At 43.9% G+C, this 67,032-nt stretch overlaps 1 long non-coding RNA gene across 1 annotated transcript; it reads right to left on the bottom strand.

Annotated features, from left to right (window-relative positions):
* LOC110257023 lies at positions 35,634-38,841 on the bottom strand. Its single transcript, XR_002339176.1, has 2 exons — positions 36,994-38,841; positions 35,634-36,891 (listed from the first exon to the last, which is right to left on the bottom strand). It is a non-coding gene; the product is annotated as an uncharacterized LOC110257023 (long non-coding RNA).

Genomic DNA, 67,032 nt, shown 5'->3' on the forward strand with positions numbered 1-67,032 from the left:
ATGAATCCCTCCCCTCCCCAACCGAAACATGGGAAGCATGTTCTTAAAACCCTAGACATTTGGGGGATGGGGGAATCAATCTCTCCTGGAAAAGTTTATGTTAACTTTCTGTTACAACAGACAAGAAAAATCCTCAGAAATATTGTTTTGACTAAGCTAAGGCAGACAAACATCAGAATGGGTTGGGGAGTGTTACAGGAAAAGGGGCAGGAGGTAATATTCTGGGGTATTAGTAATTTTTTATATCTTATTGGGGGGGTTGAGTTACATGTGACAAAATGCAGCAAATGTGTATTTCAGATTTGTATATTTCTTTGATGTAAATGTTATATCCAATGGGTGAAAAAAAAACTATAAACAAACATTGAATTTGAATGACATGCGCGTTGAAGTCTTTAAGAGGAAGTGTACAGATGTCTGCAAATGACTTTCAAATGCATCAAAAACAAAACAAGATGGTTTGATGGATGGCTAGAGGGATAGAGAGATGGACAGGTATGTGACAAAGCAAGGATGGTAAATGTGAAAGCAGAGCCTCGGTGGCTGAGCATCCAGGTTGCAATTGCGCTGTATGCTTGAAATGTTTCCTAACAAAATGTTGGCGATCAAAAGCCCTTATCTTTAGAGATGTATATTGAAATACTTATGAATACAATTACACAGCATCTGATTTGCTTCAAAATAATGTGGAGGAACAAGTGTGAGGGAGCATAGAGGAGATAAGATTGGCCAAGAGATCCTAACTGTTCAAAGTGGTAGTTCAAGCTGCTGTAACAAAACATCACAGGAGTTCCCATCGTGGCTCAATGGAAATGAATCTGACTAGCACCTATGAGGACGCAGGTTCGATCCCTGGCCTTGCTCACTGGGTTAAGGATCCGGCACTGCTGTGAGCTGAGGTGTAGGTCATGGCTACAGCTCCAATTGGACCCCTAGCCTGGGAACCTCCATATGCTGTGGGTGTGGCCCCAAAAAGCAAAAAAAAAAAAAAAAAAAAACCACAAAACCCAAAAAACATCACAGGTGGGGTGGCTTAAACAAGAAACCTTTATTTCCCACAGTTCTGGAGGCTGGGAAATCCAAGATCAAGGGGCTGTCAGGTTCAGTGTCTGGGGAGAGCCCTCCCTCTCCCTGCTTTGTGTCTTCTCACTGTGTCCTCACGTGGTAGAGAGAGGACACAAGCTCTCTCCTGTCTCTTCCTCTAAAGGCACCAACCCCATCGCAAGGCTCTACCCTCGGGACCAAATCCCCTTCCAAAGGCCCCACCTCCGAATACCACCACTGGAGATTAGAAGGGGACACAAGCATTCAAGTCCACAGTAGGAGTTCATTTCACTATTCTGTTTTGGGGTACATGCATGCAATTTCCACAATAGAAACTTTTTTAGAAATGAAGAAAACAATACTGTGCTACAAATTCTTTTAAAAAGTTTTCTCCTAATTTCTATTTTGGAAATATGATAAAATACTGTCTTTAAAAAAAGCAACAACAACAACAAAAATAAATAAAAATAAAAAAATTTAAAAAGGCAACAGAAATTCCCAACATGGCTTAGTGGTTAACAAACCCAACTAGTGTCCATGAGGACATGGGTTCAATCCCTGGCCTCACTCAGTAGGTTAAGGATCTGGCATTGTCTTTAGCTGTGGTGTAGGTTGCAGAGGCAGCTCGAATCCCATGTTGTTGTGGCTGTGGTTGTGGCAGAGGCTGGCAGCTACAGCTCTGATTCAGCCCCTAGCCTGGGAACCTCTATATGCCACAGGTGCAGCCCTAAAAAGACAAAAAAATAAAAAATAATAAATAAATAAATAAAGCAAGAAACGTTTTACCCCTTATGTCCACTATAATAAGGGGTCCCCTCTCCCCCTCCTTTTTTTTAAGGCCACTGATACAGCACATGGAAGTTCCCAGGCTAGGGGCTGAGTTGAAGCTGCAGCTGCTGGCCACAGCCACAGCCAGGCCAGATCCCAGCTGTGTCTGTGACCTACACCACAGCTCACAGCAATGTTGGATTCTTAACACACCGAGCAACACCGGGATCGAACCTGCATCCTCATCATGGATACTAGTCCAGGTTTGTTTCTGCTGAACCACAATGGGAACTCTGTGAGGGGTGTCATTTAAAAGATCAAGGTAGCGATTGTGCTGTCTCATCAAATTCATGTAACTAAAATTGTGCCTAAAGTGGAGAACAGCCAGTTCCCATTCTGAAAGGATGTCTCATTATGAAGCATCAATAAAGAATTCCAAGTTATGAAATTGTACCTGACTCTGGTTCCTGACACAGGTGTCCCTGAAACAAAATAATAAGAAGCTGTTCCTTTGGGTGTGGCTTCTGTGCCAGTTTACGGGGCACATGTCTGGCCACTCCAGCCAGGGGAGAACCCCAGTCTGCGGGGGTTCGGGGACTTGCCCACACAGAAACCCAGGTCTCCTGCTTCCCAAGTCACTGTTCCAACTTGTTTCCACACTGCCTTTCTAGAAAAATGCTAGAACACCCAAACCAAAAGGAAAAAACAAAACAAAACAAAACAAAAAACACACAACAACCCACACTTTTGACATTTATCAAAATGCAATGTCTCCTGTATGTTCCCTACACAACAAAGCTGGATGCAAAGCAACACCCCCACATTCTGAGGTTTAGCCAAACCACCTCAGGATTTACAAGGGGGCCAGAAATATGACAAGGCCTGGCCAGGTTCCAAGGTCTTCCATCTCCCTGCTCGTCTGCAAGCTCCCTCTTCCCCACGCCTTCCTCTCAGCACACTCCCCACCTTGGACCTTCTTGTGGTATTTCAAAACACTTCCTCATGAACCTGGATAAAACCCGGATAGTCAAGGACTTGGAAGGCTAGAATGTTGTTTCCTGAACATTTCAAACCTAAAAATAAATGAATGCCTTGTGTTCTGTTAGAGTTCTGGATGAAAGCCCAAATTGACATTCCTTTGCATCTGAGCTGGTTTGCCCAGACCTGAGCAAGGGAGCCCACCCTGTGCAAGGGTGCCAGTTATTGTGCTGTGTGTTTTCGGATTTGGGGTATTATTAAAGAGCACTCCCCTGAGGGCAAGAGATGTACCTGGGTGATGGAGCACTAGGGAATAAGGCGAGTGTGGAGGGAGAGATAGGCTAGCAAGGACTGGTGGGTTCAGTGGGCACCGGCTGGCCAGCAAGCTCTGCCATTCGGTCTCCCTGAAGCCCAGTCAGCATGCCAGTAATAGAGCTGGAAGGCCAGGCAGGAGCTGTCACAGGGGGCTGGTGCATGTCACGTCTCAGAGGTAAGAAGTCACCATCAGCTTGTACCACACAGTGGGTAAGAGAGAGAGCTCCAGAGCCAGCCCCCCCTTGACCTCAGCTCCTCCACTTCCAGCTGGGTGACCCTGAGGAAGTCACCCGGCTTCCCCAGTTCTGCTTTCCCACCTCTAAAAGAGGGATCATCGCAGACACACTGATCAAGCACGTACCACAAGCCAGGTCCTACTCTGAGAGCTCAATATGTACCCTTCCTGACAACCAGTGATGCCGATACATTCACTGTCTATGTTGATGATGCATACGGTGATATACTCTCCCCACTTTAAGTTGCTAAGTCACTGTCTAAAGGTCATACGGCTGCTCCATGGTAGAGCCTGGCCATACGCCAGGCCACTGGAACTCCAGAGCCTGCTTGTTGTGTTGCAGGACTTACATCCAGGGAGACAGGACACCGAGGCCTTTTTGGCCAAGAAGCAGCATTTATTCGTGCTGGCACTGGCTTAGCGGATTCACATGCAAAGGCTGAGCCCCGAACATGGCAGGGCATCACCTTACATACCCTCTGTTATTTTTTCTTTTACACTTTGGTCCCTTTGTTCCCCTTATAAAGTAACATACATTCTGTAATTTCTGAGCGGACAGTTATAGATATGCTTGCTGCCCATGGATTCAGGTTATGTTCCACTGTTGCAGAACTGCACATGTGCACACAGGTGCTGATGTTGCGTGTTGCCTTCCCTTTGTTCTGGGAGGGCCCTTTCCCCTCCCTACTATGGTTTAACCATTAGGCTCTCTTACTTCCGTTTTGGGGTCATTTTGCAAAAATGATTATTCATAAGATCTCCTCCCCACAAACATTATAAAGTAATAGCTCAAGGAGCAGAAAAAACAACAAAAAAGAACAAGCAGGCTCTGTTAACAGAAAGCCTCCATGAGACGCGAAGCTTGAACCCATGTACTAACCTTATCTCACTTCTGAAAGAAATGAAATAAACTCATGAGGACAAGGACTACGAGCAAGGAGGCAATAATAGACCAGAGATGTCAACAGAATTTAGGGAGAAAGAAAGAGGATGGAGGAATGGTACCTGACTCAGTGGAGTCCCTTCACAGAGGGATGACAGGGAGGAGAAAACTGAGTTGCTCCCACAAAGCCCCAGGAAGATATAGAGACTGAGGTCCCAGGGACCTAGGACGGTGTGGCTGAGGCATGACCAGGACACAGAACTGACTGGAGGGCTGAGACACAATGGGTAGATCTCCAGATTCCCTTCTGACGCCAAGTAGCCATCACCTACCATTCTCCAGATCGAAGCTATACTTCTGGAGAGATTAAGGCAGAGAGGCATGAAGGATGGTGGGAGCAAACGATGGGACCAAGAACGGGGGCTCCATGAATGTCTGCTGCTGGAGAGACCCCTGGTTCATTCCCCTGTCCTGCTCCCCCGATGCTGACAGCCAGGCACATACTCCCTTCACCCTCCCTCCCAACCCAATCCCACCCCAACAAAAGACTGAAGGACTGCTTTCTAGAGAAACTGAACAGATTTGAAGAATAATCCTGCATTTGGGGCCCCCCAACAAAAAGCTGGCTAGCCACTCAATCACTCTGCAGTGACGGGAAAATAAAAACCAAAAAAACCAGTTGCAAAAACTGTGTGTTCACTCAGAGGTTCCTCTCAGGTTGTTAGTGCCTCGCCTTTAACTATATATAAACGGAGAGCAGGGATCACCAGAAACTCTCAGGGATATGCTGTTTCCAGCAGGAACAACAGAGAACAAATAAATGGGGGAAAAGACACTAGAAGGAGAAATAAACCAGAAACCAAAAAAGGTGCTTTTTTTTTCAATCCTCAGAAAGACAGAAGATATCGTAGCCATGAAACATGAACAGGATGCATTTTTTTTTTTTAAGAAAGAAACTGCTATAAGAGATGTTTTAGAGTTAATAGTAATTGTTACTATCTTTTCTTTTTTCTTTTTATGGCCGCACCTGTGGCATATGGAAGTTGCAGGGTCAGGGGTCGACTCAGAGCTGCAGCTGCTGCCCTATGCCACAGCCACAGCAACTCAGGATCTGATCTGCTTCTGCAACCTACACCGTGGTTCATGGCACCACTGGCTCCTTAACCCACTGAGCAAGGCCAGGGATCTAACCACATCCTCATAGAGACAAAGTTGGGTCCTTAACCTGCTGAGCCACAGCAGGAACTCCTGTTACCATTATTTTTGTTACCACGTGCCCCCTGGCTTGGCAGCCCCACACAAAGACGCTTTTTCCTAAATCCACTGCCCAAAGACTCCTTCACTCCTCACACTTCGGTGTGTCTGGCCTCCTTACAGTGTCTTAACTTCCAGACCTTCCTGATGGCTGTCCCTCTGCCTGGACTTCCTCTTCTCCATAGCACTTAACCCTGTAAATTAGGAATTATGTGACTTAATTTTTAAAATTTGTATACACTTTTAAAATTTACTTTCCACTTACAGTTATTACAAAATATTGGCTATATTCCTTGCCCTGTACTAGGAGCCTATCTTACTTCCAATAGTTTGTACCTCTCCCTCCCCAACCCCACGCTGCCCCTCCCCCTTTCCCCACTAGTAACCACAGTTTGTTCTCTATATCTGTGAGCCTGTTTCTTTTCTCTTATACTCAATTATATGACGTCTTGGAGTTTCCATCATGGCTCAGGGGTTCATGAACCTGACTAGCATTCATGAGGACGTGGGTTCAATCCCTGGCCTCGCTCAGTGGGTGAAAGATCCGCCATTGCTGCAAGCTGTGGTGTAGGTCGCAGATGTGGCTCGGATCTCATGTTGCTGTGGCTCTGGCGTAGGCTGGCGGCTACAGTCCTGGGAATCTCCACATACCACAGATGTGACCCTAAAAAGACAAAAAAATAATCAATTAATTAATTTTTAAATAATTAATTTAAAAATTAATTTTAAAAATTAATTAATTTTAAAATTTAATTCTTTTTAAAATTAATTTAAAAAATTAATTCTTTTTAAAAATTAATTAATTTTAAAAAAATTATATGACTTCTTGACAGGTTGCTGTGTCTCCTCCAGATCCAAGAAGAACAGGCCCCAGCACTGAAGACCATGGCTCTTACCCAGCAGGTTCTCCAAATATTTGCTGAATGGGGAAATCAATGCATCTTAAGTGTATTTGGGGAAAAGGTATGACTGCAAATATTCAACAGAACATGTAAACCATCCTTTTCTCTCCTGGAGGGGTCAAGGAGCCAAAGACAGTAAGGCTTTTTGTTGTTGTTGTTGTTGTTGTTGTTGTTGTTGTTGTTGTTGTTGCTATTTCTTGGGCCGCTCCCACGGCATATGGAGGTTCTCAGGCTAGGGGTTGAATCGGAGCTGTAGCCACCGGCCTACGCCAGAGCCACAGCAACGCGGGATCCGAGCCGCGTCTGCAACCTACACCACAGCTCACGGCAATGCCGGATCGTTAACCCACTGAGCAAGGGCAGGGACCGAACCCGCAACCTCATGGTTCCTAGTCGGATTCGTTAACCACTGCGCCATGACGGGAACTCCCAAGACAGTAAGGTTTTGACTTGAGTTCTGCTGAAAATATAAACGATAGTTTACATTTGAGTTCTGGTAGAAAAAAACATAAGCATCAACATTATTTACCCTTAAGACAACTGGAAAGGCTAGAGGCAAATATACTTATAAAACATGAAAATGGTTTTCTAAATTTAAAAAACTCTGACTTTAGATGTCTATATTAGATTTTATATAATCTATAGGCAGGTCCTTAACTGGGCAAGAACTCAACTCAGAGTCTTCCAATTTTAGAGTTTTCCTGAGGGATGGGCTCACTGGGAAAGCCTTTATTTAGCCTAGAGGAGGGAACACTCTTCTGTGCCTTTTCTTTTACACCAGCCGCAGGCATAAACAAAAAAAAAGCAACTCAGTTCAGGTGGTTTGTTTGTTTGTTTGTTTGTTTGTTTGTTTAGTAGCTTAAAAAATTCTCCTGCCAAATCTTTTATTTGAGCTAATGTTCACAAGCTATAATCAATCGTAGAATCTTTGCACTTGGAAGTCATCGAGTTCAAAAATTCATCATTTCACAGAGGAGAAAACAGAGGAGTAAGTTGTCCAAGTTTACAGAGACTGTCACAGCCCTCAGGGTCTTCGGCCTCAGGTCCATCACCTATTGGTAGGATGTGGCTGTCCTGGGAGTCCCAGCCCATCTGGGCTGGGTGTTTACTGAGACCCAAGAGAGAGGTGACAGCACCCCTGGTGCCAAGCCAGACAGTGTCTGCCTTCAAGTAACTAACATTCTCATGTGAAAACAGGCAATACTGGTAAAGAAGTCACATAGTGTCCATTTCTGACAAGCACCATAAGGGATAAAAGAGGCTAGTATAGCAGAGAATGACTGGCTGGAGACGTGAGGGAGAAGGCCTCTCAGAGGAGGTGAGAACTGAACTAAGCCTGAATGAGGAGGCAGAGGTAGCTGTGGAACAATCGGGAGAACAACTGCAAAGTCCTAATGTGAAAACCAGCTCAATGCATTCAAGGGACAGCAAAAAGCCAGAGTCTAATGGGGAAGGGTAGGAGAGAAGGTCTGAGATAAGACGGTGGCTTGGATTTGCAGCAACAATGATGGACCATGAATGGATATTCAGAGATTATCATACTAAGTGAAGTTAGACGGTGAAAGACAAACATGATATCACGTATATGTAGAATCTTAAAAAAAAAAGATACAAATGAACTAATCTGCCCAACAGAAACAGACTCACAAACTGAAAACTTATGGTTACCAAAGGGACAGGCTGAGGGAGGGATGGACTGGGGGTTTGGGATTGCATATGCACACTGTGGTATATGGAGGGATTGACCAAAAGGGACCTGATGTTCCGCACAGAGAACTCTACCTGGCATTCTCTGATAATCTATGTGAGAAAAGAATCTGAAAGAGAATGGATGTGTGTACATGTATAAATGCGTCTCTGCATTGCACAGCAGAAATTATCATGGCAATGTAAACCAATTATACTTATATAAAACTTAAAAAAAAAAAAAGGTGGCTTGGGCCATGGATGGCTGTGGCTGGAGAGGAGGTGAGAAGGATGTATTCTGGAGAGGGGCCAACCAGAATGACCAAAGGAATAGATACGGAGGCAAGAGAAAGAGAAGAAGCAAAGACAAGCCCTAGATTTGTGAATGGTGATGCCATGTCCCAAGATGGGCCATGCCTGGGGAAAGAACTAACAAGTCTGCGTAGGTGGGTTAAGTGTGAGGTGTTTGCTAGCTATCGGGTAATGGCTGAATTTATTGCCACAGTCTCATCCTGTGCCCATCTCCCTCCCTCACCATATTCAGACGCTGTGGAAAGCTTTCAGTTCCTCAAACATGCAAAACTCTTTCTTGCCCCTGGGCCCTCACACATGCTGTTCCCTCTACAAGAACTATGCATCATCTCTCTTCTTCATCCTCAGGCATCCCCGAAATGTCCTCCCTTCAGTAAGGCCTCTGCTGGCTCTCCCAGCTAAGTTAGGCCCCTCCCCCAATTGTCTATTTTAGCCCTCTGTTTCCTTCAAGAGGCTTATCATTTCCAGTCTTTCCTTAATCAACTGTCTTTCCTACTGGAACATAAGTGTTACAGACCCAGCACCTAGTACAACGCAAGGCACATAATTAGTGCTCAGTGAAGTTGTGTTTAGATGAATGGAAGGAAGAACAAAAGATAGAGGACTGGGGTTAAAAAAATGTACAAGGGGAGTTCCCATTGTGGCTCAGCAAGTTAAGAATCCAACCAACTAGTATCCATAATGATGCGGGTTCCATCCCTGGTCTCGCTCAGTGGGTTTAAGGATTCAGCATTGCTACAAGCTGTGGCATAGGTCACAGGTGGCTCTGGCATTGCTGTGGCTGCGGCATGGGCCAGTAGCTGCAGCTCCGATTCCACCCCTAGCCTGGGAATTTCTGTATGTCCTGGGTGTGGCCCCAAAAAGAAAGAAAAAAATGTACAAGGGCATGCTGAGAAGGGCCATGCAGGCACAAAAGCGAGCCTATGAGTGTGGTGGGTAGAATGGCAGGAAACTTCTGAAGCTGCTCTCAATGTCCCCTCCCAGTCCAGCCCTGTTCCAGCCAACCCAGTTTCAAGGCCCTAAACTGTTCTCCTCTACATGTAGCACATGCCACTCAGCTGCAAGAGTCTCAAGGATAAAGAAGATACAAGACTTAGTTTCCTTGACCACTGGCTTTCTAGGGCACAGCCCCCTTCATAAACCTTTCCAAAGGCCAGAGAGGCAGTCCAGACAGCCCTTGATATGAGCTCAAGTTTAAGAACAGGACTGCAGGACTGGAGGAGTTCTCTTGTCGTGCAGTGGGTGAAGTATCTGGTGTTGTCACTGCAGCAGCTCAGGTTGCTGCTATGGTACAGATCTAATCCCTGGCCCAGGAACTTCCACGTGCTGCTGGCAATGGCCAAAAAAAAAAAAAAAAAAAAAGAACAGAACCAGAGTTGCAACAAACAACATCGCAAAGGCAATGTTCCCCGTCCACATTAAGCACAATAAATCCATGCTCAAAATATCTTAATAGAATTTAACCTGTTTTTAAAATAGGCTTTACTTTTTAGAACAGTTTCAGATTTACAAAAGAATGCTGAGAGTTACAGAGAGTTCCCACATATCTCATACCAACCCCTATTATTAACATCTTACATTTTAATGGTACATTTCTTACAATTAATAAACCAGTGTTGGAGTTCCTGTCGTGGCTCAGCGGAAATGAATCTGACTGGCATCCAGGTTTGATCCCTAGCCTCTCTCAGTGGGTTAAGGATCCGGCATTGCAGTGAGTTGTGGTGTGGGCCGCAGATGTGGCTCGGATCTGGCATTACTATGGCTTTGGTTCCAATTCGACCCCTAGCCTGGGAACCTCCATATCCTGTGGGTGCCACCCCAAAAAGACAAAAAAAAAGGTGTTGATATGTTATTTTAAATTAAAGTCCATATTTTATTCAGATTTTCTTAGTCTTAACCTAATATTCTTTTTCTGTCCCAGGATCCCACCCAGGACACCACATTACATTTGGTCATTGGGTCTCCTTAGGCTCCTCTCTTGGCTTCAACAGTTTTTCAGACTTTGTTTTTGATGACTTTCACAGTTTTGAGGGGTTCTAGACAGTTATTTTGTAGAATGCCCATCTATGGGGGTAATGAGGGTTTGAGGGAAAGACCAGAGACGTGTCATTTTCATTGCATGACATCAAGAGTGAGTACTAGCAGAGTTGCCACTGTGGCTCAGTGGGCTAAGAACCCAACTAGTATCCAAGAGGATGTGGATTCAGTCCCTGGCCTCACTCAGTGGATTAAGGTTCTGGCGTTGCCGTGAGCTGTGGTGTAGGTCGCAGACATGGCTCAGATCCTTTGTTGCTGTGGCTGTGGCGTAGGCTGGCAGCTATAGCTCTGATTCAAGCACCAGCCTGGGAACTTCCATATGCCATGGGTGCAGCCCCAAAAATTAAAAAAAAAAAAAAAGAGTGCATATTATCAACATACTTATCACTGTTAATGTTGACCTTGATTATCTGGCTGGGGTGGTATCTCAGATCTCTCCACTATAAAGTTAATCTTTCTGTCACCCTCCCCAAATTGTACTCTTTGGAAAACAGTCACTATGTCTTTTTCTTTTTTTTAGGGCTGAATCTGAGCAGCATCTGTGACCTACGCCGTAGCTCAGGGAAATGCTGGATCCTTAACCCATGGAGCAAGGCCAAGGATCAAACCTGCAACCTCATGGTTCCTAGTCAGATTCGTTTCTGCTGTGCCACGATGGGAACTCCAAGGTTTTTTTTGTCTTTTTTTTTTTCAGGGTCTTTATTTTTGTCTTTTCTAGGGCTGTACCCACAGCATATGGAGGTTCCCAGGCTAGGCATTGAATGGGAGCTGCAGCTGCCGGCCTACACCACAGCCATAGCAACACGGGATCCGAGTTGCGTCTGTGACCTACACCACAGCTCACAACAATGTTGGATCCTTAACCCACTGAGTGAGGCCAGGAATCAAATCCACAACCTCATGGTTCCTAGTGAGATTCATTAACTACTGTGCCACGATGGGAACTCCTGGAAAGCCATCACTATGAACAGCCCACAGTTAAGGACAGGGGAGTTAAACTAGCCTCCTTGAGGGTGAAGAATATACATAAATTATCTGGACTTCTGCGCAGAACATTTGTGTCTTCTCCATTTATTTATCCACTCAATCCTTTATTTTTATCAGTAGGGACTCTTGGCTATTATTATATACTTTGGGTTATAATCCAACACTCAAATTCTTTTGTCACTCAAACTCTTCCAGCTTTGGCCACTCAAGCTCTTTCCGCTGGTTCTTGTCTGTCTTTGGAATGCCCCCCCCGCCCCCCCCCCGGTCAATGTGGGGATTGGTTTCGTTGGTTCTAAGTACTCTCCTACTTTCTGGCATGAAAAGAAGCAACCTGTTTCTTAAATCATGCCTTCAGCAGACCCGGATTTAAGGCAACCCCAGAAGTAGATAATTAAAAAGATGTCCCTACCTTTTATCCTCAGAAAGGAATAGTTCTAGACTGTACAGTTCCTAGGAGCTCATTTTAACCAGGCATTTGCTTTGCATCCCAACCAGAGGTCACCTGTCAAGTGCCAAAAGGCACAGGAAGCCACAGGACGTGAGAGATGCTGATCATAGAGTCGGCAAGACCGGGATTAGCTGTGGCCTCCATGCTAGTTGAGTTATCTTAGGGATGCCTCTGAGCCCTGGAGTCCTCACCAATTCCTTGCAGGACTTTGTGAAGAGGAGTGGTAATAAGCATGAACACCCAGCACAGTGCTGGCCCAAAATGTAGCTTTAAAAAAAAAATGGTTAGCCCTGTGGGAGAAAGTATGTGAGAGCGGGTCCACTCTGCGAGGATCCCAGGGGTTGGGAGGAAGAACAACTGCATTGCTCCAGCCTCTCCAACCAGCCAGGGCACTGTCAGTTCAAAACCAAACAAATGACTCATGAATTCTAATCCATTCTTCTACTCTCAGCTTCCCTCCTTCATGCTGGGAGGCTAAATTACAGTATTTTATTATTTTGTTCTCTTTACTGTGTATTTTATTTATCTCTTGTTGTGCTGCCTAGTTTTTGGCATTTTTTTCAAAAGGCCTACTTGTCCCTACCTGCTATTGTATTCTTGGTAAAATCACCAATCGCTATAATGTACCTCTCCCCACCCTCAGGAAGATTTCCATGTTGGATTCTGGCCACACTGTTAGTTCATTAATCTGGAACTGCATGCTGAAATTCCACTTAGTGTTTGGATTTATATGTTCTCCTCGGTAAGTTTGTCATTTTCCAGGACCAGAGCTTCTGTGCCTGGATAAGTGGTTGCTCCTGGTGGCCCCCACCAACCAACCGCCAGCTTGAATAACAGAACAGGTCTTGATAGAATAAAGGTGGGTTGGAGTTCCCATTGTGGCTCAGTGGAAATGAATCGGACTAGGATCCATGGGGATGTGGGTTCCATCCCTGCTTCACTCAGTGGGTTAAGAATCCAGTGTTGCCATAAACTGTGGTATAGGTTGCAGATGCAGCTCCAATCCAGCGTTGCTGTGGCTGTGGTGTAGGCTGGCAGCTACAGCTCCAATTCCACCCCTAGCCTGGGAACCTTCATGTGCCACAAGTGCAGACCTTAAAAAAAAAAAAAAAAAGGAATAAAGGTGGGTTGTATCAGACTTCTAATCCACCTGAAATCTGGAAGAGCAACAGTGCTGCCGTCAGCCGTCCTGTGACCCTCGTATCAGCATCAGCTGGTGTCTGACTTTCCCTCACTAAGCTCCAAAAGGTCAAACCACCTGTGTCTTGTTCACTCCTGTATCCCCACTGGGTGGCACAGTGCCTGACAGGTTGTAGGTGCTCAATGAATGAATGAATGAATGGGATTTTTCAAAAAGTAGGCACTCCAGCTTTTCTTTCGTTTCTCAGATAGATGCAGAAGACGTGCCCTTTTCCTTAGTCCAAAGATTGGCTCCACTTTATGTGGCCCACCAGGATGATTATCTTCTAAACTGTAACTTGAGTTAGAGATTACAGATTGGAAGGTGGTGCTTCCACCCAGGGCTCTAGAAAGGGGAGAACCACGATGAACTTGAATAAGCACACCGCTCTAGTCTAAATGTGTCCCTTTAAAGTTCATGTGTTGAAACCTAATCTCCACTGTGGTGATATTTGGAGGCAGAGACTTTGGGGGGTGATTAGGGCAGAAAGGTGGGGTTCTCATGAAAGGGGATACAGAGGGCAGACTGTATATGCTATTCTTATGTAAGGGACTTGGACATCTACAGATTTTCATATCCAAGGGGTTCCTGGAACCAATACCCCATGAATACTGAGGGATGCCTGCAGTGGCCTTGTAAAAAAGACCCCAGATCGCTTCCTCATCACTCTATGATCCAGACACGGAATCTGCCAGCATCTTTACCTTGGGCAACCCAGCCTCCAGAAACATGAGAACCAAATTTCTGCCATTTATAAACCATGTCATCTGTGATATTTTGTTACAGCAGCCCAAACAGACCAAGACAAATGTCCTCTCACTTCCTTCTCCATTGACCCTTCCCAACGATTTGTCCCAGACATAACCTCCAGGTCTGGCCCCTACCAGACACCAAGATGTGTGTCCCCCACTCTTCCACAAGACCTTCCGGCCCTACCCTCATCTTCCTTCAAACCTATAGCATGAATGACCCATAAGGTTCATCCACATGCCAGGCATACTTTGAAGACTCTCCTCATACTGTTGTTTTCTCTCTTATAATCTCATATTTTAGGACTGTTCATTTTTCATGTGTTCTTATCTTGTCTTTTAAACCACATTAAAAACTCCTTGAGAGCAGAAGGTGTGTCTCATTCCTTTATCATTCTCTCTGTCCCAGCATCAATCATCACCTCTGGCAAATGGAAAGTTCTTTCTGAAGTCTACCTTCAAGGTGCTAGCTTTAATCTTCATCAAAAAGTCAGAGAAAGGAGGATGAGGAAAGACAGTCTAAGAAAGGAAAGCAAGAGGATGGGGCAAGGCAAAGAATAGGAGATAATCAAGACGGAGCCAGGACTAGCCCTGACCGTAGGTGAATTTCACTGTAATAGTAAGTGGATGAAAAAACCCAGTGCGGAGTTCCTGTTGTGGCTCAGTGGGTTACAAACCCAACAAGTATCCATGAGGATGCGGGGTTGATCCCGGGCCTCGCTCCATGAGTTAAGGATCTGGCGTTGCTGTGCGCTGTGGTTAGGTCACAGATGCAGCTCGGATCTCATGTTGCTGTGGCTGTGGTGTAGGTCGGCAGCTGCAGCTCTGATTTGACCCGTAGCCTGGGAACTTCCATATGCCAGAGGTACAGCCCTAAAATGCAAAAACAAACAAAAAACCCAGTGCCGCTAAGGGAGAAAGGGTTAAGCTTTGTAAACCAACTTACTAATCCCCTCACTGCCTTCCTCATGTGCATGCCCCTGCTGAAGAGGAGCTCTCTTTACCCAAGCTCAACAACCTGCTTTGAATTGGAGTTGTGCTGAATTAAACATCATTTCAAGTAATAGACACTTAGCCACTTGGAAATCATAGAACCATGGGTTTCCAAGCTGGAAGTGCTGTAAAAGACCAGTCAAGGTTACCATATTAAACTCCAGCGTTTCCTTTCAAAATACATGCGACCCTCTGGAAAATGGTATGAAATATCTAGAATAAGCCCAGGTAAACTTTTCTTAGATTTATAAATTGCATCAGATTTTTAAAGAGGTCACATGGCTAAAAGGTTATAGATCACTCCTCGGGGCTAAGTCCTCAATGTTACAAACCAGAAAGGGTATGTGAGTAGACCCACAGAAATGGGGCCAGAGGCGAAAGCACCAAAATCCTAACCCGATCCTCCTGACGTCTAGCGGCCACTTTCCCTCCTGTGCTCACCCTCCTCCCTCTTTTGTTATAAAGAGATTTTCTTTGTGACACTATTTGCTCTAACAGGATTTGACCTGTGGTGTTCTGGATGCTTTGCTCGGTTTCATTTTAAGCGTCTTCCATTTGCCTGCTTTCCTTCACCCTAATGATGCCCACAGAGATGTAATTTTCTCACTTCTCTTTTTCTATTATCACCTTATCTGGCCTCTGCCCACTCTCTTTTCTGCTACACATGGCATGTCTCTGGGTGCCCTTTTGTCCTCCCATCCTGATTTTATGAGAAGTATTTATTTCCATGTTTTCTGTATTTGCCTGGATGTATTCTCACCGAGCTGATGGTAAAACTCTTCTGTCTCAGCAGGAAACGATTGCTCACAGCAATTACGCCCGCTGTCTTCCTTTTCATTTTCCTTCAGCTCTTGATGAAATTGTGTTTCCAGAAACCCTATGAATTCTTTCTCCGACTCTTACATAACTCAATGCATTCAGCCATTTCTTTTCCATATTTTTTTGTTTGCCTGTTTGGTTGGCTGTTTGGCTCATTTACTCTTCTAATAATTTGGTGGCTATTTTATCTTCAGTTTCTCTCACACTGTAGAGGATTTCCTGCATCCAAATGAACAGCTCAAGATTCAGTCAGATTTGGTTGGTATTGGTATCATTAGTTGCAGAATGAGTCTGTGAACCTGCCAATTGTTTGTAAGCCTGTTTTGTTGATTTGTTGTTTGGGGGGGGGGTGTTTGTTTACTCTTTCAGGGGAAAGGCATGTTTATTTTGGGTCTAGTCATAGGGCTAAAGTTTAGAATGTGTTCTTTTTTGCCCCAAGTTATACCCTTTATACCTTTAAAGAGTTTGCCTCTTAGGCAAAAGTCAATGCGTGTGTGTGCGCGCGCGCACATGTGTGTGTGTGTGTGTGGTGTGTGTGTGTGTGTGTGTGTGTGTGTGTTTTCTGGGAACGATTCTAATAACTATTTCATTGGGGCTAGAATATGGATTTCAACATCTTTTCTACAAATAAATCAACACTTGAGGATAAACACTCAATTCCACTCTCCCTACCCTACCCAGACCCTCCCCTTCTCCCATCCTACTCTCAACCCTAAAGAGGAGCATTAGCAAAATTAAGGCAGAAATCAGGCCCTTATGTACCACACAAGGGTTCCAAAGAGGCCAGCAGAGTCATGGAAAGGGATTTGGAGATGGGGGTGGGGAGGGGGGCGCAGGAGAAGATAGCCCAAGAGTAACTCAGATACCTGAGTGTCCTTTCTTTGGGCCAAGGGGCTGACTGACAGTACATGTACCTTAAGAACAAATGAGACTAATTGAGTGTATCTATCTGTTGGACATGGAGGGAGAAAATCCATCCTAAGCCCCACTGAATAAGCAAGGGATTGAGAAAGGGCTAATACTGAACTTTGGCTACATTTCCTGGCTGGTTCAGGAAACAGGGCAGGACAGACTGTACAAGGAGTTCGTGATGATCCCTCAGAAAGGAGTTGAGGGACGAAGAGGCAGTGAGGCAGGGACTGACATCCTTAGGGCTTTCACTATGGCAACCGCTTGCATCCCACTCTGTGGGATGTGTGCATGGTACCCTGGAGAACCTTGAACCCCGCCAGGGATGCCATCAAAGTTTGATCAATGTGTAAACTGTATTTTTGCTGTAATTGAGAACACATACTGGCCATGTCTGCCAGATAAACTCTTGAACTGAACCGGTCACAGCATGAAGACTGGGGTCTGGTATAAGTTCCTCCAGTAGAAAGAAACAGGTATAAGGGGCATTTCAAGCCAGCCTAGAAGAAAGATCCCATATTCAATGCAACTCACTAGGCCTTTGTCCTTATAAATGTACAAGACAGCATAGCCCAGCCAGTTAACAAATCTATGCAAACAGCATTTGGTGCTAAAAGAGCTGGTAAAAAAAATAATAATAACATGATGACTTTAAAACTTCTTTCAATTTTCTTTTTTTGTTTGTTTGAAGAGGTGTTGACCTTCAAGAGTGCTGTCAAAAAATTCACGTATTTGGGGGAGTTCCCGTTATGGCACAATGGAAACAAACCCAACTAGTATTGTGAGGATGCAGATTCGATCCCTGGCCTCGTTCAGTGGGTCAGGGATCTGGTGTTGCCATGAGCTGTGGTGTAGGTTGCAAAGGCAGCTCGGATCTCACACTGCTGTGGCTGTGGTGTAGGCCGGCAGCTACAGTTCTGATTCAACCCCCAGCCTGGGAACTTCCACATGCCACAAGAGCAGCCCTAAAAAGCAAAAAAAAAAAAAAAAAAAAAAAAAAAAAAAAAAAATTCGAGTATTCAAAAGGTTGCCTCATGAATTAGAAAGAACCAGTGGAACAGATGACAGGATTTTAGAAACCTAGAAATTAAAAAATAAAAATAATACATATACATTCTCCTCTTCCCTCTGAAGTTACTCAAAATGTCATCAATGGAACTTTGAGAGACAATATAATGAAGCAAATGGTGGCATCAGAGGGACTTCGTCACCAATACCAGTGGGAGCTGTACCTGAAGGAGATGGTGTCTGACAAGCTTGGTTGCCTTCTTGAGAGAAAGCAGTCTCTGCCGAAATGGCCCAGAAGGAGGGGATGAGTTAATATTCTGACCTTTCTCCCTACCTCTTTCCAATCTCTCACCCATATCTTCCACTGGCTGAGCCAAGGAAGCTAGGGTAGGGAGTCCTGGATACAGTTCATACAGATCAGCCTCCTGCAGCACAAAGCAGGGTGTGCAGACTTAGAAAGTATATCTGCAGTGGCAATGGGAGAAGAACTGGCACAGACAGAACCGATCTGAACAACATCATTTTTGGGTTGAGTTTGCTGGAAGAAAATAGAATCCTGAACCCAATTCAAGAATATACATTCTTCACAAGTACATGCCTGGGACATTGTTAAAAACTGACCACAATTCTAGGCCAACAAGCAAGTCTCAGGACATTTCAAAAAAATCCATGTCAAAGAGAACCTACCCTCTGCCCACAAGACAACTCAATACTGAGGGATCAGAAATCAATGACAAAAAGATGGATATATGCCCAAGAGTGGGACTGCTGGGTCATATGGTAGTTCTATGTATAGATTTCTAAGATACCTCCATACTGTTCTCCATAGTGGTTGTACCAGCTTACATTCCCACCAACATATACCGCACAAAGGAACCTTTCCACAGAAAAGAAAATCTTGGACTTGGAGGATAGACTTGTGGTTGCCAAGGGGTAAGGGGAGGGAGTGGGAAGGACTGGGAGCTTGGGGTAAATAGATACAGAATGTTGCCTTCGGGGTGGATTAGCAATGGGATCCTGCCGTGTAGCACTGGGAACTCTGTCTAGTCACTTATGATGGAACACGTAATGTGAGAAAAAAGATTGTATACATGTAAGTGTAACTGGGTCACCATGCTGTACAGTAGAAAAAAAATACATATATATATATAAATAAATGATAAAAAAAAGATGGAAGGGGGAAACTACATATTTGGAACTTTTAAGAACTTCTAATATGTCACAAAAAAAGAAACAATGAAAAAATGTTCAATTGTCACTAATTACTAGAGAAATGCAAATCAAAACTATAAAGAGTTATCACCTCACACCTGTCAGAATAGCCATCATCAAAAAGTCTACAAATACACACACATACACACACACACACACACACACAGAGTCTACAAATAATAGAGTGTTCCTGTTGTGGCACAGCAGAAAGGAACCCAACTAGTATCCATGAGAATGTCGGTTTGTTCCCTGGCCTCACTCAGTGGGTCCGAGATGCGGCATTGCCATGAGCTGTGATGTAGGTCACAGATGTGGCTGTGGCTGTGGTGTAGGCTGGTGGCTGCAGCTCCAATTCAACTTCTAGCCTGGGAACTTCCATGTGCTATGGGTGCAGCCCTAAAAAGCAAAAAAAAAAAAAAAAAAACCCAAACAAACAAACAAAAAAAAAACTTCACAAATAATAAATGCTGGAGAGGGTGTGGAGAAAAGGGAGCCCTCCTACACTGTTGGTAGAATGTAAATTGGTACAACCACCATGGAGAACAGTATGGAGGTTCCTTAGAGAATTAAAAATATAGCTACCATATGATCTAGCAATCCTACTCCTGGGCATATATCTAGAGAAACATGATACATGATGGACCTAGAGATTATCAAGGAGATTACCTAGAGATTATGAAATAAAGACAAATATTGTATGATACCACTTACATGAAGAATCTAAAAAAAAAAAAAGATACAAATGAACTTATTCACAAAACAGAAATAAGCCACAGACATAGAAAACAAATTTATGGTTACCAAAAAGGAAAGTGTGGGGAGGACAGATTAACATATATATAATATTTTATATATAAAATTGATAACCAACAAGGACTACTGTATAGCATAGGAACTATACTCAATATTCTATAATAACCTATAAAGGAAAAGAATCTGAAAAAGAGCATATACACACACGCATGTATGTGTAACACATATGCAGTATACATGTATATGCATAACTGAATCACTGTGCTGTACACCTGAAACTAACACAACACTGTAAATAAGCTATACTTCAATTTTTTTAAATGCTAAAAAGAGTCACAGAAATTTAGATATATTCAGAATTGATGATAATAATGAAAACACTATGTATCAAACCTTGTGGATATAGCAAAAATAGTACATAGGAGAAATGTATATCCCTAAATGCTTATGCTAGATAATTTAAAAACTAAAAATTAACGAGCTAAGTATCCAATTTAGAACATCAGAAAAAAAACAAAGAAGTTGGTAAAAATATAAGTGCAGAAATGAATGAAATAGAAAATAAACACAAAAAAACCAGAGATGATGAGCACATCTAACTGCTGGTTAAAAATGAAAATGAAGAAACTAAGAAATCAACTTTTAAGGAAGATGAGCAAGCAAGAACACACCCAAGTTTCACCTCTGCTTCCCTCTTCACAGCCTCAGTCTCTCAATCTCCAACTGCCAGCCATCATTTCTTTTGCTTTATGTGAGCCGAAAGGGTATACATGAAATTGTAGCCTAACTAAACAAAGTATACAACTGATTAGGTGACTTTACAGTGTCTGTCAGAATTCTACAAATTCTGCTGTTGTCTCTGAGCTGAGCAGCAACAGCTCTGGTTCTGTGCTCCTGGGTCCTGAGCAGACGCCAGAGCAGGCTTTTCTACCTAAATGAAAATTAAAATAGCGAAAGGGATGCTGAGCACCTGAGATGGAAGAAGAGTGGAAGCGAAGCTCCTGGTGGTAGGGAGACAGGTACTGACCCGGGAGGCTAAACAGGCCAAAGACAAATCAGAGATCTGTGTCACTATTTTCTCTAGAGCCAGCTCTGCCATTTGGGTGAAACTTGGGTGCTGAAGGGCTCTCTGTGGCTACAGAAAATCTGTTTGGTGTGCTGTTGGGGGAATTTTCTTTGGGTTTTTGTATTGTCCATTTTTCTTCCGCTGCTTTATAATACCTTTTCTACGGAGACAGCAAATCCCCTCACAGCCTTCAGTCATCTTTATAAAGTGCTATCTCAAGATGTGTGGGCTGGAAATAAAACGTTCCTCAAACCAACCAAACTCCAGGGTTTCATATTCATAGAAGACTGTGAATGGTAAAAAGAACTGTGAACCAAGTGCAAAGAGTCATTTCCAGCTTCATAATTACTGAGGGAAAATGACATTTCTAAACCATAGGTGTGGAAATAAGGCTAACATAGGACAGAGGTGCTATTACACAAGTTAAATAATGGCCAACTACACCATTCACTATGGACTAATAATATCAACACTCTAACTTTGAAATCTATTTATTATTAATGCACCTTAAACCACAGTTGAATAAATACTTAAAATGGAAATACAGTAGTTCCTTCTCTCACATCAAAAACTGGTCAAGTCCAGAGTTCCCATCCTGGCTCAGAGGAAACGAATCTGACTAGTATCCATGAGGATGCAGGTTCGATCCCTGGCCTCACTCAGTGGGTTAAAGATCCAGTGTTGCGAGCTGTGGTGTAGGTCAGATCTGGCATTGCTGTGGCTGTGGCGTGGGCCAATGGCTATAGCTCTGATTTGACCTCTAGCCTGGGAACCTCCATATGCCTTAAGTGCGGCCCTAAAAAAACAAAACAAAAAACCCAAAAAACCAAACCAAACCAAACCAAACAAAAAAAAACTGGTGAGGTTCTTTTTGACTCTTGAAATGACTGGTCATTAATCACTAAGGTACTCCATGCAGTTTGAGAGAAATCCCTGCATTCTTATTTACTGGGAAAGCCATTCAGAATTCAATTAAAAAATATCAATATTCTCTGTTCACAGAAACATCTCCCAAATAACTCTTTTATCTTCAATTTTAATTAAAAACTGTCTTCGAATTGTATGTTCTGTTCCATTAAAAACAGAAATGGAGTAAAAGTGATGGATAGTATCCTTGTGTAATGACTTTAAAATTCTCATGCTGGTCACTTATAATCATCATAAATAAGTGAAATATATATCTCTATTTCCTTAACTAAGGAAAGAGACCACATTTGTTCACCAGTCATTTCTTCAACATAATAGAACTCTGACTTGAAAAAGAATTTTCTTATGCTTCAATATCCGGGTATCATGAGATCTCCATGGACCATTATTATTCTTTTCTATGTTTTTTAATTTTATTTATTTTATTTTATTGTTGTCTTTTTAGGGCTGTACCTAAAAATACAACAATAAAATATTTTATTTATTTTAGGGTTCATTAACCATCGAGCCATGATGGGAACTCCTGTTTTTTAATTTTAAATTTGGATTATTCTTGTATATGTAGAAAGCCGTATCCCATGCTTTTTAACTCTATGACAGAAATCAGAAACAGTATTTATAAATAATCTCTAAATTGCCCAGTAAATATAATAATTCATAATGATTTGACTGTTCCAAGGTTTGTATTATGCTAGCATTTGTCTTCCTACTTTCTATCAACCTAAGACATAGATAAGGTAATAAATTTCTAGGCTAAAGCTTATTACGCAGATTATAATTCTTCTGAATTTGTCTTAAGAATTACCATAAGTCAATATGAATTTTCCTTGTTTATTCTGTCTTTTTGTCTTTTAGGGCTGCACCCATGGCATACGGAGGTTCCCAGCCTAGGGGTCGAATTGGAGCTGTAGCCGTCAGCCTGTGCCACAGCCACAGCAACGAGGGATCTGAGCCGCATCTGCGACCTACACCACAGCTCACAGCCACGCCAGATTCTTAACCCACTGAGAGAGGCCAGGAATTGAACCCTCAACCTCATGGTTCCTAGTTGGATTAGTTTCCGCTGCGCCATGATGGGAGCTCCAGAATGTTTTCTGGTTTAAATCTATTTTTCTTCCTTTGAACCATGAGCATTATTTTTGTTCAAAATTGTAATGTCAGTCCATGATAAGTCTTACTGCAGATAGTTTAGAAATACATACACAGGCTTGCACGTAGGGTACAAGGGGCTCATCTCATTTGATTAAAAGCATATACAAGAATATGCATTGTCCCATGCAAGGACAATACTGAATTTTCACCCAAAATTGCATATAAATAATGTGTAAATGAAAAGCTCCCTGAATAAGCATTAAGAAGGAAGACCATAACACTTCATCATTTCAATGGTCCCAGCCCAAAGGTGCTTGTGTCACTTTGACATAACAGAGTGTGACATAATCATAGGCATTGTTTCAGGCTGCTGAGTCCAAACTCAGGGGAAAAGAGGGAATGAAAACAGGCCCAAGGAGGAATTCTCATCACGGCTCAGTGATAACAAACCCAACCGGTATCCATGAGGTTGCGGGTTCGATCCCTGGCCTTGCTCTGTGGGTTAAGGATCCAACGTTGCCATGAACTGTGGTGTAGGTTGCAGACACTGCTCGAATCCCACATTGCCGTGGCTGTGGTGTAGGCTGGCAGCTATAGTTCTGATTCGACCCCTAGCCTGGAACTTCTATGCACTGGAGGAATGGGCCTAAAAAGACAAAAAAAAGAAAAGAGGCCCAAAGAGTCACTGAGGGCTGTAGCCCAGGCCCTTGGCTCCAGCCCACATAGCCCGTTGCTTTCCCAGATTGGTCTGGCCTCCTCCTCCTTCTCCTCGAGGAAGGAGGGCTTTCTGTAGTTTTACTTTGAGGAAATGATGAGCAACAGATATGGAAATAAGCCAATCAGTTAGCTTTCTGTTTGAATCCAAATCTTGAGCAATATTTGTAAGATGCTCCCCAAAGGAGAGGAAGGGCCTCCTAGCCTCTCCAGCGTTGCTGCTCCAAGTTTGCCTCACACACTGAAGGTCTGCAGGGTGAATACCTCCTGATTCATCTGCCACTATGAGTGTTCAGGATAAAAATGTCCTGCCTTCTGCTCGCCAACCACTACTATTTGTAAATTGTCTCTGATATAGGAGATCCTATACAGAGTTCCTGTTGTGGTGCAGCAGAAACGAATCTGACTAGTAACCATGAGGTTGCGGGTTCAATCCCTGGCCTTGCTCACTGGGTTAAGGCTCCAGTGTTGCCGTGAGTTGCGGTGTAGGTAGCAGACACCACTCAGATCCTGCGTTGCTATGGCTGTGGTGTAGGCCGCTAGCTGCAGCTCCAGTTCAACCCCTAGCCTGGGAACCTCCATGTGCTGTGAGTGCAGCCCTAAAAACAAGGGGGGGGGGGAACCCTATACAACAGTCCAACTTCATTAAGAATGCACCGAATCCTATAAGAAAACAGCCCTCTATTACATTTAGAATGGATATGCAATGAGGTCCTACTGAACAGCACAGAGGCCTATATCTAATCCCTTGGGGTAGAACATGATGGAAGATAGTACGAGAAAAAAAATGTGTATATATATATATATACACATATATACATACACACACACACATATATATGACTGGGTCACTATGCTGTATAGCAGAAATTGACACAACACCTTAAATCAACTATACTCTAATAAAAATAAAATAAAATTTTTAGAAAAGAAAGAAAACAGCCCCAATGCTGTTATGGGATCTCCATACATCCCAGTACCTACTACCAAGCCTTGAGCATGGCAAAGACTCATCAAAATTACCTTCTACAAGTCAAATTTAGGCATTTTTTCATTATCGATGGTGGATTTATACCATCCATCCATGTACTTGTACCCAGTCCCCTAGGCCTGCATTTGCACCAGGTCTAGCTGGAGGTGGGAATGAAATCTGTGTCACAGAACACATGCTACCATTCAGTTTGTGAGAAAATTACCCATGATTTGGCTTCATTAATCTCATTCTCCACTGGTACCATCAACCACTGACTACTTGACTTCTCAGTTATTTGGTTGAAGGAATATATTTTATATCTAATACGGAAATTCAATATCTGAATATTGGGATCAAAGAATCTATTTCCAGAAAATAAATACGTATACACACATATTACATACACACATATACACACACTCTATAATCATCTGACCTCGTACATGAATTTTCTACATCATTTATTTTCAAAAGAAAATCTTGATTTTTATCATTTTATATTTCTTTTTTAATATGTGAATATAATAATGTAATTTAACATTTTCTTAATATTTAGAGTTGACCTTAGAACGATAGTTAATGTTCTGTCCCATAATACAGTGGTACTCCTGGTGACTGTCAATGTACATAAAACTCTCTTGGTTACAATGAAAGGCTTCAATTTAAGGGGAAAAGGTGTCTGGTTTTAGTTGAGGACTTTTGTCTCCTCAAACAAAAGGATGAGAGATCATCATTGCTTCTCTCTGCTGTCATGTGTCTGCCTCTCCTTCTCAACCCAACCCCTATAACCACCACTGGATTTTCTGATGCTAAGTGCCTTTGGAACTGTTTATTCATTCATTTCTTCATCCTGCAAGTACTTAACGAGCCTAATGGTTACAGAGGTCAAAGAAGGCTTCCTTGAGCAAGTGCTGTTTGAGTTGAAAACCTGAAGCATTAACTCCATGAGAAAGAGCTTCGAGAGCCTTCCTAGCAGTGAGAAACAGAGGTGCCAAACTGCTGTGGTCAAAGAGAAAGAAGAAAATCCGTGTTATAGAATCCCCCAAGGCTGAGATCCAAGCTTTTGGGTTGCTTCTAAGAGTAAAAAGAAGAGGTTGAGGTATAAGTAGTGGGGGATAGTTGACAACAAGTTTTGCATTTTGGAAACACTGCCTTGGCCGCAGAGTGGATGATGGTTTGGACTTGGGCAAGGGAGGACACCCAATAAGAGAGAGTGGCAGTACATTCAGTAAGAAATGGTGGTGGCTTAGACTAAGGCCAGAGAGCTCTATCTGGGCTCCCCAGAAATCTGTGAACTTGGACAGGAAAACAAGCCCTTCTTTATTTTCACCCACCTCTGATTGAAATTTAGTATTTCCTTCGCTGATGACTGTAGATAATAACCCACAGTAGTATCAGCAGCACCTGTGACCGTGCAACCAAGAGGAGCCACAGGTGTCTTCAGATCACATTACAGCTGCCGCAGCTCTATCAAGATATCACTTACACTTATCGCTGCCTGAAAATTACTGTAGTTGTCAGGCCTGCCACTATACCATGTTACATAATGCATTAATAAAGGTGCACCTCTGTTATAATTCAATTTTTAAAATATTTTGATAACTGCATTTTAACATAATTGGTTTCCTTTGTAATCCTATGTACTTGATTTAATGAATTTAAGTCTTATTCTAAAAAGGGGCTCAGAGGCTTTACCAGGCTGCCAGAGGTCTCCACTGCACAAAATAAATTAAGAACTCCTGAGGGTGAAGGATAGTGAAGAGTTTGAGAGCTATGTAGGTCAATGGGGAATAGCCTGGATGGGGATTTTGGGTGAAGGAAGGATCCTGGGATAGTTCCTAGGGGTCTGGCTCATGCAAGTGGGTGGACAGTGGCACACTAGTGTTCTACTCAAAGGAGAAAACACTAGAAGAATAGCATATGAATATCTATGGATAAACTGCAAGGGCTTTAATAAATGGACTTGGGGGTATGTAGTTGGGCCAATTTTTTCCTGATATTTGGGGTTATGGCAAAGTTACAGATAATTGAGGAATACTGGTAAATTAGGTGTCACCATGAAGGGATACACATATATAACAAGAATCCTTATCAAGAAAAGTACAAACTTCTCTTCACAATGTCCAGTCCAAGTTTTTGTTCACAAAAGTATTTTTAATATTCACAAATGAAACAGTTACCCAAAAATCTGCTATTTCCTCTACAAGACTGGTTTCTAGGGGATTGAATTTCTTGTCCTGGTGGAGTCCAGTTTTCATTAAAACCTTTAGTTAAGCAATGGATATCATCACCCAACATCTTTTTTTCCTGGGGTCCCAATTATCTATTCTGTTTATTTAAGACCCCAAATTTCTACTGCAGCTCTTTCAAAAAAAATCAGAAATATCAACCCAAATATCCTCATTATTTCTATTTCTACCCATGAGCAACATATTGACTTTGCCAAAACAATTAAACAAACTTAAAGCCAAACAGTTCCCTTGGTGACTTCATCCAAGCCTCCTGCCAGCTATCCCATCAGACATCTGTTGAATTCCAGGCAAGAGAAGAGTTGCAAACAAGGGAGTACAGCATTAAACTCAGTGTATGTCTTCCATTCCTGTTTACCTTCAAAGTTGTATAAACCTTCTAAACACTTATGCATTCAAAACACAATTTTAAATATGAGAGTCCGGGGATGCACATACTGGATTGCCCTTAGCTCTGCAACTTGATGACAGAAATTTTTTCATTTTCTGCTGTTTTTCCTTTTGCTCGTGGAAGAAAATACTTCAGGCAAGAATAAATTCAAAAGCTGGTAGAAAGGATTTGAGAAAAAGTGGTTTCCCTTGCCCCTCCTATTCCCAGGTGTCCATGCAGATTGTGACAGCATTTTTTTTTCTTTTCATTTTCTTTAGCTCACTCACCAGGCCCCAACTCTCTCCTGCTGAAAAAATCTCAAAGAAACCAAAGCCATGGCGATTTTATTTCTTTAAGTCTCCTCCCCATCAAGAACTCTGTGATTTACACTATGCTGTGTGAAATCCATTTCAGTTGTCTTGGCTTCAAATTTCCAGAATTTAATATGAAAGGTAGTATTTTATTTGATTAATGCAACTATTCAATCCTTCATTACTTTTGACCATGTGCCCAAGACAAAAACATTTTTCCTCCCATAGGTGTTAACTGTTATGAATACGCTGCTTCTTGAAAAAACTGGTTCTTCTCTGATCTATAGAGCATTTGAACAAAAATGTCTGCATCAAATTGGTTAGTTTTAAAAGAAATTTTCCAGATTAAAATCTGCCTGGCTGACTGGACTGCTTGGCAACTGAATGAGCTTAGCCAGGTGGCTAGACACATTCTTCAAACTTTATTTTTCTAATTTTCTATTACATAAGTGATACAGAAATGCTGAAATAGGAAAGAGCCTGAGAGAAAAATATATAGCGTGCTTGAAAATAGCTGCCTCACGCAGGCAGTGTGATCTACATTCTAGGATAGAGAAAGCACATTTGCTTACCTTGTTTATCTAACAAAGCAAAACAAAATCTTCCTGTGTTAGAACTTTTGGGGTTCTAACAAAGTTTTGGTTACACAAACTAGCAAAAAAAAACAAAGATACCAGGCCACAGGAAGAGGGGTGCCTCATGAACCAATGAACCAGACCCTCTCACACTGTCAGAGAGCTCTCTCCTCCCTCCGCCTCCTCCTCTCTGTGCTGCTTTCAATCCCAGTGAATCACCTCTACATCCCAGCGACAACTAGAGCCACTTACAGTTCACGTCGTCGTTCCACCTCCCCAGCATCCAGCGAGAGTAAAGCACCACTACCTTTCGCCTTCCGGCTTCTGCTTTTAGAAAAGCCAAGGAAAAACTCTGATTGGGCTAGCTTAGAACGCATGCGCATTCTCAGACCAATCATTGTTGCTGGGTAATAAAGCGCAGTGATTGGCCCAGCTGGCGCCAACTTTACGCCTGGTGACAAGCACAATGCCAGTGAGTTGAGGTCGAATAAAAAAAGGGCAACTCATTTGAATTCGTATATTAAACTAGAAGCTTCCCGGAATACAGTTTCAGAAGAAAGGGGGGTTGCTCAACAAACAAAATAACAATTGCTTGTCCCATTTATGTGGCAATCGTGACGCTACAGTCTTTGCCAAATAAGATTTTGCCCTGGTTTGAGTTTAAGATGCCAGAGATTAAATTATTATATAATTTATTATTTTATATCAAAGGCCTTGTTTCCCCAAGATACAATTATAATTGTGTGAATCATTAATAATGATGTAACATGAAAAGGAATAATTCTAGGGGCTGGGGAAACGGGGCAGTGTCTGGTCAAAAGGCAGAAAGTTTCAATTAAGCTGTTTCAATTATGAATATGTGCTGGAGATCTAATGTGCAACATGATAACTAGCTGTATACTTGAAAATTGCAAGAAACTAGATCATAAAATGTTCTCATCTCACACACACACACAAATGGTAACTATGTGAGTTGATTGATATGTCCATTAGCTTGATCGTGGTAATCATTTCACAGTAGATGTATATATGTGTACATCATGTTGTACGCCTTCAATATATCTGTTCTTATTTGTCAGTTACACCTCAATAAATCTAAAAAAAAATTGATACAGATCACATTTAGCATTTCCCCAATAAAAGGAACAATCCTAGAGTGAGATTACTTGAACTGTTTTTCCCCATTTCCAGCATGCTCTTTTATTCAAGTAGGTCTTTGTAAAACAAAATGCTGAAGAGTTTTCTCATCATTTGCAATAGGCTACATTAATAATTTTAGAGTGCCATTAATAATCTTTTCAAATAAAAATAAATGCTCTAGAATTGCTCTAATTCCACTATGTCAGCAGTGCTCAGGACACTAAATGAAAGCACCATAAACATATGTTATTAGTGGAATGGCTGTTTCCTTCATCACACAGATATACCCAAGCAATACTAGAAGCCAATACAGAGGTGTCTTTTCTGCTCGGTGTTGGACACCATGACCACCTGACACACAGGACTCTGAACCAGACCACCGGAGGCCATTACCACAGGCAAGTGACCATACCACTCCTGACTAACATTTCCCTGGCTTTTAAAAGTGACACGATTGGGAGTTCCCTTCTTGGCTCAGTGGTTAACAAACCCGACTAGGATCCATGAGGATGAGGGTTTGATGCCTAGCCTTGTTCAGTGGGTTAAGGATCCCGTGTTGCTGTGGCTGCAGTGTAGGCCAGCGGCTACAGCTCAGATTTGACCCCTAGCCTGGGAACTTCTATATACGGTGGGTGTGGCCCTAAAAAGAAAAAGAAAAAAAAAAAAAGACAAGATTGGAGTAAACTTTAAGGTGCTTTCCAGATCTAAAATATAATTCTAACAGAAAATAACGTAGCATAATTGGGACATCAAAGAACCATTTGTTTTATCTTTTAGAGGAAAGCCAGTTGTCATGCTCTCTTTTATTAAACATTTACACGGCCCTTGGTGTCCTCAGGGCTGGGTGTCAGGGCACAGAATGACTACACTGCAGTTCTTGTCCTCAAAGAGCACACAGGCTGGAGATGCAGAGGGGAGCCAGGTGTGTAAACAGATCTTTCAAATGCGGTGTCACGGGAGTTCCTGTCCTGGCTCAGCAGTAACAAACCCAACTACTATCCATGAGGACTGGGGTTCGATTCCTGGCCTCCCTCTTAGCTCAGTGGGTTGAGGATCCAGCGTTGCTGTGGCTGTGGCATAGGCCGGCAGCTACAGCTCTGATTCAGCCCCTAGCCCTACATGCAGCCCTAAAAAGATAGATAGGTAAATAAATAAATGCAGTGTTGCGAGGGCCTGGGAGAAGAGCAGACAAGGAGCAGAGAGGAGGGTGTGACTAACTTACCTTGTGAGATGCAGACAGAGGAGGTGATGGTCACAACGAGCCTGGAAAGGCAAGTTCAACAGACCATCTGTGCAGATGGCCATGTTGGAGGGAAGAAAATCTGGTCTGGGGAGAAAGCAAGTCCCAAAGCAGCCCAGGATGTTCCAAGAAAGGAAGTCTGGTAAGAGTGGGACAGGTATGGGGACTTTCTCCTGTTGACAAGGAAGAGCCACTGAAGGGCTTCTTCCCACAGGAGTTAGGCTTGGATCTGCCTTACAGCAAAGCTCCCTGTAGCACTGTGGAGGGTGGATCAAGGGAAAGGGGCCTGAGGCAGGAACACTGAGCCTTTGGAAAGCTTCTGCATTAATAATTGCAGGAGCTGGTAAGGGTCTGGTTTGAGGCAGGGGCAAAGGGAGAGAAGAGACAGGTGCTATTGAAGGAAAAGATGTTTTTCCTAAGATCCAACTGAATTATATTTACCATGTTGAGGAGAAGAACTTTTCTTGGATCCTCTTAGGTTCAGTAACCAGGGACCTGTAAATGAAACTTATAGAAAACAGATTAACAGGGAAAACAGCACAGAATTTTTTTAATATTGATACACATAAGAGTGCACAGAAAAGAACTGAAACAAAAAAACAGTCTGCACTGACCTCATACGGCTCAAATCCCGCGTTGCTGTGGCTCTGGCGTAGGTTGGTGGCTACAGTTCCGATTCGACCCCTAGCCTGGGAACCTCCATGTGCCTCAGGAGTGGCCCAAGAAATGGTAAAAAGACCAAAAAAAAAAAAAAAAAAAAAAAAATCTCTCCAGTTCCAAGGTAACAGTGGCAATATTTGGTCCCTCTCGTTTTTCCTAGCTTGTATCTGACTTGCCAAAGTTTGTTCTAAGTGTTTTCCTGTATGAATCCTTTCATACCAACATGAAGTAGACATTGTCCTCATGTCCATTTTACAGGTGGGTCAGGTGAGGCTTAGATATAGTGAGTAACCTGGGTGAGGTCATCCAGCCTGTAAGATCCCAGCTGTCTGACTCAGGAGACACCCCCCCATACCCCCACCCCCTGAAACTATTCCATTCTACTGCCTTGTGTGTGGGAAGCAGGAGCTGAAAACTCAGCCTGGATGACTGATGCCTATTCCTCTGAGAGGGAAGAAAAAGTGGGAAAGGGCAAATGATCTGAGGTTTCAGTGAGAGGAAGAAATTTGAGGCTGTTGAGACTTGACAGCCTATGTTTTCTCTGAAAAGCCAAGCTTGGTTTGTGTGAAAGATTTCTGGAGAACCGGCGATGCTCAAGCCTATGAAAATGATGCTAGACAAAGTCTAGATTTCAAGTCCAGAGAAAAGATGACATGGAACCATTCTGTAATGTTCTCTGCAAGGAACAGGAAGCGGGTCTGAATGTGCAAACTCGTGCAGAACATTCCTGTCTCATATCCCGCTGCCTCAGGCAGTGTTCCTGGCTCCATCCAGTCATAACTGAGCACCTACTAAGTGTGAGGTGCTCTCTTAGCTGCTGGGGAAACCACAGCAAATAAAAGAGGCAAAAAGCCCTGCCTCTAAGAAGCTTATGTTCTCATGGAGAAAGAACAGAAATCAAATAAGGGAAAATACACAGTTTGCCAGATAGCATAAGTATGATGGAGGAATGTAAAGAAGGAAGGGGTCAGAAAACATCAATGGTTGTTGGCACTTTTAGATAGTGGAGCCCAGTAAGCCTCCCTGGGAAGGTGACATTAAGACCAGAAAGAGGTGAGGGAGACAGCTAGACGGTGACCTGGGGGAACAGCATTGCAGACAGAATAAACAGACAGTGCAAAGGCCCTGGGGCAGAGTGTTGCTGACTTGCTTAAGGAGCAAGGAGCCCTGTATGGAGTGGGAGGCTTGGTCAGGGAGTCAGCACAGGGCCAGATCCTGTGGGGCTTCATAGAGCACAGTTAGAATTTTTGCATTACCAGGTATGAGATGACAGGCACAGAAGGTTTTGAGCAGAGGCGTGATGTGGTCTGACCTGGGTTGTAACAGGATCGCTCTGGCTGATGTGTCAAGGACATGCAGAAGCAGGAAGAACATTTGGAGGCTCCCGGAAGGATTCAGCCAAGAGATGCTAGAGATTTGGAGCTGGATGGTGGTAGTGGTGGTGGTCAGAAAAGTCTGGAGTCTGGATATTGAACAAAGGTAGAACCAAGAGGATGTCCTGGCCAGCTGGATGTGGGATAACTCCAGGACTTTTGGCCTTGAGTAACCGGAAGATGAAGTTGCCATCAGCTGAAATGGGAAGATTGCAGGCATAGCAAGCTAAACAAAAGGATCTGGAGCCACAGAGCCTGGTAAGAGCACGCAAGGGAAAATACGTTTAATTTCACACATCCTGGGAGCAAGTGTTTTTTTAGTTTTAGTTGGAAAAGGTAGTTAGATATCCCCCCTCCCCCACTAAAAGGATAAACTAAACTATCGGATTACCAAGTCTTTGCCAAATGTCAACAGTTGGCTGGCACCAAATGCGCATCTGAGCTAGTGCATCGTCCTGAACACAAACAGTGAAGATCCTGTTCACAGCAAGGGAAACGGAGGGCTGGATGGAACCAGGACATCAGGTTAGCACCAGCCCTCAGGCTTCCCGGCACTGCGCCCACCTCGACTTCACCCGCGCAGAACAAACCTTTAGTTAATGCCATTTGGTGCTTGGCTTTTCAGTCATAGCTGAGAAGAGCCTTTCTTTGCCCACAGGGCCACCAATGGGGCAGGGAGATGACCTGAACCAGGCCCAAAGTGGCCAGGCTTGAAACCTCTTTTTTTCTAGCTTTATTGAGATATAACTGATGTGTCGCATTGTGTAAGTGTAAGGTGTACCATGTGATGGCTTGATAAGTGCATGTAGGGTAAAACATTTACCACAACAAGGTTAGCTAACACATCCTTGCCTCACATAATTACCATTTTGTTGCTTTGTCAGAGTGAGAATCTCAAAGCTCTAATCTCACAGCAGCCTTCAAGTATTCAGTATAGCATTGACTGTAGGCATTAGCTCCCCAGAACTGTACATGAGATCCCCAGAACTTATTCATTTCATAACTGAAAGTTTGTACCTTTTGACCAGCATCTCCCCATTTCCCCCACCCCTCAGCCCCAGGAAACCACCATTCCACTCTCTACTTCTATGAGTTTGATGTTTTTAGAGTCTGTGTATAAATACAGTCAGATGGTATTTGTTTTTCGCTGACTGACGTATTTCACTTAGCATCATGCCCTCAAGGTCCATCTATGTTGTTAAAAATGGCAGGATTTCCTTCTTTTCTCTGGCTGAGTAGTGTTCCATTGTGTCTGTACACACCACATCTTGTTTATCCATTCGGCTATCATGGAAACTTAGGCTGTGTCATGTCTTGACTATTGTAAATAATGCTGCAAAGAACATGGGAGTGCAGAGGTCTCTTTGTGATGTGGATTTCCTCTCCTTCAGATATATACCCAGAAGTGGGACTGCTGGGTCATAGTGTAGCTCTATTTTTAATTTTTTTAGAATTCTCCAGGCTGCACCAGTTTACAGTCCCACCAACAGTGCACCAGTATTCTGTTTCTCCGTATCCTCACCAACATTTGTTATTTGTAGATTTTTTGATGATAGCCATTCTGACAGGTATGAGGTAATATCTTGGTGTGTTTTCAAATTGCAGTTCCATGATAATTAGTGATACTGAGCACATTTTCATGTACTTGTTGGCCATTTGTATGTCTTTGGAAAAAATGTCTGTTCAAGCCCTATGCCCATGGGATTGTTTGTGGGTGAGTTTCTACGTGTGTGTTTTTCCTTTGGGTTTTGTGTGTGTGTGTGTGTGGGTGGATTTTTATGGTTTTGTTTTTGTTTGGCTATTGAGTTGTATGAGTTTCTTACATATTTTGGATATTAACCCCTTATTGGATATATGCTTGACAAATATTTTCTCTGATTCCATAGGTTGCCTTTTCATCTTTATTGTTTCTTTTGCTGTGCAGAAGCCTTTTAGTTTTATGTAGTCTCCTTTGTTAATTTTTGCTTTTGTTGCTTGTGCTTTTGCTATCAAATCCAAAAAAAATTATTGCTAAGACTGGTGTCAAGGAGCTTCTCCCCTATGTTTTCTTTTAAGAGTTTTACAGCTTCACTTCTTACATGTAAGTCCTTAATCCATTTTGAGTTAATTATTGTGAGTGGTATAATTTGGGGTCCTATTCCACTCTTTTGCAGGTGACTATCCAGTTCTTCCAGCACCATAAGGAAAATTGAAGAGGCCATCCCTTCCCTGTTGAGTATACTTGGCAGTTGGAGATGCCTTGATTGAACCTTTACGAAAATCAACAAAAACACATGCCAAGGCCATCTGACATGTCAAATCTGTTATCCTCTTAAAAATTCACTGAATTTATTCACAGCTCTGTGGAGAACATTTGGCTTATATCAAGTAGTTTCGGTACTAAGATCCTTAAAAATAATCAGTTTGGAGTTTCCTGGTACCCTACTGGGTAAGGGTCCAGCATTTTCACTGCTGTGGTGTGGGTTCGAACCCTGGCTTGGGAACTTGCGCATGCCACAGGCATGGCAAAAAAAAAAAAAAAAAAAAAAAAAAAAAAAAAAAAATTATCACTTTGATGATTTCTACAGATGATGAAAAAGAGTCCATAGACTAGCCAGAATTGCATAGCTAGTTAGGGGCAGAACTGAAACAAAGATCCTTCCAGCTTGACTCCCATCACAGCAGAGCCTCCAGAGCCATGAGTGTGGTCACGGAGGCCAGGAGATGGTAGTAGTCCACCAGTTCTTTTTTCTTTTTCTTTTTTCCTTTTTAGGGTCACATCTGCAGCATATGAAAGTTCTCAGGCTAGGGGTCAAATCAGAGAATCGGAGCTCCAGCTGCCAGCCACAGCCACAGCAACACCAGATCTGAGCCGCATCTGAAACCTATACCACAGCTCATGGCAACACCAGATCCTTAACCCATCGAGCGAGGCTAGGGATCGAACCCTCATTCTCATGGGTACTATGCCGGGTTCTTAACCCACTGAGCCACAAAGGGAACTCCTGGACAGCCTTTAGACTATGATTGATTTCCTCATGGTAAATGTTTAAAGTTGCTCTGAAGCTCTGAAATACTTCTACTGTTTCTCCAAGTCTTTCTTCATTCCAAGACCATTTCTTAAAATTTCTAGATATATATTTTTTTAATCTTGGGAATAAGGTGTGTATAAGACTTGAAAGATCTGTTCAATAAATGTGTGTCAAAAGCGTACTGTAGTTAAAGTTTGTAAAGTCATATGAGAGAATAAGAAATGCTCATTATCAGCTTTATCCGAATGTTTCAGAGGACTTTTCTAAGCTTTAAGAAAAATAGTAAATGGGTTCATTCAGTAAAACAAAACAGCAAATATTTGCTTAAAAGTTCACTTTAAAGAAAAAAAAGGGTTCATTGAGACTAAATTCAGCAAGCGTCATCAGTGTGTTTTCATCGGTGGGATACGTAAAGTATTTGCTTAATAATCCACAAAAACAACCCAAAATGACGAAATGGTAGGATGTCTCAATCACTGCTTTATTTTTTATCCAAGGATGATGTAACCTACATTGAAATTACTATCATATTTGGGACACTGCTAGAGATTTCTAGCTAGAAATATGCAACTGTAAATGCGATGAGCTTACACTCTTCGTACCACTGGGCACTCTCATGGATCTCAGTTGTACACACAGCACTTGATTTCTTTGGAGGGTTATTGAGTTGAAGGATTCATCTCTGTTCTTATATTTAAGGTCCTCCTTTGCTTTTCTTTTTCAGGGGAGGGGAACTAGAGGTCCACAGAGTGTTTTGTGTCGTGTTATATGGATATGCTATCAATATTCACTCAAAATAATCAAACAATATGTTTTCCATAAAAACAGCCCCTTGTTACTCTTCATACTCTGAGTAAGCAGTCACACACACACACAGAAATACTTTATATTATAAATCAACATACCTCTCTCTCTATATATATATATATGTATATATACATATGTCAAAAAAAGAAAAATAAACACATCTTAATTAAATTATGTGAGTTTCCAGGAGTGTTCACCAAATAATGCCATAGGGATTATTCTAGTCTGGATTCCCAAATTTTTAATACACAAGCACACAACCAACTCATCCCCCCTGCCAAATGGCCAGTTTGATGCCTGTCAGTGAACTTCTGGGAATATTGTACTGTATTTATAAGTACACATTTCAATCTTCACCCATCCCTCCATCTCTTTGTGTTGTCAGAGATCATGCTAAGCTCTCCTTTCATCTGTCACCCCGCTGGCACACCCAGTGATCAATGCTGCCCTCCGTGTGAAGCCTCCCTGTTCCTTGATTGGAGCCTGCAGACCACTTCTCAGGGCTAAACCCCCTGGCAGTTGGGCATGGCCATATGACTAGTCCTGACCATTGGGCTGAGGAGAGAAGGGAGTATGCCTTCTGGAAGAAAGCACAGGAAAACCCCATGGGACCCTCCAGGGCGACGAGGGGGCAGGTTACTTCAATGGAGCAGCTATAAGACGGTGGAGTCTCTGTTACCCTGACTTTGTAAATGGCTGTGTGGAGCAGAGCCTCCTGCCAGGGAGAGGAACATGTAACAGGAGCTGGAAATGAAGGTGCTGTGTCAGACCACTCAGCTTTGAGGGTGTTTGTTTCTCCAGCAGCCTGATGATGCCCATGACTTCAGCTGGCATTGCTTCTAAGCCACCTGGACCAGAAATTCCCTCTACAGGTTCTCTGCACCTTCTCTAGGAAGCCCTATTTTCCGACCCTGGAGAAGGACACATAAATTTAGTTGCACAGATCCAGAACTCCTCCAGGAGGCACCCGCCACCTCAGGAAACACAGCCTTTATCTGGCTGCCCCAGCACACCTCTGCCACTCTTCCCAAACACGTTCATAGGCATCCTGGAAAGACAATTGCTGGGAATCCCTGTGCAGCCAGGACTTGCTTCCAGGACCCTCCTCCTGGGTAGCTCATGCCCAGACACCAGCTCCCTGGGGAAACGATCCTGTCCTTAGTTGGCCTCCTGGCTCCTCTCCAGCCCACTCGCTGGATTCAGTTCACAGCCCACTTCTCTCCGAAGCAGACTAAGACTCGCCTCGCCTCGGTACCTATTAGAGATGCTACATTCTCCCTCAGTTCATAAGCAAACACTTGTACTTCTGCAATTCTCCCTCTCCTACCATAGAAGCAATCAGCTACTTTCTACCGGCAGCCGGAAGCGGAAATCTGAAATGCAGTCCGAGGTCACAGGGATGATCTCACACACTGTATCCTCCGGTCCAACGCAGGCAGTTCCCGCACATGCTTCCAGCTCAAACTCTTCCATGCTCCACTTCTGATTTTCCAGGGTTTCCTTGTCTGCCAGTTTAAGCCTGCCCCCTCCTGTTATTTTTAGATTGGATTTAACTCCTTATAAAAGGCCAGGGGTGGGGATGGGGAGAACACTTTTTTCTTTTTAATTAGAAACAGATGACAAAGACAACTCAGGCACGGAAAATAATAGGAGTCGCACTGTCTCTGGCTCCCATTCGTGCCATTTCCTCCGTCAGCCACAACTGAGCAGAAAAGCAGCAACACCAATCCGTTCCCCTCTGCCTTTTCTTGAAGATGCACATTATCTAAGCAGATGTCTACTGGGATTCCATCAGAAAACTGCATATGCTCTTCCCTTTCTGTTCCCGCTCGCAGAAGGATTGCATTTTAGAGCTGGAAGGGAGCCTCTGTGACTCTCTTCATGTCACCAGAGAGGAGCCCGAGGTCAACAGTGGTCAGAGGAGGTGACCAAGAAGGTCCAGCGGCACCTTCCAGACGCTCAGCCTGCCTGTCGAATGCATGTTTCTCCACTGCTAATAGTCAAAATAAAGCCAGAGCTTCTTCCGGAGAGGGACCCCTGCCTTGTAAGTTCTGTTTCCCAGGAAGCCACCCAGGCAGGTAACAGTTCACAGTGAAGCTGTAGGCTCTCGCTCCTTCTCCCAGGCTCTCTTTCCGTTGTTTACCTCCTTTCCAGTGACTGTTTTTGTCTCTCTCAGCCAAATGCAGCCTTGTGCATACTCCGTGAGCCTTCAGTTTGTTTGCTTGTCTGCTTGTTGACTCAAAGACGGTTTAATTCCAGATTTTCTGGCAAGACTTCTTAGATTCAGTTCCAAAGTCACATTATTAAATGTATTTACAGTTAAGATGTTCTGTTACCAGATATAACAAGTCAAAAGTCCTGGTCTGCGAGCTCAGGTAAAACTCACATGGGCCAGACAAGCAGCAGCATTTGTCGCGGTCACAGCAGGGCATGCAGTTGGACTCCTGTCAGATTCTTGCCTTTCTTCCTTGTTTCCCCAAATCCAAGAAGGCCAAGGGGAAGGTGTGACCTGAGGACATCACTCACAGGCTATCCTCAGATTGCGCCAAGGAAAGCCTGAGGAGGGCAAGCGCCTCGGACAGAAAATCACGTGTTCCGACATCTCCGTGCTGCTCGCCAGGAAGATGAGGACACTTGATTGCAAAAGACAGAAACCCAAACTAGCTTGAGCAAAAAAGGCAAACTTACCACAAGGCTCACATCCCCATTTGGGAAGGGGGGTGGGTGTCACCAGATGTCAGAGACCTCTGGGCCCAGGGCCTCACAGCCCAGCATGCTCTCCTTTCTCTCCATCTCTCTCTCTCTTTTTTCCAAATGATTTTTTTTTTTTCCCATCAAGGCTGGTTTACAGTCTTCTGTCAATTTTCTGCTGTACAGCAAGGTGACCCAGCACACACACATATATACACTCTTTCTCACATTATCCTCCATCATGCTCCATCCCAAGTGACTAGATATAGTTCCCAGTGTTATACAGCAGGATCTCATTGCTGATCCATCCATTTTCTCAAGTCGGCATATTTTTCTCAGGCTGGCTTTGTCCTTGGCGTTGAAACCATGAACTCTTCCTCATCCCCAGTTTAACCATCGGGGAGAAACCAACTCCAGCTGCAAAACCCTCTAAGAATAATTCAGCTGCGCTGATGAGAGTCAGGTACTACCTCCACGCCTGGGCATTGAGGGTCTTTCTCTGCAGTCACTCTAGTTCATGTCCACCACCATATGGGACAAGCGGCAAATTCCTTCACTTCTCTGAGTCTTGCTTTCTTCATGGCAAAATGAAAAACCAGTTCTGGGGCAGGGGCGGGGGGGCAAATAATCCCTACTTCAAGGAGCTGTTGATCATCTGACATGGATAACCCATGTCGATGGCTAGCGTGGAGTCCAGTATCTATGAAACATCAGCAGATGTTCATTTTCTTTCAAGGTGAATCTTAAAGTCAAGGAAGAAGTCAGCACATTAAAATGGAGAGGACAATTATTTGGAGCACAGGGAACCAAATGGAAAATGCGCTCCAATTCAGAGTAAGAGGCACTGCAGGAGTTGTTAAAAGAAGGGTAATTGAGCCTTAAATCATTCCTACCCATAAATCACACTCAAGTCCATGTTCTAGATAAAGGGGGTGGGGGCAGCGCTCGCTATTAGGAACCTGGAATGTCAAGTGGATCAATAGTCTGTAGTTTGTGAGACATCCTTTGCTATCCAGGGGCAGATGATTTCAGTCAAGTAACATTTTGGGGCCAACATAAAAAGAATTGTAAAAGATTTGGATTTTGATGCACTGAGGAGCAAAGCTGCACTTGCTCATATTCCCTTTATAACTTTTTGGAGTCAGGCCAATGCACATACCCAGCTGTGCCGCAGGGTAACCTGAATTTACTGCTACTTCTATGAAAATATTCCCTGTGTTGTCTTCCCTCACACATTTCACCCTTAAGAGGAAAAATGGACCTCATATTACACATTTCCTAGGTAAGATTACTACACCAGTGGAGAACTGAAATCCATAGATTGTAACATTTCCAGTCTTCCCAAAGCTTGGAGGGTTTAGGACAGCTCTGATTTGGCGGGTTTTGCATTTGAATCACCTCAACTCATGCCCACATCTGCTCTTGATAAAATATGAAATGTCATGTCTTCCCCATGGCATGGAATCAAACTCTGCCCCTCTCTACCCCTTTCTTTGATAGTCTGTGTCATCCACTCCTCCAGGCTGTAAATAGCCAGGACGTCTGACACCCACTAGAATTCACCCATCCCAGGATTCCTTTTCCCTAGGAGCACGTGGGCTGCTAAAGGCAGGGACCACACTCCTCATCACTTGTGATGTGTGATGTCCTGCCCAGTGGAATCTCAACACCTGTCAGATCCATCCCACCCCCTTGAGTTTTGACTCAGCCCAGATCCTGGCCCTAAGACCCAGCTCCTCAACGAAAGTGTCCCTTACTTTCCCAACACACAGACGCATCCTCCTCCAAGCTCTCACTTAGAGCATAGGTAATTTGATCTTACTCAAAGACTGCCTGGTGTTGCCATTTCATCTTTAAGTGCCTATGTCTGGGGCCTTGCAGTACATTTGTTCCCTGGTACCGAGCACAAAGCAGATACATAAGAGAGGCTCCAGGAATACACGCATGCATGAATGTGTGAGTGAATGGAATGCTTTTCTACACCGCTTAGCATTTTTTAATCTTTGGGAATTGAGGTCTAGGTCAGATTTAAGTCTAAACTCAGCAGATTTTGGCTGACTCAACCCCCACTGGGAACTTGTTACACATGCAAATTATCAGCCACCCCCCCCACACACATGCAAATTATCAGCCCCACATACACACAACTACTGAGTCAGAAGCTCTGGGCATCTGAATTTTATCAGACGATTCTTTTTTTTTTTTTTTTTTTTTTGCTTTTTAGGGCCACACCTGAGGCATGTGGAGGTTCCCAGGCTAGGGGTCAAATCAGAGCTGCAGCTGCTGGCCTATGGCAGAACCACAGCAATGCCAGATCTGAGCCACATCTGCGACCTACACCACAGCTCACAGCAACGTGGGGTACTTAACCCACCGAGCAAGGCCAGGGATCAAACCCACAACCTCATGGTTCCTTGTTGGATTCATTTCCTCTGTGCCATGACGTGAACTCCCTACCAGATGGTTCTGATGCAAAGAATGTTTGAGAACAAGTGCCTTCATGAAATGATAAACAGGGAATTAGCAAAAGTTTATTATAACTAGATACCTTTCATTGACCCATCCCCCACCCACACCCCAAAACTCAGCAAGTGTTCACCTTGTATCCCTGGGTCCAACATGGCGTGGGGTTGCCGTGACAGTGGTTCCCACACATTGCTGCATGGGAGAAACTCCTGGAGAGATTTGAATGGTCCCACTGCCTATGCAGCTCCCCATACAGGCCAAATCGGAGCTCCAGGGCTGGGAGCCAGGCACCAGCATGGGTTTCAGATACTCAGGTGATTCTAGCGTGCAGAGAAGTTTCAGAACCACCAGCAAAGCACCAAACAAAGCCCATGAGATCAGACTTGCCAGAAAAGGTAATCTCTATAAGATGCAGATGAGAGGCTGGCTTGTATAGGGCAGACCCCGCAGGGATATCATCCTTTAGAGCATAAAGTGACTAAGAAGCTGCTTCCCAGATCACGGGAGAATTGGGAACACACTCTCATCCTCTTGGCTATTCCTCCAATGTCAGCAAGAAGCAGATAGGTCAGAACAAGAAGGATGAAGCTCCCCCGCCCCTAGCCTCTGACCCTTTTCTGAACACATGTGAGCACTCTTAGCATTTTCATTAATACCTGACTGCCTAGCGGGGGCTTGGTAAATAGCTACTGACTAGGCTCCTGGTACAGAAAGATGGTGAGATGAGGAGGAGGATGGGAGGAGGGGGAGGGAAGAGGGGCAGGGGGAGGGAAGGGGGGTGCAGGAGGAGGAAGAGAGCTAAGCTCCTTCAGAGGTTCCCACATGCCAAGCTCTGGGCCTCAGTCCCTTTCCTCTTCTTTTTTTCTTTTTTTGGCATCTGGAGGTTCCCAGCCTAGGGCTCAAATTGGAGCTACAGCCGCTGGCTACGCCACAGCCACAGCCACGTCAGATTGGAGCTGCATCTGCAAGCTACACCACAGCTCATGGCAATGCCAGATCCTTAACCCACTGAGTGAGGCCAGGGATCGAACCTGCGTCCTCATGGATGCTAGTCAGACTTGTTTCTGCTGAGCCACAATGGGAACTACTTTTTTTTTCCCCCCTCAGTCCCTGTCTTACCTCCCTTTTGCAGGGGGGAAGCTGACGTCAGGGCCGGGCGGGAACGTGCTCGTGGTCACAGCTGTGAATAGCAGAGCACTCACCAGTCAAGAAAGAAGGCTGCTGAGAGATCAAGGATGCCAGGGGACAGGAAAGACCCAGAGAGGGCAGAAGAGGATGCCTGAGGCTCCCTGGGGCCAGATCTGTGGCATGGGGACACTTCACAAATCAGCCTCGCCATCTGGTCTCATCCAGGTGTGATAGCCTGGATCCTGGGGAAGTGAAGAGGGGCTTTCTGAGGGGTCCAGAGCAGCCGGGGTGAGGGAGAGGGTGTGGCACAGGGGCTTGGGACAGGGGCACCCACCAGTGGGTAGATGGATTTCCACATTCAAGCAACCAGCACACACACCAGTGTTAGGCCAGCAAACACTGGTTTACCCGCTGCAAACACAGAGAATAAGGTTTTTGTGGTTTAGGAGATTTAAAAAAAAAAAAAAAATTTTTTTTTTTTTTTGTTTGGCTGTGCCTGAGGCATGCAGAAGTTCCCAGACCAGGGACTGAACCTAGGCCACTGCAGTGACAATGTTGAGTCCTTAACCACTAGGTCACCAGGGAACTCTTTGGAGATTTTAATTTTTAAAAAGCCCTCTGGCATCCTTAACCCGTCTTTAATGAGGTCCCAGATGTCTCAGCTGGGCCATGCACTCAAGCACACCCAACTCCAGCAGTGAGGACACGGCTTTCCCCCCCCACTGGAAAGCCATCCAGGGGGCTCTGCTGTGAAGCCCAGGAAAAGAGTTGTTGCACATGAAGAACCTGGTGGCTAGAGTGGTAGGGAGAGGGGACGAGATTCCTAAAATGTTACCCAAATTCATCTCAACTTTCACATTCGATCTGGGAAAACACACCCAAAATAAACCCATAGGAGCAGCTCATTGCTTCAGTGCTGCAAGTTTTCAGGCTGCTAGGCGAGAGGCTCACAGTTTTGGCAACTTCTGAGAAAATGTCATCCAGCTGGGAGGCGGGGAGAGGGGAGGAGGATGGGGCGAGGCAGAAAGGTCAGAGGATTGTGACAGAGCTGGGAGTCTCGGGAGATTACAGTGAAAACAAATCACAAGTTGGTAACCCAATTACAGGGTTAAAAATTCCTAAATAAAAATATGGATGGACATACATTGTTTATGCAATGCTCTGGTGATTGTTTTGCACAGATTTAAGGAAATCGGAGCACAGAAACGGAGGTTGCCAATACCAGTGACCCTGGTTTGAATTTTAAGCCAAGCATCAAGCCATCTCTCAATAGGTACAGGGTGATGGTGAAAACTGAGTGATTTGGAGGTAAAATTCACCTAAAAGCTAAATGTCAGCACTACAAAGATTCCAGTTACCGACACAGCACCTACAATAGTGACAAGTGGCACCTATGCAGAGCTTGCCTCATGCAAGCACCTGTCCTGACCACATTCTAGATGCTATCTTGGGTAATCCATGTGACGACTCTGTCCCCACATGACAAAAGGAACCAGGGAGACCACACAAGAGGTACGAGGCAGAGCCACGTTTTGACTCCAGGCAGCCTGATTCCAGACCCCATCCATTTCTTTACAGTTATGTGCTCTTTGTTTATGACAGAAATCCATAATATTTGAACGCACTTACTATGTTCCAGGTGCTGTCCTAAGCCGTTTACAGATATTCACTCATTTAATTCTCATACTTATGAGATGTTATTCTTATCCTTTCCTTTTTTTAAAAAAAAACAAATGAGAAAACTGAGACACAGAGAAGAAATGTAAATTTCCCCAGATCTCATTGTTAATATGCAGTAGAGCCAGGGTACAAACTTAGGTGTCCTGGTTCTGAGGCTCCTTCTCCTGACCAGCCAGTAACTGCTTAAGCAACACACACATAAGGGTTGAGAGAAAGCTTTACTGAGAGCTGCCTGAAATCTGATCAAGGTCATGGGTGAGGAGAACCTCCACCAGGCTGCCTGCGTGAGGACCAAGCGAATCAAGGAGCAAGTGATGAGCTCACCCCTTTGGTGGTGCTGCCGTGGGAGCACGGGTCCCAGTTTAACAGATGTGGCTTGGCCTGGGGAACAGCCTCTTGGCACAGGTGAGATGGACTCCATTCAGCTCAGGGCATCCCGGAACTCCTTGTTCTCAGAAAAGTTGGTCCCTCTGTTTAGTTTCCCAAGCATGTGAATCTGCCCTTACTAGCATGTGGATAACCAGCACTCCAGCTTTGCCAGAGAACCAAGCTTAGACTGGCCACGCCCAACCCAAACCCCTGCTGCAGGAAGTGACATTTAAGGAAAGATATACTTACCCTAGGTCCAAGGCTTGCATTTAGAGGGTCCACCAGAAAGCTGAATCTCCGCGCCCTGTCACCCTCGTGCCTCACAGTCCTTCAAGCTGCATTTGGATATATTGCTCTCAGCATTCATCAAAAATCCTTTGTGAAGCAGTCAAACAAAACTCTTGGCAGCATCTGCCATGCGGAAAATGTTGAGAATATTGTCCAATGTATCACTCAGTCCCCATGAGAAAGACTCCCCCTAAAAAATTTCCTTTTTTTAATCAAGCTGAGAAAAGTTTTACCTTTCTTGAGGAAATAGTACGTTTTGTCATTTCTGAGCATGACAGTTATGCCTAACTGTCCATCTCTTTTTCTCTTTATCTCTCAATTTTTAAAGCTTCTAGGAAGCTCAGAATCAAACTTGAAGTTGTGGGCCTTGATTAGCCTGCAACAGGTTTCTCAAAACTTTTTTTTATCTCACCCATCTCCATGGGGAAAAAACTTTAGGACAAACTCCTAGTAGCTGTATATTTATTTTTTATTTATAAATTATATGCATGTACCTGATTATATATTACAACCTGATATTGTCGCCATAACATACTCAGAGTTTGATGTGCACTGTTAACGAGTGGAGCCATAAATCCATATTTCAATGGGTCCTCTAATAATTTCAAAATTGTTTTAGTCTCTTCTTTCGGCCCTGACTAGATTATATGTACTTTTTTTTTTTTTCTTTTTATGGCTGGAGCTGCAGCATACAGAAGTTCCCAGGTTAAGGGCTGAATTGGAGCTGCAGCTCCAGGCCTACATCAAGGCCATGGCAAGCCCAATCCTTAACCCACTGAGGGAGGCCTGGGATCAAACCCGCGTCCTTATGGATACTAGTTGGGTTCCTAACCCACTGAGCCACAGTGGGAACTCCAGATTATATTTCTTTTCATAGGGCTGACAAAAAGCTTGCCTAAGCAGCACAAGGACCTTGTTTGCTCGAAGATGATAACCAGTGTGACATGCAAAACAAGCAGTTTCTTCGCAGAAAGATTTTTTTTTTTTTTTTTTGTCTTTTTGCTATTTCTTTGGGCTGCTTCCGTGGCATATGGAGGTTCCCAGGCTAGGGGTCTAATCGGAGCTGTAGCCACCAGCCTACGCCAGAGCCACAGCAACGCAGGATCCGTGCCACATCTGCAACCTACACCACAGCTCACGGCAACGCCGGATCGTTAACCCACTGAGCAAGGGCAGGGACCGAACCCACAACCTTATGGTTCCTAGTCGGATTCGTTAACCACTGCACCACGACGGGAACTCCCACAGAAAGATTTTTAAGCTACGATCCTCCTTGTTTGAGGATACACTTAAACATGGGTAATACAAACCAGAAATCCACTAACTGAACACACGTGTACTGCGCCATGCCCCAGCCTCCTGCAAGCAACCAAGAAAACGAGGAGGCTCCGGGACTCTCTGGCTGTGGGGCTTCTCCTCAGTGTTCCCCAGATGCCTTCTAGAAGTGTCAGGGGCTGAGGGAAGCACAGGACAAACACATGTCCAATGGCACTAAATCTTAACGCCTATCATTTTAGATGAAAAATGGCTCTAACTAAACCCTCTAATATATTTTCTTCCCACACCACAATTGTTCTCCTGTACACACATCTCCCTGGAACCTGGCCACCTGGACCCCTGGCCATTTTTACCTTCTCCTGGTCTTGGTGTCCTACTCATGCTCTTCCTCATACCCTTCCTCCATTTTTTTTTTTTTTTTTTTTTTTTTTTTTTTTTGTCTTTTTAGGACCGCACCCACAGCACATGGAGGTTCCCAGGCCAGGGGTCAAATGGGAGCTACAGTCACCAGCCTACACCACAGCCACAGCAACTCAGGGTCCGAGCCACATCTGCAAACTACACCACAGCTCACGGCAACGCCAGATCCTTAACCCGCTGAGTGAGGCCAGGGATTGAACCTGCAACCTCATGGTTCCTAGTTGGATTCATTTCCTCTGAGCCACAGTGGGAACTCCCCCCTCCATTTTTATTTATACCAACCATCATTTTGGCCTGTGTTCTCATTATATCCTCTGTGGACTGAGAGCGTCTGAACACGCCTACACGTTGTGAACAGAATACATAAGAGAAACTGAATGAGAACGCTTTTCCTCAATGCCTTTACTGTTATTTTAGCTGATCATATATTTGAGAATTTGTATGTTTGGGGTTATTCCACATACCCATGTTGCCAAACAGTTCAAGGCCATGTTCAGAGGAATAAGTGTGGCCTGGCACTGATTACCAGCAGAAATGGAATCCTTTTCTTTTTGTCTTTTCTAGGGCCCCACCGGAGCATGTGGAGGTTCCCAGCCTAGGGGTCGAATCGGAGCTGTAGCCGCCAGCCTACACCACAGCCACAGCAACGCAGGATCCGAGCCGTGTCTGTGACCTACACCACAGCTCACGTCATCGACGGATCCTTAACCCACTGAGCGAGGCCAGGGATTGACCCGCAACCTCGTGGTTCCTAGTCAGATTCGTTTCCACCGTGCCACAATGTGAACTCTGAAACCGAACTATTTCCGACGTTCATGAGATGTGAAATAGCTCCCTAACCAGGATTAGGTTTGCTGACAGAAATCCTGAAAAAAACTCTGCCTTTAATCCACTAGGCTTTAGTCTTTCATGTAAAAGAGGCGGGTTCCCTAGGGTCAGTCTGGCAGCTCCATCAGAAAGAGAGCCCCTGAAACAGACCAAAACGTGACTCTCATCCTGGGTCACCATTTCCCTTTTTAGGTCTCATCTCAGCCACTGCCGGGCCGTCTCCGGTAGAGGGGGTCCCACAGGGACATGGCCCGCGGTGGGGGTGGGGGTCGCTACTTTCCCCACTTTCCTGGCGATCCGGTGATGCGGAAGATGCGGGCAGACGCCGAGTCTTGCTTTTGCAGCTGAACATCAGTCAGGGAGAGGGTTCACCGTGCGACGGCAGGCATCTCTCCTCTTTCAGAAGCCAAATGTTCCAACAAGAAAAACGCCTGGAATAAGATGGCAGTGCCGCCACCCCTGTGCTCACACCTCATAGGGCGCATCGCACGCTAAGCTGGGAGGGCCTGTGCAGTTAAGAAGTCATCAACCAACCCGGGAGCTAAAGCAGACGAAGCTTCTCCTTTGCTGGGCCTCGTGCTCCCTCATCAGACCTGGGTGCTCGCTCACTTGAGGGGACAGGCAAAGTCCGTGAAAAGCTCCATTGAGCTGAAGAGGAAAACCTGCTGGGGGACGACAGGGGTTGAACCCCTGTCGCAAGGGGCGTGGTTTCGGGAAAGCTGACACCACGTGAGCACATTCACAACCCACCACCCATTACCTCCAACCCCTAAGGCGGGGAAGAAATCTCTTCCTCTGCTTTGCATTCCCCCCACACCCCAAATTTTAAGGGGAAGAGGAAAATTATAAAATCTGGAGGCCGCCTATCCCCTGAGACATTTAAATGTAAGCTGGACCGAGCCCTCCCCTTGTATCACAGGCAACAATTTTACCCTGGCAGGGAAGTGGACTAAGTGACTTAATGGGTATTTTCCATCTCTAATTTCCATGATTAAAAGAAAGAGGTTGAGAGGGGTACATGTGGAGCCTATTGTGAGTTTGCCAATGAATCCTAATTTAGATCAAAGAGAGCCTATGTGACACTGAACCATAAACACCCTAGTGTGCGTTACTTCAAGGAAGTTGTTAGTGTGTCCCCGATGGCTATTATGGGATATGGTTGCGCTCTATAGCCTGCACCCTTTAATTACTAATATGGAAGAAAATCCCATATAAGAGGGAGGAATGTAAATGAGACCTCTGCTCTTTTGAACATTTTATGCAGTTGGCAAATTAAAATTTGCTGTGGACTTTGGTTTTCCCTGATCGTTCTTGGTAGTGATCATTGGGCTCGTGGGATTAAATCCGACTTTCCCAAAACTATTTCCGATCAGTGTGCAGATTTCCAACCTTTGCGTGCGCTTGGCCTGAGACATGGATCATCAGAACCAGATTGGGAACAATTTCTTTGAAGTTTTCAAAGGTAGGGAAGAAATCTTCTTTCATTCTCATCTTTCTTTGTGACGGGTGCTGTAATGATGCAGGTTGAGGGGGCTGCTTGGCTCCAGAGGCAGGCTATTGCTCCACACTCGTGCACGGCCCCCAACACGAGCACGTGCTTTAGGGACATGGGTCTGGCCGGGGCTTGATCACTGAGTGTTACTGCACAAGATGAGGACAACCATACATATCAATGGCATGATTTCTGTTTTGGCCTTGCTGGCAGCCAGGGCCGGGGATCAAACCCACGCCACAGCAGCGACCTGAGCCACTGCAGTGACCACACTGGATCCTTAACCTGATCCACCACAAGGGAACTCCCTAGAACAGCACAATTTTAATGCTATTTCCTTCTCTAAGATTCTTCTGCCCCCAGCCATGTGTACAGAGAGAGGGTTGAGAACATTTAACCTAAACTAAGGGCTGAGTGTAGAACCAGGCCCTGTGCAAAAGCCAAGATGCTTATTAGACAGAATGACTACTGAAGATATTAACCATTCATGGAGATTTGCCATGCATCTTGTTCAATAAAGCAAACTCTTTCTTTGCCATCTGTCTCATACTACAAAGAGATAATAATAATAAAATCATTGCTTAATGAGTAAACTAAGTAGAGGATAATTCCCCAGTAGATCGTATTGCTGTTCTTCTCGAAAGGATGCCGTGTCCTCAATGAGGCAGAGAACACAGGGAAAAAGAGCGTGTGCTCGCGCACAAAGGAGGATGCCTAAAATCAAAAACCAGCGCAGCACATGTCAGTATTTAAAGCCCCATCAAAGAAACATCCAACTTTTCAGCTGTAACCCAAATATAAATTTTCCTTACCCTGTCAATTAGCAGATTACAAAACTTCTGTAGCAGGAAGACCATTCTGCCAACAAAGCCGTAGTGTTTGGAATGGGTCCAGGTCAGACAGATGGCCTGGAAAAGGGGTGCAATGAGACAGTCCCTATCAGCAGAGGCAACTGTTCTTCTGCGCAGCAACTGTAACCTGGGAAGGGTGGAGCCCCCAGGTGAAGTGCGTCTCCCACGCTGCTGGAGAAGCAGACACGCGCCTGGCATCAGTGCCGTCGCTGTGGCGGGCGCTACACTGGTCTGGCGTAAGGGAAGCATTCACAGAGGGAGAGATGCAAAATGGTAAATAACTGCAAATGTGGTTTATCAGCACCTACAATGTGCCCCCCTCCCAAACCTACGCCGATGAGCGTAAAAAAGCAGAGTCGCCTCTTCTCCAGGTAAGACCTGATTGGTAAATCAGGATAATAGTTTTTGCTCTCTTTGCTCTAAACAGTCCAATGATGTAACCAAGGGGGGAAGACAAAGGATACGTGCTATACTCTTATTAAATGCCACCTGTACATGTCACAGTCTATCTGTGAAACTGACTCACTTACAAACAGCACCTACCCAGCTGCGCAGGGAAGCCTGAGGCAGAAGACAATCGATGAAGTTATTATGCATGGTGATAACAATAATAGCTCACTGGATTTTAAAATCGAGTTTAAAATGTACATGCTAATTCATGACTTTTTAAATGTAAGAGTTTAAATTCCCTTTCGTCAGAATCAAAGAAGCAAAGCAACTTCATTAACTGAAATATCTTTAGGTCAGTAGTCTTTGTTGTTATTTCTTTAAATTCATAGTGACCAAGCCTCTTGTAAGCGCCGACAAACAACACACCGAATGCTTTACTTGTACCAGCTTACTTAATCGTCTAAACACCCCTATGAAATAATTCTCACTATTTTGAGGTAATAAATCAAAGATCCAAGAAAGGAACCTGGCCACATTGGCAGTAATTCAAAGCACGGTTCTTCCAAACCCAAGGTCAGGCTGGAAGGCACTTTCTTCTCCCCTCCACTGCAATACCCCCAAGGAGGGAATGGCTGCTTCTTGCAAGTTCTGAGTCAAACTTTTGTCTTCAGTTGGAAAAGCACCACCTGTCAATGGGCAGATGAACTCACTCAACTCAAAACAACTAGTTTAGGAGTTCCCGTCGTGGCGCAGTGGTTAGCGAATCCAACCAGGAACCAGGATGTTGTGGATTCGATTCCTGACCTTGCTCAGTGGCTTAAGGATCTGGCATTGCCATGAGCTGTGGTGTAGGTCACAGACAAGGCTCAGATCCCATGTTGCTGTGGCTGTGGTGTAGGCCGGTGGCTACAGCTCCGATTAGACCCCTAGCCTGGGAACCTCCATATGCCGAGGGAGCTGCCCTAGAAAAGGCAGAAAGACAAAAAAAAAAAAAAAAAAAAAACTAGTTTATTTATGTCCTAATTCCTATTTTATCGAACTCCAGGTCTTGACTAGTGCACCATGATTTTTGCACCATGAAGTGATGTGGGACCCAGCCTGTGTTGGAGTGTTACCTTGAAGCAGCCCTCCCTGAAGGTGTTCTTGCATGACCAGGAATCTGGTTCCACCCTGCTGACTGTCTCTGGAGAAGGGAGAGATAGGCAATACCTGAGGTGGGCCTGGCACTCTAGATCTCCTCGATGCCTTTTGTCCCGATTCTTTTCCTTCTGCTATCAGCATCCCACTCACTTCCAGAGGCTGGGGTGGCGGGGGTGCTCTTGCTGACATAGTATAGAGTGGATGACACCAGGGCCGCCGCCCTGACCATGCTGGGCCAACTTCTTTCCAGATGTCTTAGCAGAAGTGCCTGGGTTTTCTTTGACATGATCTTGATCGAACAAAAAATAGCACACGCCATGCTCTGTCTCCAACAGCCCCTGATTGAAGAGAATATAGACCTGGGAAACACAGTTGATGCTGTAGATATTGCAGAACCAAAGCAAGGTTCACCCACCAAGCCTGGAGTGATATTTCGTGACTAGCACCACTGACTTCACTTCACAATGACCTGTAAGAAAGAGGAGCCAGTGATTAAAACAACAATCAACATGGTCATCAGCTTAGACTTTTCAACCCAGGCCCCTGCCCTATATCCACACCCTGAGAAGAGAAGAAAAAGAAAGCACAATAGCCTCATAGAAATAACAATTGCCTACTTTAATGTTGGCAATGTATAAGTGACAATTTTGTTGTTAATTGATAGTTATTTCAGGGAGTTGTCATCCATGTAGATTGTTCAGATTAGCAGTGCTGTTTTTGCATTGTGATTAAAGCACTGAGTAGCTGTAGAAAAACTGTTGTATTCTATGGTAGACACATGCTCACAACTCAGAACAGAAAGGAGGCCAAGCTCCTTTAAAGACACAGATGACTTTTAAAAGAGGCGGGGAGAGGAGTTCTGGTTGTAGCTCAATGGTAACAAACTCGACTAGGATTCATGAGGTTGTGGGTTCGACCCCTGGCCTCACTCAGTGGGTTAAAGATCTGGTGTTGCCATGAGCCCTGGTGTAGGTCGCAGGCGCAGCTTGGATCCCATGTTGCTGTGGCTGTGGTGTAGACTGGCAGCTCTAGCTCCGATTGGACCCCTAGCCTGGGAACCTCCATATGCCGCAGATGTGGCCCTAAAAAAACAAAGAAGCAAATAAATAAATAAAATAAAAGAGGTGGGGAGATATAAAGTCTTGTTAAAATGTGATTTTTAGCAGAATGCTAGATTAATGAAAGGCAATGTTTAATTAAAGAAGTTTCTTTCTATGTAAATGAAGTATTAATTCAACAAAAGGCAGTAAAAGAGAGAATGATAGTTGCATGGTTAATAAGAATCCCAAGTAAAATACTACCCCTGCCTAGAATGTGGCTAATGAGCCCCGTGTCTGTCCCTGGAACACTCTGTCATGCTCCGGTCAGGAGCCAGTTTCTTTTTGAGGGCTGAAGACCAGAGCAGGTAAAACCCCAAAGACGTCTGGCCTGAAGGAAAGATTTAGAATACATTCACAACCCAAGACTAAATAGCATTTGTTAACTCTATCTACTTTTTAAAAGAAAACCCCACATTTTTACATCTTACTTAAAAAGTTTTCTATGGCTTTCCCATCTTGCAAAAACAGATGAATTTTGAAGTGTTTCTATTGTACAGAAGCTTACAGCCATAGCCACTTGATTAGTGACATGAAAAAGTGATCTGGAAATTGGAAGGTCACAACTCGACAAGGCCTACTGGCCCCTCCAATCTCACGAGCAGACCTGGCCACAAGGTGGCAGCCACCCTGATCTCGGGTAAGTGACCTGTGGGAAGTAAACCGTCTAGAGGCCATTTCACAGAGTTTCTACTGAATTCGGATGAAAAGTACGAAGGTTATCAAGCTTCCCTTTATTCCCTCTTAAATTAGATCCAGTGAACAAGCCTGGCAATAGCTTATTAAATTGGAGGAATAGGAGTTCCTGTAATGGCTCAGCAGTAATGAACCCAACGAGGATCCATGAGGATGTGGGTTCGATCCCTGGCCTCGCTCAGTGGGTTAAGTATCCAGCGTTGCCGTGAGCTGCGGTGTAGGTCGCAGACATGGCACAGATCTCACATTGCTGTGGCTCTGGTGTAGGCCGGCAGCTGCAGCTCTAATTTAACCCCTAGCCTGGGAATTTCCATATGCTGTGGGTGTGGCCCTAAAAAAAAAATAGAAAATAAATTGAAGGAATAGTCCTTTCCTATCAACTGTACATATATAATTTTTTTTTTTTTTTTTTTTTTTTGCTATTTCTTGGGCCGCTCCCGTGGCATATGGAGGTTCCCAGGCTAGGGGTCGAATCGGAGCTGTAGCCACTGGCCTACACCAGAGTCACAGCAACGCGGGATCCGAGCCGCGTCTGCAACCTACACCACAGCTCACGGCAATGCCAGATCCTTAACCCACTGAGCAAGCGCAGGCACTGAACCCGCAACCTCATGGTTCCTAGTCGGATTCGTTAACCACTGCGCCACGACGGGAACTCCTATAATTTTTTTTAAATTCACCTTTCTGTTGTCACTTGAATCTACGCCATATAGCTACACTTCTCCCCTCCACCCCAACCCCTCTCAGTATTGACACTGTTACACTACTGTCCCATTTGATGGTGCAATGCACAACTGTGGGTTTAACTCGCCCAGAATTATTTCCCTCACTCCTGGTCATTGGATTCTAATCTTCCGCTGAAGACCCACCCCTTGTCTACATTATTCTTTATGGTTTACAGGGGACAGTCACCCCTCCCACACGCAGGAGTGGCCCGTATCTCAGGCCTGACCAATCAGGTTGTCCCACGCCTCTGACCACAGCAAATGGATCAAGGATGAGCACAGAACCCCATCAGGGTGGCAAGAACCCGCCTTGGTACTTTTTCTGGAACTCCAAGGACATAGAGAGAAGCCCTCTTTCTTCAAAAGTTATTAGGAGGAAAGAATGCAAGCTCAGCGATGCTTACGAATTTTTAATAAATAATTTTTCAAAATGTTAGTAGTTTTTTTAAAAATATAGAGGGTGGGAGCTCCTTGCTGGTTCCGTGGTTAGGGATCTGGTGGTGTCACTGCAGTGGCTCAGGTTGCTGCTGTGGTAGGAGTTCGATCCCTGGCCTGGGAACTTCCACATGCCGCAGGCGTGGCCAAAAAAAAATATATATATATATTATATAGTATATAAATAAATATATATAATATATATTTTATATATATAGAGAAAATATATAGAGAGAGAAAGAGAAAGAGGGAGTAAAAGTCAAGGGCCACTGAGGATTGATGGTCAAAGGCGAAGGGGAAAAGCACCAGCAGCACCTGATGCCACCCCATCTGGACCAAGCTCTGATGAAGAGAATCTACTCCAGAACTTTTGGGTTGTTCCTGGTCAAGAGTGCGAATAAGTTTACTATATCCAACAATATACTCAATTTAAGTAAGTATAGTAAATTCACAGGCCACTGAGAATAAAGAGGAGGAAAAGATTGCTGCCAGGAAAGCAGATAACAGTTTCATTCTACCACATGTTCGAACGGAGTCGTTAGTGTTAAAAACAACATACAAAAAACCTTGACACGTTCATAAATCTGCCTCTCCAGCTTGCCCCACATTTCCAAATACCACTTTGGGTCATCAACTGAATTCACTTCTTATGTGGGGATACTGCTCACCTACTTAAATAGCGTGCCTGACAAATGTAGGAAAACGCAGCTCTGAAGCACTTTTTTTTTTTTTTTTTTGGTCTTTTGTCTTTTTAGCGCCGCACCCACAGCATATGTTGGTTCCCAGGCTAGGGGTCAAACTGGAGCTGTAGTTGCCAGCCTATGCCAGAGCTCAGAAATGCCAGATCTGAGCCGAGTCTGCAACCTACACCACAACTCATGGCAGCGCCGGATCCTTAACCCACTGATCGAGACTAGGGATCAAACCCGTGTCCTCATGGATACTAGTCAGATTCGTTAACCACTGAGCCACAACGGGAACTCCTAAGGCCTCTTTTTACTGGCCCTGCCTTAACATGAAATTCACAGCATTCATCTTTCAGGGTCTTGAAGGTCTCTACTAAAATGTAAATGCCGTGGCCCGTGCTATAAATTTTCATCCAGATTCTATCTGAAAGAGTAATATAGTATTAACCATTAGCAACAGCACCAATTTATTAACCAGATTAATTTCTGTCCCTTGGGAGGGTCTTGGAGAAAGGGGATAGAAGGTGAGTAGGACTACGAGGGGGGCAGGATTTGGAGTCTCAGAGACCTGGATTGTAGGCTGACATTAGGATCCAGTCCACAGGTACCAGCTGGAGAGAAGAGGGAGGCGCAGAGAGAAAAGGACTAGAGAAAGAAGAAGGTCACAGTGCCAGGAACAAACACGCCTAAGACTCCTGTCAGCAGCCGCCATCTGCAGTAATCATATCAGCCTTGTTTGAGGGGCACATGGAATCAGAGCCATGCGGGACGAAACCTGGACAAGGTGCAAGTAGGTACTGAAATCCAGTCACGTCTCCTTGCCAAGCCCTGAGTCCTGGGAGGGCTGCATCTGCCCTGAGCGATGCCTTTCTCTGGGTGATGCAAATATTTTGCAGTGGCCGCAGCTGCATCAAAATAATTTTCAAGCCTTTTCCACCTGTGGAGGGACAAGAGTGTGTTGTCACTTCCCGGTGGCACCATCTTCTTCCACTGTGAGGAGTGTGACAAGGACCTTGTCACCTTCCATGTCGACTGTGCACCCAGGCCATGACCATCCAGGCACCCTCCTGACACTAGGCTTGTTTGGGATGTAGCAGAAGGCAGAGGACAGCAGGCTATAGCCAGGAAAGAACAGCATAGCCGTTATCGAATTATTTTCAGTGACAGACCCACTGGAGCCAAGTCGGTACTGGAAATGCCAACACTGATCAATTGTCAGAGCGCTCAGAGAACCACAAGGGGAGAGCTTCCTTTCCACTAGAATCCTGCTCAACAGAAATTGAAAAGGAAACATTTTATCTTCTCATTTTTCTGCTATGTTATTGACGGCAAAAAAACAAAAACAAAAGCAAAAAACTTACCAGAATCAACATTAGGGAGATCCCTGTAGCCTGTACGTTATTTCTCCCGATGCTTTCAGGACAATGTTCATTTGCAGGATGGCTTCTGTCATATTTTGACAAGGAGGAAGTCCCTCAGGATTGCTGCCCCCTCCATAGAGCCGTGGGCATCCCTGGGGAGCCCCGGTGGGAGCCCAGATCCCACTCATGAAGGAAGCTTTGGTGATCACCGTGGCATTTTCTTCCTTGGTTTTCCTCTTTCATTAGTTCCAACTGATGATGTCATGCAGACGCTAAACATAGAGGCAGCCACCTAGGAGCTTTTAATTCATGGCACCAACTGCCCTTAAGATCTTCCTTCCAAGAGTCTGCCGCTGCCCTACGTATTTGCGTAGGGTTAAAGGATTGTGTCTCCAGTGGTCCTGTGAAGGGCGAGCTTGCTACTCTGCAGGGCCCTTACACAAGCAGCCCCTTCCTACAATCTGACTTCCTGTTGTGCCCAATCAGGTCTTCTGCTAAGCCCCAAGGAGACGGGGCCAACCAAATAGATGTGTGGAGTTTCCCGCCTAATTGTGCCATTCTTATCTATCTTCAGCCTTTGTCAGTCCCTCGGAAGACTTCCAGTCACCCTGACTCTGGTTTAAATGACCCTCTTCCACTCTCCTGCAACAGTCTGTGCAGGCACCTAGGACACTCAGCTCTAAAAGGGAATTTCCGGTTCCCAGGATTTCACATAAGGGCAAAGGTTAGTTTACGTCTCCAAATCTCCTTTCATTTTCACTTCTGTCATAAAGGACCAAATAAAATCACTCTTTGAGTATCATTCTTAAGCACTTCTCAAAGGAAGGAAAAATTGATATTCGTTGCACAAAATCTGAAAAAAATAAAGTCTCTATTGCTCAAAATGGCAAATGCGGTTGTGGGTCATGAATCTGGTCTAAATCACTAAAATCCATAAAAATAGTTACGATGTGTTCATAAAACACCTCTTGCAAGACTTTCCATAAGCAACTTTAGCAGGTAATGAAACATCAGACAATGGGAAGTGCTAATTAACTCTGGCAAAGCCCTGAGAGGTTCGACTTTATTATATTAATTGGGTACTTCATGAACGCTGCACCCACAGACACGTGCCTTCATCACCCAGGTTTCCAGTATCGATGAGTAAAAGACTTAGAGCTCTTTCTGCCACCAGACTCATAGCCCAGGTTTTATTTTTGAGTTTCACAATGTACCTTCTTATGCCTTCTTGTACATCCCTGGGTCACTGGATAGAATAATTTCAGTAACTAGATGCTGTAATTGAGAATTAAGACTGTTAAGGGCTCAGGTCCCATGTTCAAAATTTGAAATTAAAATCAGATCTATAGGAGTTCCCTTCGTGTTGCAACAGAAACAAATCCGACTAGAATCCATGAGGGTGCGGGTTTGATCCCTGGCCTCACCCTGTGGGTCAGGGATCTGGCCTTGCCATGAGCTGTGGTGTAGGTTGCAGATGCGACTTGGATCTGGCCTGGCTGTGGCTGTGGCTGTGGCGTAGGCCAGCCGGCAGCTGTAGCTCCGATTAGACCTCTAGCCTGGGAACTCCCATATGCCATAGGTGCGGCCCTAAAAAGCAAAGAAAAGCACACACACACACACAGAAAGAAGATCAGATCTGTAAATCATAGGGAAAGATGTGAAACTGAGGTAGAGGGGAGAACAATTATCAAACAGGCTAAGAAAAACCCTTTGATGTCTAGTTTCTCTCATAAAATACAGTATTGGGGAAATTCACAGGATCTAGGATTCAGAAAGCACTCTTCACTCTTTCTCCTCTTTCCATGTAAAAAAAAAAAAAAATCCATAATAGTCTTGGCCTATGTTCTCAGGTTTCCCAGACCCATTAGCCGTCCTGCAGTACTGTGCTGTTTACCATTGTCTCCTGCTCTTGACAAAAGTATAGGCAATTTTCCATCACGGTGAAACATTTGCTAAGTACTGACAAATACTATTTGCACATCTCCAAGTGGAACTAATTTTAAAATGATGAAATAAAGACTACAGAGTAATCTTAGTAATAATAATCTCATTAATCATGACGACCCATTTGATTTCATAAAATAATTCAAAGGGAGGAAGGGGAATCGCTAATGCCTGACTGTCAAAAACATATTAAGAGGCATCATGGCAAGAGTAAAGTTATTAGGTTTATCTACAGAAACTTGGATTTCTCTGGATTTTCCCCCTGCCTAACAATTCTTTGTTCAATATTTACTCTGTTGACAATACCCTTAATGCCTAAGAACTGCTTTAATGATTTTGAAACAGGAAAAAATAATTAGCATATATTTGTAACAAAAGGTGTACAGACATTGATGCTATAATTATATATCAAAATAAAGGATAGAACTCAATGTCCTAAAAGACAGCTTGCCTGAAAACATGTAGGAGATGAGTTGGGCATATGTGCAGGGACGGAGCAATTTGGTAGTTAGAAAATAATTTAGGCAGCAAGCAATGTGGTCTGCTTTCCCAAACCACAGAGCAAATGTAATTAAAAGGGGGAATGGAAAATATTGTGGGTTTGACTTATAAAAAAAAAAAAAAAGAAATGGGTCGGGACTTTTCCTGACTATAATCTTCTCTTGTTACAAACGTCAGCATAAGGAAGCATGGATGCGGAGAACATGAAAGGATGGCTGATCTGCCCAGGCGCTTCCTCTTAAACACCTAGTGTGTGGACAAACAATGAGGAAGTCAGATAGCTCTAAATGGTAGGGTTGGTAAATTCAGATACTTGAGCCATTTTGCTAAAAACCCTGTACAAGCCTCCTTTTCGGCTTTGAGCTGAACTAACCTGTAAGCGGTCAAGGCAAGGAAAATAAAGAACTTGATGTGAATACAAAAACAGAAAGATGTATTCAAACCAAACATGGCTATGCCCTCTGTCTTCTGCTACTGACAGGTTGTGGCAAAAATGCCAGAGGACATTCATGACAGCGCACTAGGGGAGTCATCATGCTCCCTGTTATGCTTTATTCTACTTGGAATTTTTTTCTCCATAAAGTTCAAATTATACTAGAGATGTTCCGATAAGCATGAGGTCTTGAAAAAAATATTTAGATCAGCATAACATGGTTATGTTTACTATCTAACACCCCCCACCCCCACCCCCACGCCAGTGCTGGCCTCAGGAACAAAGGGATTGGTCATTTTTCTTTTGTTAAGTTCAGGTTCCCCAAGGGGAGGCAGTGAAATAAGACGAAAGCATGAGAACCAAGAGGACTCTGGCTCCGGGAGCTGAGGGTTTGGGATGGGCTTTCACGGAGGGAGCTGGCAGTGAGCTGATGAGACAGATATGCAGAGCAGTTCTTTGCTTTGAGCTAGATTGACCATTGCCATCAATTCATTTTTCTCCCTGGGACGGGAAGTGAGAATAGAGCCCCTCTCTGTCACACTCAGTAGTCCCCCTCTGCTTACAAGGCACAGGAGTTTGTCCCAATGGACATTCTACAAGGTGGGGCTGCCCCTCTCCTTAAAAGATGCAATAGAAGCATCTCAGAGTCCAACTAATCATCGGGCACAGTAGGTGCAATGCCTGGGCTCATAATATGTTTGGAGTCCATGGAACAGGTTTCAGTTTCTTTCTTTCTTTCATTCTTTTTTCTCTTTTTGCCATTTCTTGGGCCGCTCCCGCAGCATATGGAGGTTCCCAGGCTAGGGGTCGAATCAGAGCTGCAGCCGCTGGCCTATGCCAGAGCCACAGCAACATGGGATCTGAGCCTTGTCTGCGACCTGCACCACAGCTCACGGCAACACCGGATCCTTAACCCACTGAGCAAGGCCAGGGATCGAACCCGCAACCTCATGGTTTCCAGTCGGATTCGTTAACCACTTCGCCATGACAGGAACTCCAGTTTCTTTTAAAATCAGGAAAATAATGAAGCCAGCAATTATGCTCCTAGGTATATTTCCCCCCTCCAAAAAAATAACTGAAATAGGCATTCAAATAAACACTAGCACACAAATGTTCATAGCAGCACAATTCACAAGAGCAAAAAGGTTAACTACTCAAATGCCCCTCAGTGGATGAAAGGTTAAACAAAACGTGGTCATCCACACAATGTAATACTACTCAGCCATGAAAAAGGATGAAGTACTGATACAAGATGCAACATAGATGAACCTCTGAGACATTGTGCCAAGTGAAAGAAACCAGACACAAAAGGCCATGTATTGTATGATTCTACTTACATGATATATCCAGAATAGGTAAATTCATGGAGGCAGAAAGCAGAGACTGGGAAGAAAGGATCTACTTAATAGAGAAGGGTTTCTCTTTGCAGTAATGTTTTGAACTAGACAGAGATGGTGGCTGCACAACAGCACGACTGAATTGGACATTTTAAAATAGTTAATTTTACATTATGTGATTTTAATGTATAATTTATATTTAATGTTTAATATAAAGAAAAAGAAAAAAAATCCAACCTGATGGAGTTCCTGTCATGGCTCAGTGGTTAATGAACCCGACTAGTATCCATGAGGACTCGGGTTGGATCCCCGGCCTCTCTCAGTGGGTTAAGGATCCAGCATTGCCATGAGCTGTGGTGTAGGTCACAGACGAGACTCGGATCCAGGATTGCTCTGGCTGTGGTGTAGGCTGGCAGCTACAGCTCCGATTCGACCCCTAGTCTGGGAACCTCCATATGCCACAGGTGCGCCCCCAAAAGACAAAAAGACAAAAAAATAAAATCCAACCTGAATTACACTCACCTTGGTACAAATGTCATAAAACATATGGGTTTTTAGATTATTTAGGAAGGTACACACAAAAGCAAAAGTGCTGAGAGCCCATAAAAATCATAGCGCATCCTGACCACAATGCACCTGCCCAGAGGCAAGCCAAAAGAAGTGTGAGGTTCCTGAGGAAGTGAGAGATGGACTGTGGCTGGAGCACAGCAAGTGAGGGACAGACTCATTTAGGGAGGACCAACCAGGCCACGGCAAAGACGCAGGATGCTATTTGAAGTGCCATTAAAGAGTTTTAAGGAGATATATATATAAATACATAATTTAAGGCTATATATGTAAAAATATAAGGATTATATATATATAAATTTATATACTTAAGGATATATATATATATAAATATATAAAATATATGTTTTCTAAGTCTTCTGGGCTGCTGTTTGGAGAGTGGAATAGTAGGGGTTCAAGAAGAGTGGTTATGGGGAGCCCAGATTAGAGGACATTGCCATAATCCAGGCAAAAATGATGGCTGCTGGCCAGGATGTTGGCAGAGGAGAATGTAGAGAGATCCAGGTTTTGAGACACCTGGAAGAGAAACAGGACCAGACTAGGAGGTAAGCGTGAGAGGGCTGTTCCAGCTAATTTCACTTTTCTGGAACCAGCATATAGATGCATATGATAACGTTATTTATTCAGATAAATCCTGGAGTTCCAGGTTTAGGGGAAGACATATGGAAACTGAGTTTCGAACACATAAAGTTTGAGGTACCTCTGCAAATTCCAACAGGGGAGCCTCACAGGTATTTCCATGTCTTGGCTGCCACTCAAGTGAGGAGGAGAGACAGAACCTTTGAAAGCTGTCCATGTCTGAAGTTAAAGAAAATCCCCAGAATGAATGAGTTCATCCAGTAGAAGAATATAAAGTGAGAAGAGAAATGAGCCGAGGATCAAGCCTTGAGAAGATCCAACATTTAAATGTCAGGTAGAAAAAGAAGAAAAGCCAGCAAAAAGGAGATGTGGGAAGAGGTAGAAGAAACTCAGGAGGGCTGCGGATGTCAAGGAAACAGACTGTTTCCAGGAGAAACACAGCCAACTGACCTGAACACTAGAGGTCAAGCAGGATGTGAAAATTTGTGTCACCGGGTTTAGCGATGTGGCTGTCATTATTGACCTTTTCAAGAGCATTTTCAGTGGAGCAATGGGACAGAGACCAGCTGAGAGGAAAATGAGAAGAGAGTGAAAGAAAAGGATGTGGAAAGTGTGGACCACTCTCAAGGAGCTGACATCACTCACTTGTGTGGCCTGCCCATCTGACAAGAGAGAGACCAGGGCAGAAGCAACTCAGCCCCAAACAAAGGCGTTAGCAACACGGTGCTGCTAGCTCTTAGAGATCTGTGATGAGCATGACCAAGGTCCTTCTGCAGCCAGAGGCCTGACTGCCTAGCAATTTGATAGAAGCCACCCCATGATCCTGCTAGTTTTATGACTGCAAAGGGACAGTTTTCTCTACCCTTGCAAAGCAAAACCAAAGAGGAATAAAAGTTTGCAGCTTACACCCCAGCACTTCTGAAGTTGTGGGAGAAAAGCCTTAAGAACAAAGACTCTGGGGCAGAGTCCCAAAAGCCATCTACAAAAAATGTTAAGACTCTAGGAGTTCCCGTCGTGGCTCAGTGGTTAATAAATCCGACTAGGAACTATGAGGTTTTGGGTTCAATCCCTGGCCTTGCTCAGTGGGTTAGGGATCTGGTGTTGCTGTGAACTGTGGTGTAGGTCACCGACGTGGCTTGGATCCCACGTTGCTGTGGCTGTGGTGTAGGCTGGCGGCTACAGCTCCAATTGGACCCCTAGCCTGGGAACCTCCATATGCCACAGTGGCAGCCCTAGAAAAGGCTAAAAGACAAAAAAAAAAAAAAAAAAAAAAAAAAAAAAAAGACTCTAGACCAGAAGCAAGAAGGTGGCACCTGTGAATATTCAAATTCAGAGGTTCTTTCCGTACAGATGGTTAAGAGCACGCAGTGCCAAGGCTGAAGGCTGAGCCCCACCCCCTGACTCTCCTGCACATTCCTCCGCATCAGTGGCTCTGAACTGCTCACTTCCTTCCTCCAGACCTCTTCTCCCTGCGTCCCAAGTTTGAATTCTGGGACACAAAAACTCTCTTGAAGGTCGTCCCTTTATCTGTGGCCAGTTGAAGAAGGAAGTGGGCCAGCGGAGAGGAGCCAGATAACACAAGCTCTCTGGCTTTGGGTGGTGTTTACAGCCACTGCCCCTTCCATCATGGGTCATCAATGCCATGGTTTTACAGGGCAGGATTGGAACTCTTCCTTCTTCACCCACTGTGATTAGAAAATTGGTTGTGTGTATATGTTGCTGCCTCATAGTCTCCAATTTCCACTTGAGGGCTGATTCACTGTCTCCAGTAGTAGAAGAGATTTGAAAAGACTTGGGCCAGTAAAAGAGATTTGAAAATATAGATCCATAAGCAACCTGTCTTACTTTTTTTTTTCCTACCCTGAATTTGGTCTATCAAGTAAGCCTTGAGCTTAACACTAGAGCCTGAGCAAGGCAGCCCCTAGATTCTTTCCTCAAAGGTCATAAAAACTTTATTAGATGCCCTCATGTGTAGAACTCCATGCCAAGGAGACAAAGGGCCTACATCAGGCACTTGCATGCTTGGCATATGATGTTCCAAATGTCACATCTGTGGACACTTAGCAGGGTTATGCTGTAGCTCTTAGAGGATCATCTGTAAGGAAAAAAAAAAAAAAAAACAAAACACTAGTCTTCTCCTAACATAAAGAGAATATGTTTTTGTAATGGAAAAAGTCCAGGAAACTAGAGAAACCAGATAGAATCTTTTTTAATTCAGAAAGGCAATTGTAGTCAGAATGTCATCAGCCTTTCTGACCATATCCTTCAGGACAGAAACTATGAATTGATCATCTTTTTATCCTAAGTGCTGAGTATATAGCAGGAGAATCAAACAGGGTTACATGTGGGAAAGGAAAGTAAATGGTAGTCAGAAATGGGACCGAGATGTCTGTTACTACCACTTCTAGTTAATATTAAGCTGCTGATGAAATCAGATATATATTTTTAAATAGAGGTATCGGTTTGGAAATGAAGAGATAGACCTTTTCTTATTTGAGGCCGATAGGACTGTCTCCGTAGAAAACCTCATAGAATTTATAGGCAAAGTATTAGAACTGGCAAAAAAAAAAAATTATGTCTAAGAGACAAAACAGATTTATGAAATCAATAGCATTGATCATTTGACCAACACTGATCATTTGACACATTAACTTTAAAAAATAAAAAAGCCTATTGCCCATAGTGACAACTTACAAAAAAATGATATAGGAATAGATATAAAAAAAGATGTGTAAGACCACGCAAAGAGAAAACTTATAAAAAGGACATTAAAGTAGACTTGAATAAGGGGAGATAAAGAATGTCTACGGAAGTAACAGAAATATATCAAAGGACAGGCAAGGGGTGAGCAGAGGACTTTCCTCACCAGACATCAAGATGTGAAAGCCATGGTGTTGATTTATGGTCTCAGTACAGGAAGGGCAGAAGGAAATCAAGGAATAGACCCACACATGAATGGAAATGTAAGTCAGAAGCAGCATGACAATTAGTGGGGAAAAATTGGGCTATTCAATACACTGTGCTAAGGCAACTGGTAATCTATATGGAAAATATTAGGAACTTCACACCATAAACAAAATAATTTCAAAGCGGATTAATAAGCCAAACTGAAAGGCAAAATCATAGCATTTTTAGAGATAAAATATTTTTATGACACCAGGCAGAGAGTATGAGGAAGACAGGAAAACCACAACTCAGATTCAATAAAATTTTTAAAAAATACCACCACACATATTAAAAAAAACACCATAAACAAAGTTAAAAGATAAAGTCTAGGAGCTCCCCTTGTGACTCAGTGGGTTAAAAACCCGACATAGTATCCATGAAGATGTGGGTTCGAACCCTGGCCGCACTCAGTAGGTTAAAGACCTGATGTTGCTGCAAGCTGTGGTGTAGGTCGCTGATGCAGCTTGGATCCAGTGTTGCTGTGGCTGTGGTGTTAGGCTGGCAGCTGCAGCTCTGGTTCAACTCCAAGCCCAGGAACTTCCACACGTTGCAAGTGTGGGCTTAAAAAGGAAAAAGGAAAAAAAAAAAAAAAAAAAGAGAAAAGATAAGGGCCAGACTGGGAAAAGATATTATCTGCCCATTTATCTCTAAAATAGTAAGTATCTGGAGTTCCCATCATGGCTCAGCAGTTAATGAACCTGACTAGGATCCATGAGTATGCAGGTTCGATCTCTGGCCTCACTCAGTGGGTTAAGGATCCAGCATTGCCCTGAGCTGTGGTGTAGGTGGTAGATGTGGCTTAGATTTGGCATTGCTGCAGCTGTGGCGTAGGCCAGCAGCTGTAGCTCTGATTTGACCCCTAGCCTGGGAACTTCCATATGCCACAGGTGTAGCCCTAAAAAGCAAAATAAAAATAAAATGTATCTGAAGTTTATTAAGAATGCTTACAAATCAATGCAAAATAAAGATAGCCAAGAAAGGCAAATGGACAAAGAATTTAAATAGTTAATTCCCTTCAGAGGAAAGAAACATGGATTATAACTTTGTAAAAATATGCTCAACATCACAAAAATACCAAGCAATTAGAATCTGAGTAAGTTATTTCATATCATCATGTAGGGATATGTAGCAATATGGGGGAGTGTCTCTGCAAGAAAGGATTTCCCCAGTTTGAAGTGGGCTTCTGGAGGTGATGGGCTGATCAATGATTACTTGATTTAGAAAAAGGGTGGGAATGGAGGGGAAGAATTGGAGCAAACAAGGCCACAGTGCAGGAGACTCTCATTCTCAGCCCCTGGATGAAGTGAACATCATGCAAAATAGCTAGCTGGGCCTGAGCCTTCTTTCCAATAGTCAATCCAAGAGGGTTGTCTACTGTGTGAAGAGACCCCTACAGTGAGAGGCCGTGGGAAGTCCCAAACCAAGGCGGGGGTTGAATGAGAGTTAAAGAGTGGAACCAGTAAGAAAAACATGCATTGTTTCTACAACAGTTAACTTTTATTATGTTGGGTTATGCCTACTGGTATCAATGTCTTTATATAAATTCATGGCTGTTTTCTGATTTTTTTTTTTTTTAACATCTTACACTTTCGTTTCTCCCAGATGGATTTTAAATCACTTTGTCAAACTCCAAAATAAAACTGTATTTGTTTTTCATTGGAAAGAAGTATCTGCCAAGGCCAAGGATTTGGGGAGGGTGTGGGAAAATGTGTGCCTATACACTGATGATACTAAAAGGGTAACATGGCACATACACTGTGGAGATCAATTTGGCAGCATCTGGTAAATTTGAAGATAAGAATGTCTTATTGGCCAGTGAGTGAAGTTCTAGAAACATACCTCAGAAAAACACTCACACACATGCACAAGGAAACATGTCAAGTATTTCATTGCAGCATTGTTTATAATAGACAAAAGTAGGAAATAACTGAAATGTGCAACAAGAAAATGGATAAACTGTGATATACTCATTCAATAAACTACAGCATTTAAAATGAGTAATTTAGAGAAACATGTGTTAACATGGATACATCTCAAAAACATGAGTGAAAAAAACAAGTCCCAAAGATTATTATGTACAGTATGATACCATTTATATAAAGTTTCAAAAACATGAAAACAACCCTATTTATGCACACACAGTAAGCATATAAAAACATTCATGGTATCATTCTGATAAACATCAAATTCAGAGCAGCAGTTACCCTTGTGGGTGAAGGGCAAGAAATGGAATGAGACAGGACATATTTCAACTATAGCTATAACCATTTCTCTTTAAAAGAAACAAGCAGATATGTATAAAATGATTTAAGACTATAAAAACTGGATGGTGGATACACAGGTGTTATATTGTTCTCTATATTTTTGCTATATATTTGAAATGCTTTGTCATAAAAAGGCACAATATAAATACTAGCAATTTTGTTAATGTTTGCTGACAACCAGGTGGATCTAAGTGAATATGAGATGGGGATAGTTGTTTCCAAGTGTAGGAAGAATACTGATTTCTCTAAGGCTAGCATTTACTAATACTAAACTATGTGCCAGGCACTGTGGGAAGTGGTTTACATGCATTAACTTAATCTCCTCCATCACCCTTATGAAGATGATGCTACTATTATCCTCATTTTACATTTTAGAAAACTGAAGCCCAAGTTGGAAAGGTAGAGCCCAAGGTCACATAGCCTAGTAAGCAGCAGAGCCAGGACATAGACCTATGAGTGC

Source organism: Sus scrofa, chromosome 15 (assembly GCF_000003025.6).
Source record: "Sus scrofa isolate TJ Tabasco breed Duroc chromosome 15, Sscrofa11.1, whole genome shotgun sequence".
In the NCBI taxonomy this organism is placed as follows: domain Eukaryota; kingdom Metazoa; phylum Chordata; class Mammalia; order Artiodactyla; family Suidae; genus Sus; species Sus scrofa.